Source organism: Convolutriloba macropyga, chromosome 9 (assembly GCF_964194025.1).
Source record: "Convolutriloba macropyga chromosome 9, txConMacr16.3, whole genome shotgun sequence".
Classification (NCBI taxonomy): domain Eukaryota; kingdom Metazoa; phylum Xenacoelomorpha; order Acoela; family Convolutidae; genus Convolutriloba; species Convolutriloba macropyga.
Genome location: NC_134476.1, coordinates 45,842,786 through 45,914,874, shown reverse-complemented (window position 1 = coordinate 45,914,874; position 72,089 = coordinate 45,842,786). Strand labels below are relative to the sequence as shown.

The following is a 72,089-nucleotide window of genomic DNA, read 5'->3' as shown; positions in this document are numbered from 1 at the left end:
CTCTAGAGAGCACCAAAAACTGAGCCATGATGACAACAAACAGTTACTGGAAAAATAAAAGAATGCTTCTTCGACAAAACACTCGGTAGTCTTTTTGTTATTTCAATTGATTAGTGTATCCAAAAAAAGTCAAGAAGTTTCTGAATTATGGCATCGAGTGCCAGTTAATGTTACGAGGAAGGAAATAAAGGCAGAAAAAAAAAGGATTCAGCAAAAATGCATGATATTTAGGAAAGCTAGGAATAATTCTCTGGCATGAGGAAAAAACTGCTCTCAATTTAATGATCCCTCAGTTGTCCCTCAATATTGTCAATGGCTCAGATTTTAGCATAATAACACACTGGCTCAGGTCCAATTCTGAGCAAGTCTGTAGACTAAAAATAAAGCCGACTACAAAAAAAGCCGAGTCTGTAAAAAAAATCACAATTTTGATGGTTTTGGTGTTCTGAGAAACTGCTAGACATCATATTTAATACTCTACTCTGCTCAAAATTCAAAACAAATTTTACCCCCATGGAATACAAAAACAAAATTCAGTCTAACAAATTTGACAATTAGTGATACCATGAATATTTTAAGCACCTGTGGTTTATTTATTTAAAAAAATCACTTAATTTTCAAAATGCATCGCCTTTTTTATATTTAATTCACAGCATTACCTGACTGCTACTAAATTGTTTGTCTTTGAATGGTTCTGGAAACAGCACTTATCACTCGTTCATTCATGTTAACAAATAGTGGAGCATAATTCTATAGAAAGCACAAAAAAATGAGTCATGATGACAAAACAATAACCGTTACTGGAAAAATAAAAGCATGCTTTGTAAAAACAATCGGTAGTCATTTTGTTATTTCGATTTGTTAGCGTATCCACTAAAAATAAAAAAAAAATCTGATTTTTAGTTTTGAGTGACCAGTTAATGTTACAAGGAAGGAAAAAAAGGAAGAAAAAAAAGTTCAGAAAAAATGCATGATATTTAGGAAAGCTAGGAACAATTCACTGGCATGAGGAAAAAACTGCCCTCAATTTAGTGATCCCTCAGTCGTCCCTCAATATTTTCAATGGATCAGACTTTAGTTTATTGACACACTGGCTCTGGTGTGTTGACTAATCTAAGCAAGTCTGTAGACTATAAATTAAAGCCGACTACAAGACTAAAAATTGAAACTACGGCATGCAACACTTAAGTGTCAGAGCATCAAAGGAAAAATTATCTTAAATTGTCTTTTAAGACTTAAAATATTTTGTGAAATCAGTTATTCGAGTGTAAGGGGCTTTTTTGTTATCAAACTAGGCCAAAAACTTTTTTCAAAGACCAAACTATCTTGGACTGCTAAGTTTAGTCATTGTACCCAGTTAAGACTCACCAGAAAACTGCCACGAAAAGAGAATCAACAAATTTCTTTTTGCTTCATAATTGGTTAGTTGACGATTTTTTTTTTACTTTCATAAGAATGACTATGTGATACAGTTATATTGAAATCATCAAAAACATGTCTTATCCGATCGCACACGATAAAAATTTTGCCCTGCATGATCTTTTATCGTCTAAGATCTGATAAAATACATATCAGATCTTATAAGATAACAATTCAGCAAAATTTAATTATTTTCTTATAAGGTCTGATAAGTATCCTAAACGATTATAGTTCACGTCGGGCAAAATTTTTATCGTATAAGACCAGATAAGATCTTACGCGATAAAGATGTTTGATCAGCATCTTATTAGATCTTACACGATAAAAATTCCAGAATCACTGGCTTCAATAATGGTTTCTGCGATTGAACAACGGATTTTTATGACTCATACAATTTAGGCGCTGGCAGGAATAACCAATTTTTAATGCCTACAGCCTGAGGAAGAAACATAACGGAGCAAAGCTACCAAAAACTGTGAAAAGCAAGCCAGGAAGATAAACTTGAAAGAATGAACCAAGGGCTGGTTTACTTTTCGATAACTTTTAAGTGGAAAAACTTCAATTTAGTTTAAAAGAATACACATTGTAGAATTGGTCCCAACTTAGGTAATGTCATTAAGTTATGGATGATACTTCGATTGCTGAGCTGGAACCAACGAGTAACGGTAGCATGAAAGAATGTTATGCCAAAAATTATCTAGCGTAGAAAAACATTACGGTTTAGATATGTGATGACATATACAATAATGACAACTTCAGTGAACCACATTTTTAATTGAAGACGAAGTGAGGATCGTTGCAACCATGTTTACGCCAATTCAATCAAAGAAATACAGTTTGGTGTTTGTTTCTTCCGTGTATGCGTGTTGATAATTAGTAAGTAACAAATGTGGTTCAATTATTCATATTACTAGACCAAGAATTGTTGCGGAAGATTTGAATAAAAGAATTGCCACCTGCACGAAGCAAACCCTGGTTGCCAGCCATACCCAAAAAACCAGGTAAACATACAAGGACATACATTGTTCCCCTGTACTCATACGTTGGTCGCAAATGGTTTGCTCGTATTCAGAATGGCGACATCAAAATCTTAAATTTGATGATATCCTGGTTATTGCAAATATGGTCAATATATGGGCAAAAATATTTGTTTCAACTTCAGCTAATATTGTTCTCTGCCTTTTTGCTGTCATAATTGAGAAATAATGCACGGTCTCATAGAAACTAAACTTGAACTCCCCTTGTCAATTTATTTCCAGTGGTTCGCAATTGTTAGTACAAATTGCAATTACGTTAAATTTTTGTCTGGATAGCCTGGGTCAGGTTTGCTCTTCGCCACATTCGTTTTCCTCACATTCGTTACACTGACAATCTTGATCAGACTTTGATCCAAGATCAGCTCTGTTAACTCCCGACAGATGGTTAACTCTTGTTTTATTGTTCCGACCCTCTTGAGGGGGGAGGAACTATATACTCAAATGGTTTTTTTTGTTCAGTCAATTTTGACCGATCGATATATTCATCATAGAGAGTTGTGAGTGGTTTCATTAAAAAGCCCCTCCAGCGTAGATTATGAAATTAAAAAGATTTTTTTTGAATTTCGTATTTTACAGGGAGTTATCGAGGTTTGAAGTTTTGTGAATAATAGACGAATTTCCGTTGTTTTTATTCACATTTTCCGGAATTTCGCCTAAAATTTCGTCAATTTTGCTAAAAATTATGAAAAGTGTTAACAATTTTACTGTTTATTTTGTTTTTAGAGACAAAAAAATGTATTGTTGACTATTTTGATTTGATTTTTCAGGCAAAAATTTTCGCTACGTATTTCAAAATTCAGCCTTATTTATCAAAAATTGTCCGAAATAAGCTTCTTTAGTCCATTTTGATTAAATTTGCCGGAAGTACACACCACAAAAACAAATAACGCAATCTTTGTAAACAATTGAGTGTTCTAAGTGGTCGAACAGCCATAACGGGGCTGGTTTTGGTCCAATCTTGGACTGTTTCGATCGAAAAAATAATTCCGATTGTAATCAGTCGTTCTTTTTTTTAAATTTAAAATCGAGTTATTTATGATAATTAAAGAACAGAACAAATCACATCACAGCTCACTATTGAAAGGTCCAAATGCCTTCCTAAACAACTCCAATTTTTTGTATTTTTTTTCTGTACTCAAAATTATTAAACAGTGGCTTTTTGAAATTTGCCACCATTCTTCTCTTAATTTGGTCAGCTTGTGGCTTAGTGTCAGCAAAGAAAGAAATCTTCTTCTTCCTCTTCTTTCTGTTGAGTTAAATTTAATTTCTCTGCTGTGTTATGTGTTAAGTTATGGTTTTTTGGCTTTGATACTACTAGATTTCACAATGTTTTTTTTGGTTTATAGGTAATGGCCAAATTTTTCACGTTTTTTTTCTCGTTTTGTCACACTATCACATTATCGGCAGTTCACAAGTTAAATTATTGGCGCTCAAAATAAGGCACATTTGAGCATATAAAGGTCTTGAAAGGCATAGATTATGGTTTCAACGGCTTCGACATCCCGTTCTCGAAGAATTTAATTGATTTTTTTTATACAATTGTCTTTAACTGTCGTTTTTACCTTGTCATTGTAGACGTATGAAATCAGCTCAATAATGACAGTACTCCTTGGCATTTGATGAAGGAATAAATGAGCCTGTATTTTGATTTGCGTAGACAGCTGATGACTTTGAAAACAATTGTTTTCGAAAATTAAAAAACTCTTTTCAACGTTGTTTAACTGCGCAATTTTTGTCCATTTGTTTCCTAGTCTCGTTAATTACAGGTCACATATAACATAAATGTTGTCGATGGAAGGTGTAATTTACAAAATCAAATATTTTTTTAACGAGTTCTATATGAATTGACTGGCTCTGACACGGGTTTATCGCACAAAAGTAAACTAATTTTTCTTTTCTCTCTATATTTAACGTTCCTTTGTAGACTTAAGACATATATTTAGTTCCTACAGGTCTCAAGCGTTTCTTGTGGACAAATAGACGAACCTATTTGTTTTTTTTTCTATATTGTAGCTAGTGGCTTTCATGACTTATTTGTAGCTAGTGGCTTTCTTGAAATTAATTGTTTTCGAAAAAAAAAGTTTCAATGAATTTTGCACTTTTTCTTCTTATTGGTCTACTTTTTACCTCTTCTCATTATTGAGAAGACCTTCAGAACATTCTTTGCATTTGAGGGAGGCTCAATTGTATAAATTTATGGGGGCCAAATATAACTTTACGGCTGCGACAGCGTTTTCTCGCAAGTTTCAATTGAATATTTTTTGTCTCGATTTGTTGTTCTTTTTGTAACCAAAAAATTATTAATGACAGGTCTTAAGGCACTAATATAGCTTGTGATCATAAAAAAATGTATATTTCCAATTGCCATCGAATGGTTTTCCTTTGAATTAAATTTCTTTAATAAATATAAGCCTATTTTTTTACCTTTGCTGTTTTGTTCCTTTTGTCTGTGTTATACCTAGTGTCGTTAATTACAGGTCGATCACGACATCGTTGGTGTCATTGGTAGGTGCAAATGAACAGAAAATATTCGTTTATTAAAGAATTCGTTTTTAATTTATTGGCTTCGACATGGATTTTTCGCACAACAAATATTTTTGATTTTTGTCTATATTTAAGGTTTTTTTTCTAGACTTAAAACATATTCTGAAACATTACACTTCTCAAGCGCTTCCTTTGGACAAATAGAGGAACTTGTTTCATTATTCCATTTTGTAGCTAATGGCTTTCATGATTTTGAAAATAATGGTTTTCTAAAAAAAAACAAAAGAGTAAATTAATTTTGTCCTTTTTCTTTTTTCTGTTCTACTTGTTACCTGTTCTCACTAATGAGACCCCGCCATGCCACATTTTGCCGTTTGCGAAAGGCTCGATTGAACATATTGTGGGGGGCAAAAGATGGCTTTAAAGCTTCGACAGCGTTTTCTTGCAAGTTTCAATTGAAATTTCTTTGTGGTCTCTTTCTGTTGTTCTTTTCAGGTCTGAAGGCCCTGCTACAGAAGCTTATGTGATCATAAACAAATTGGATGTTTCCAATTGCCATCTAAGGTTTTTCCTTACATTGAAATTAATTGATTTTAGAAAAAAAGCAATTTTTTTTAATCTTTGCTGCTTTTGTTCTTTTTGTCTAAAGGTTACCGAGCCTTTATATAGAGTGGTACCATATCTTTTATAGTAAAGTACAAGTTATTTTGTGTAGTTTCAGTTTTATCTGACGCTATTTTGAGATCTTTAAAACTTTTTTAATGGACATAAATTTTGGATGTAATTAATATTTGTTGTTTTTGTTGATTGATTTTGTTGTTCGCCTTGACTTGCTTTCTTAATAATGGCTGATCTCATCAATGTATTGCGACATTTTGCTCCACTGATTTATTTGCATGTGAGGCGATCTTTGTTCACACACATTTTTTTTTGAAAATTATTTGACTTTTTGGGTTTTCTATCTGTTCTCATTTGGTAGACATTTAAGCCAAAATGTGGATGAGCGGAGTCGGAACTTTATGTGCGAACGCACATTACCGAGCCTCCTTGTGTTAGATTTGTATTTTTGGATAGCTGTGGGGAATGGTTTTCCCCGTACCCTACCAGTATATCTATCACTTTAACTGCACCACCTCCGGTCCAATTTTTCGTCGTTGTCCTCAACACGGGAAGCCCGGAATTTCAAAGGAGGAGCGAAAAACAACCCAAATCATTCTGGAAATAGCTAAAAAAAATTCAGTTTATAACATGACTTGAGTGATTTTTCCCACACAATAATACTAATTTTGTGCTTAACATTGACATTTTTAGATCGTCTGCCATCCTCAGCCAGCCAGGTAACTAAAAAGTGAATTCAAAGCTTGCAAGATTCTTGCTAGAAGAATTCAATTCTTGTAAGAATCTTGCAATATAAATGAAGAACTATGCATTATCTTGCATGATTTCTTGAGGGTTTTTTGGAAGATTTTGAATTCTTTGGTTACTAGGGTCACTTTGAAAAAAGTTTTTCTAGGTATTCGATATTTGCTTCGTCGGCGCTATCACTCCAAGCTATTCAAATACATTTAATGAACCAGCTTCTTGAAGTTGTCATATTTCTAAAGCCACCAGAGTTCAGATTTTGAAATTTAGCGAAGCCAGTTAAAGCCCTTGACTTTCGGAACCATGTCATAGTTAATGTTGTTATCTCGCCTCAATCTTGAAAAACGCCGTCCGCTAATAATTGAGGGTAACTTTTACAAAAGTTAAATAAGGCTTCCATAAATGCTACTTTCGATCTCAAGTGATTATTTTTATAGAACCCATTTTTGTAAATCTCCGGGCTGTTTTTAACTGTGCTAGTTATGGTCACGAGTTTTTGTGTAGCCTGAGGTATTCTGAATTTATTTGCTCCCTGTTTATCCAACTGAAATGATTACCGTCAATTTAAACCTGAAGTCTTGTTCTCACTTTGAGTGGTAACTTACGCTTCATTTACTTTGATGTGTGCCTTTGAACCTACTAAATTAGTCATGTACTTATCTATTAAAGAACACGCTGCTGATAATTTTGGACCAGTTCTTTTTTTTTGTAGACACAGATATCTCAAGCACGTCTACATTATAATTGTCTAGCTTCAATATTACCTGACATTCTGATTTCGTATAAAAAACTACTGTAGTGCTCATTTAGGTCATAATAATAATAATAACATTGATTTATTGCTTGTCAATGACCACTATTTTTATCTTGAAACTGTGATAATACCGCCAAGTTCCTCGCCTTGCATTTTTTTATAACATAAACCGTTGTCTTTTCATCTTTTTATGGCAACGCACACTTGTGCTTATCGTTTTTGCAGCCTTTTTGAGCAAAATGTGGGAAACAAATAAATTTGCTAAGTCTCCTAAAATAAAAAAAACTCTATAAAACTTTTCAAGGACTAGAAAACCCCGTTGAAGAATTGATTGATGAATTTTCTTCTAGGCTCAATTTGAAGTCATTTTCAATTCAAAACTGCGGATTGACTTTTCAATGCTTTTTTTATGCCAAAACTTCATCGTAATTCATCAAAACACAAGTAAAAAAATAATCGCGGTTTCTGATTCAAAAGCGTACCACCGCTGTGTTCTCTTTCAGTTGAATTTATTTTTTCTTTTCGGAATTTGAAACCGGGAACTTTTTTTGAGGCAAAAAAAATTAATCTTGCAAGATTCTTGCAGGATTCTTGCAAGATTAACTTTTTCTTGCAAGATCTTGCAAGATTAACTCCGTCTTGCAAGATCTTGCAAGATTAATTTTTTTGCAAGATTCTTGCAAGATCTTGCAAGATTAACTTTTGTTCTCGACTAGGGTGGGGGGGAGGGGGTGCTCAAGATAATAGGTGAAAACTCGCTTAGCCATTATTTCAACTTTTGTAGCCATTATGAAAAAATTCTGAAATAAGGTTAAAAATTCTGAAATAAGGACCAATACCAATTAAAGCACTTAAAGGAGGTACTGTAACAATATCCAGGAACAAAATCCACTGGTTAATACAATATAAGTAAGTGAATATAACAATTGACTCCGTAGCAAAAATAGCCTAAATTCTGAGTTTTGATCATTTTCAAGATGTCTTATTACGCCCAACTCCTCGAATTCTTCTTGCGTTCTTCGCACTAGCAGGTCTGAACTATTTAGATTTAAGCTATTGATTAGTACTTAAAACTTTATTGTTTCCCTGTTACCTTTTAAGAAAAATCATTTGCCTTGATGACGCTTAGTAAGGTCGAAGATGGGCAACACGTCGAAAACAATGATACATTTCGCATGTGAAGACGACTCTTACGGACACTTGGCAACTTTATCATATCGGGTGTATTTTGAAGAACTAATTCAGAGTATCAATATATGTTAAAAAATATACTGACACACATCATCTAAATAAACTAACATAATCAAAACTTGATCAATTTTGATACAAACCACACTAAAACAATGTAATTCTCGGTAGCCTTGACGTGTTATATAACCAGCTAACATCAAAATTTTTATGAAATTGCATTATCTCTAGACGTTTGTCGTTTTCTCGATGAAAACCTAGCCCAATGAGTTACTCGCAAAACTCTCTGAGCTCTACAAAGATGCCTTAATTTTTTCTTTTCCGATTTACGTTATTGACAATTTGCGTTTAGGTACATTTTTCACATTTATGTCAAAATTCGTCCTGAATAATTACAAATTGTATCAGAATATGCCAAAAAAAATTGTCAATTGCACAAAATCTTTATGTGCTCAAACAAGTAACCGCATTAAAAAAAGTCAAAAAGCAATTCAAAATGATCTAACAGAATATGCTATTTAATGTAATATATTTATACTAATAAACAAGGCAGATTTTTTGACAAATATCGCTAATGACATCTATTTCTCCTAATTGGAGAAATAATAATTGGAACATAAAGAATAAAAAAAGCAAAAGATAAAACTTCTGAACTAATATTGTAAAATGGTTTACCATGAAAGTCTCCAGATTCACTTTTTCTCCAAAATTGGTTGGTTGTAATTTAGTTCTCACGAGTTTTTTCATGAGCAGTTGTTACTGCTGATGTAAAAAACTACTAAATTGGAATATAGAGTTTTGCAGCCTGGTTCGTAAAAACAAAGATTTTAGAAGGACTGTATTTTAAATAAATATCTTTTATAGATTTAATCTCAACACTTCTTAGTGCCCACTGTTCTTTATGAGAGCAATGATTCTTCCGAGCAATTGTATACAGATGATATTTACATTAAACAGGAAGCAATATAACAAAAATTCCTTCACGCAAATCAAAGGTAATAATTAAGCAACAATTGTAGCTCGCAACGTCCCATTTGATATATAAAGACTATGAGAGTTCCAAAATGACATGAAGTAGAACACAAACAAATAGCAGCATCAGCGTTAAGTAACTAATTACGAACATTGTTAACACTAAATATTGGAAATCTACTCCAGTTACTAAATAAACATTGAGTAAACAAATGACTGTGACCATTTTTCATATGCTCTGAGGTTCATAGTGACATTTACCAACAAAACGCCATTTTACTGTTGAAAAAAGGAGGAACTATAAATCCTAAAACTCTAGTGAAAATTATAGGCTAAAACAGAATTTGTTATTGTAAACAAACATTATGAAAGCACAACGAGATTTATATCTATTTTAAATCGTAATCATTCCGCGTTAAAATAACATATTCAGTTATGGGTATGATAGTGGAGCACTGGAGTAGTTTGATGGACTCGTGCCTGCTTTAACAGAGAGGACACATTCAACGCAAATGATGTACATGTGATATAACTCATCAAATTTAGCACTATTTGAGTGAAATTCTCATATAAATTGTTTTTAATCGTAAAACATACAACATTAAACTTATCGCACCATAATACTACATCGCACCTGAAAGATAGCTATTGGGGTTAAAAAACACTAGGGGGTATCATTGTCAGCTGCAATGCTCACAATGGTAGCGGTAAGAAATTTAGCAGACAAAAAAAATAGGATATATTGGCGATAACAGCTAAAAATCAGGTTTCCACCGTACGCTTGCGCTTCCAAAACTTTCAAGAAAAATTGCACTTGGGAGTGAAATTTTGTTTTAGGACTTGCCCCAGGGAGTGTGCCAACCCCCCATTTTAGGGTCCTAACTCTTTAACCTGGAGAAATATTTGGGTAAAATTTTGTGTTTTTACAATTTTTTTGGACAAAAGTTTTAAACCCATTGAAACCCTTTTTAAACAAACAAAATTGCCGGTTTTTTAAAATAAATTTCGACTTTTTATGGACAAAAAAACCAATTTGGTTTCAGGATTAAAGGTAAAATTAAGCAGTACATTTAACGGAGTTGAAAGGTTTTTCTATTGGTCAGAATTAGAGTTTCTATTCACATTTTAATTTTCTGATCGCAACATAGCCGGCCCAGTTTTTGGTTACACTCAAAAATAATTCAATTGCGATCATTATCAACTTGGTATCTAACTTAGTATCAATTTGGTAATTGCCCTATTGTAGGTTCCGTTAGCTGTCCTGGCCTCTAGCTGTGTTGTCCTCTCCATTGAACAACTCCACAATTTCGCCGATTGGATAATTGAATGGTTGTACGTCCTTTTCAATAAGCCCGACCAGATCTCAAAAATTGGAACAGATCTCCAAAATTGAAGTTTTTTCTTTGACCATTTGTTCCTCTGCAGCAGTAATTGTAAATTTGCCGACATCCATTTGTTCCAGATATCAGCCCGAAGCTTTTGTTGATCTCTCAAAAGTTGTCTGTAGCTGGCTGGCTCACCAGAGAATAAAAATTTCGGCCAACTTACGTTCAGGTGTCCAACGAGTGGTTAATGCGGGGTTAATGCTTCGATGTCTTCGACAACTGCTCTTATCAGATGATTTTCCCACTCACTGCTGTTATCAGATGATTTTTCATCTTTTGTTCGACATTGCAAAGTGTTGTGCGGAGTGAATTTTCCTTCATTGGCTGTCTTCTGAGGGCTTTATACATAGCTTTTTTGCAAGATCTGACAAGTGTTTCATAAATGGGGTGCTGCTGGAAGATTGAAAGACCATTTGATACCTTTCTCGGCAAGCTGTTTAATGATTGCCTCTTCTTTCAGCCCACTGAACGTCACCTTGAGTTCGTTAGCAGCAGCCACAAAGTTCGTACCGTTATCAGACAGCAATGCTTCAGGCTGCCCTCTTCAAGATATGAACTTATTCACAGCGTCCAGAGAGGCTGCTGTTTTTAAGCTATCAACAAGTTCCAAGTCGACTGCTCGTACACCATGACAAGTGAATGAGCATACCCATTTTTTTGTGGTTCTTCTGAAGAGCGTGACTTCTAGAAGACCAAAGTTATTTACTCCACAGTTTGTGAAGGCTCGCACTCGAGCCTCAACTCTGCTTTGAGGTATATCACTCATCTTTGGTAAAATTGCTCCGGCATTTCTTCTGCACGTCTACAATTGTGTTTCACTGATAAGAGAGCATTCGTAGCCCAATATTCCATATTCTTTGAATCATGCTGCGGAGATTTTGCCTTCATGATGGTAAAAGTGATGTTCATGATTTAAATAAAGTTCAAACATCCGATGATGACAGATCAAAACGTTAGGATGTTTCGACTTGAAATCCATCTCAGAACTTCGTACTCGTCCTTTGGTTTGTAGTATACCTTCCTCATCACTGAATGGAGCCAAACTATCAAATTTACTGTGGGAAGGAATTTCTTGTCCTGATAACGTAGCTTTCTTCTCGTTTTGCGTATAAATCAGATTGCACTGATTTCCAAATAGTCGATTCGGTATTTGACAAAAGTTATTTGTATCATTTTTGGTTATCCACTGAAAGTTGTGCACCTAAACTGACTTTAACTTTGCCACTGAACAACTGTCTCTTTTGCGTTCTAGTTAACAAAACATAAATCTTCTTCAAATTCGTTTGTCGCCGGATGAATTTTGTCTTCAACCAGAACAACCAGTTTCTTTAGCCAGTCTGATCCTCCAATCCAGTCACTGTTAATTAGCTCTTCAAAACTTATTCCACGAGTGCCGAGGTTGCTTGGATTCTTCGTCCTTGAATGTGATGACAATTATCTACACTAGAAGTATACAAAATCTCAGTAACTCTGTTGGCAACAAATGTTGGCTGCTTCTCGTTGCTGGATCGTATCCACTGGATCGCAGTAGTTGAGTTCGACCATTTGAACACTTTGTTGAAATGCATTTTATGTTCTTCGAGAATAGCGCTCCTTAAACAATTTCCTGTCAGCGCATCCATGAGTTCTAACTTTGGTATCGTGTGGTGTTTTACAGCTCCATCTCTAGCTTCACCAATAACAAATGATACACAAATAATGAGTTTTTACGCACAATATACGCCAATGCGTAAAATGCATCTTTTGAAGCATCACCGAAAACGTGAAGCTCATTTCTCATTGCTCCATCAGATGTTCGATACAATCGTGGCTCGTTAAATGGCTCTCCCGCGTTGAGCTCAGAAACCCAGTTGTGGAAATCGTCATTTAGATCGTTGCTGATGTTTGAGTCCAAGTGTTGGCCGCGTGTTTGCCATATAAGTTTCTGGATTTTCCTGCCCCGAATAACGAAAGGGTCTAAAAACTCCAAAGGATCAAATAGACTGAACAATACTGCTAAGATTTTCGTTGCGTTCAATTCGGTATTGGCTCAAAATTGAGTCCTCGGCAGTTTTTCAACGTGTCAGTAACGTTGTTTCACTCCATCCCAAGTATCGTTACTGCCTTTTCGTGTTCAGTACGTTTGTCGCAATTCGTGGAACACTTTGTTAGCTTGAATCCAACTCTATCAAGCATACCAGTATTCGTTAGCATTTCAGTATCACAAACCCTCTTGAGGATAATTGCTTCTTCCTTTGTGTCAACAGAAACAAGAAGGTCGACCATGCAAACATGTAAAAGTTGGTTTCATTGTTTTGAGCAACCTGAATCGCCAAAACAAAATCATCTGCATTATCCCAAGCGCATGTTTGCAACGCAAAGTTTGCACAGGTTGGAGAAGATTTGGCTCCGAAAATTCGACGATTGTAACGGTAATTCTGAAGATTACCGCCTGCATTTTTTCACAAGAAACGAAAATAGTCACGGTCTTCATCTCTTACTTCTTTTTGTAAGAAGATCTCCTCATTAACTACACTTAAAGCAAAAGGCATCTGTCGGAATCCTGCTAGCAATATGTCATTCAACGAAAGACCGCGAAACTGTTAGCAGCGTTGCAAACTTGTTAGCAGCGTTGCAAACCTTTATGCGGCTTAATAGGGATAAGCACAGTTTGATGAGGCACATTCCAGACGACTTGAAAACTTCATTTCAGCTCCGCACTCAGTAGGATAGAAACATACCTTTTTTTCAAGTAAGACTGAACTAACGCATTGTACTTGTCGAGTAATTGCTCGTCCGAAATGAGTCGTCTCTCTATCGATTTAAGTTGTCCGAGAGCTGACAAATAGTTGTTGCTCAAGTCCTCTTGTTTTCCGTTCAAAATTAATCCTACTTCGTGACCTTCCATTAAACTTCACAGGTGAACTCAAAATCTCATCCGCTTTTTTGACATCTTTGCTTAGTTGATCAGCAACTATAAATAATCCGTAGGATTCCATATCCTACAACTTTTTGACAACTTCAGCCAATTCCAAATCTTCCGTATTCTCTATTTGACAAGAAGCATCAAACAATTTCAGATCTCTCTTTGGCAAAGGTCTGCTAACTGTCAAACCAAGTGGATGTTTGACTCCCCAGGGTGTGTTAAATCCACTATTTTTGTATTCTAGTGGTCTAATTACCACGTAAGTGTTCTGATCTATAATAAGTTTGACTTTCTTTCAGTCAATCTCTCTGAAAGCCACAACTTAAATGTGGATAGCTTATCTTCATTCGCGAAGATCATACACACTTTTGCCAAAATGCCTTGATTCTTGACTGTTAACCGTTAATTGGAGACAGCTCTGTTCTGCTGTATTAGCTGTCCCAATTTTTACTTGAGCTAATTTGCACGTCTTCAAATGATTTCCAAGGAATCCAGTCACCATGAATGAGATCAGTTCGCCAATTATATTCAACTTGTCAAGAATTTTGTCGTCAACCGACGACTGTGTTGAACCGGTGTCACATGCTGCAAGTGTAAATATTCCATTTACAGAGAAAACTCGTAATCTTGCAGTTTGCAGGTGACCTAAAACAGATTCAACGTTGCTGATCAAATTCGTACTTTATGTTTCTCTTGATTAATTTGTTGCTTCTTTTTCTTTTTCTGTGAGTGTTTTTCTCCGAAGCAAGAAAAACGGAAATTTTATCGTTTAAATGTTGCATTGCGTTCATCTACCGACATTGTCTTAATTTTTCATAGTTCCAACTCCGATAGCTGTCGTTGTCGACTGGACTTTTTGAATTCAATTTAGCGGAATCGTCTGATTCATTGAACGAAGAACCTTGAGCGATTAGAAGAGTTATGTTTGCTGAACTTCAATTAGTAGAAATACTATTGCTGAAACCAATGTTACCGCTGAGTGAGGAGCTATTGATTAGGCGCTGGTGCATTTGAGCCTCCTCTTGCAATCAATCGTTGAGTTTCATAAGATTGGGTAAGCTTGTGTCTTCTGATAGGGCTTTCCACAAATGCAAACCATCTTCTTTTGATTTCAGTTGGCAATTTGCTAATTGCAATATCCAAATTGCTGCTTGAGAAAAGGTCATTCGAATAACAGAATTAATGCAAAATTCAAACGAGAGCTGCTATTGAGTCTACGAACTCAATGAACGCTAGTGAATCGCGATAATCGAAAGCGGGGAAGTTTTGAGGTTTCGCTACTTGTTTGTCCGAAATTCCTCCGAGCTTGCTGATACATGAATTTTCCAAGCTTGCTGGTACATGGTTCCTGAGTACCCGAATCTTGCAATGAATATATTTGCTTTGCCTTGACCAAGCTTTTGAGATGACCCATCTTCTTTTCGTTCGTGAAGTGACTGCTATCAATAATTGAGAGAAACAATAACTGATGATGTACGGGTGAATTGAGTTGATATTCTGACCGGTCATTCAGGACCTGTGAAGAGTTGGCTGGAAGTTCTTGTCTGCGTTGCAAATGGACTAATCGCTTCTGTGGGTTTGTTGAAGTTGCCAACGGAAACATCTGTTTCCCATTAAAAAAACTCTTCTGCTGATTCATGAAAACAATGGTGTTCTCTAGATTTAAGCCTCAATTTGCGTAATTGGTTCTTTTAGCTCGACATTCTCTGTTTAAACATTGTTACCTTCGTTGTCCTCGACGTTTGAGTCGCTGATGCCTTCCTGCCTTCTGGCCTGTTGAAATCAATCCAACATCAGCTAATTCTACTTCAAGAAGGCAAAGCTCCTCTTCTTCTCCGAGTCTTCTTTGCGGTTGCTCAAACTGAAGCTGAAGTTGCTGAAAGGTCCTTTAGTGGAAGAAAGAGAGTTGTCTCTTGGCTTATCCTTTTTGGGTGATTCATGCTGGTTTACATCAGTGTCACCAGACGACTGTACGTTGGTGCTGTCTTTAAGCCTCCAAAACCTTCACCGCCATGAACAGAGGTGAAAGACACGACAGACTCTTTTTCAAATCGAACAGTTTTGCCCGACTCTGTGTCTGTAGCCGTTCAATTACGCATAAACTTCAATATTATGACTATATGCTGCTCTAACTCGTAACGATTTTTATCCGTTTGTCTTTCTACGTCTTTCGAGAACTCCGTTTTCTCGAATTTTGTCTTCACTTTGCCCAGGAACTTCTGTATATCTTCCTCAGTGAGGTAGTGTTTCAATTCTCTACGAATGCTTGTGAGACGGTAGTTTATCTCAAGTAGGCGGAAATCTTCTATCGTCTATTTCTCAATTTGAGTACTCCTGGTTGACTTTCCCAAAATTTTTACCGCTGCTTCATCATCTTTCCTCATTTTCTCATAATGTTATTTTCTCAACTCATGAGTTTCTCGAAGATCCCAAGGGAAGTTGCAGTCACTTTTCCGGGGATATGAATTGCAATTATTCCAGATCTTGACCTGTTTCTCTTGAACTGGTATTGATAAGATGCAGCAGTCACCTCGCTGCGCGGTCCTGTCGTCAGTGAAGTTGATGAAGCTGGAGAAGTGGATTGAGTTGACATAGCAGTCACTCTCGGCTTCATATTGATAATTTTTTTGAAGATAACGAAAGAAGAACGACGGTTTTAAATGATAAACTTCTGATTTCTGCCAACGAATTAGTCTTCTCAGAAAAAAAAATCAGTTAATGCAAAGTTTCTCAAAATTAATTTTTAAAATTATTCAATTTCAGTGTCCGGGTTGGTGGTCCAAAATGTTACTGCTGATGTAAAAAACTACTAAAGTGGAAAAACCGTTACGCAGCCTGGTTCTTTAAAACAAACATTTTAAAAGGACTATGTCTTAAATAAATATCTTCTATAGATTTAATCTCAACACTTCTTAGTGCGTACTGTTCTTTTTGAGAGCAATGTTGTTCCAAGTAATTGTATACACATGATATTTACATTAAACAGGATGCAATATGGAAAAATTTCTTCACGCAAGCCAAATGTAAAAATTACGCAACAAATGTAGTTCGCAACGTCCCATGTGATATATAAAGTCTATGAAAATTCCAAATTGGCATGAACTATACCACAAAAAAACAGAGAATGGCATCATTAGCGATAGGTAACTAAATGTGAACATTATTGATACGAAAAAATGGAAATCTACTCCAGTTACGAAATAAACATTGAGTAAACAAATGACTTTGACCATTGTTTTATGCTCTGATGTTCATAGTGATATTTATCAAGAAAACGATATTGTACTGTTCAACCAAATGAAGAACAATAAATTCTAATACTCTAAAAATTATAGGCTAAAAGAGACTTTGTTCTTGAAAACAAACATTATGAAAGCACAACGAGATTTTTATCTATATTAAACCGTAATGATTCCGCGTTAAAATAACATATTCAGTTATGGGTATGAAAGTGGAGCTCTGGAGTAAATTGACGGACTTTTGCCTGCTTTAACAAAGTGGAAACATTCAACACAAAGCATGTACATGTGATATAACTCATCAAGTTTAGAACTATTTGAGTGAAATTGCAGTATAAATTGGTTTTATCACACAAGAATACAACATGAAACTTATCGCTCCATAATACTACATCGCACCTAAAAGATAGCTATTGGGGTTAATTACACTAGCGGGCATCATTGTTAGCTGCAATGCTCACAATGGTTGCGGTATGAAACGTAGCAGAAAAAAATATTAGATATTTTGGCGATAACAGCTAAAAATCAGGTTTCCGCCGTCCGGCAGTGCTTCCAAAACTTTCAACCTACCCTTTTAGGGACCTAACTCTGTGACCTTGAGAGAAATTTGGGGACAAAGTTTGCGTTTTGACGGGTTTTTTGGGCAACTCTGAACTTTATAAGGGATTTATACAACACATTACGGCATAGGTCAATATAGAATCGTTAGCACGATAGACTAGACACTTCTAAGCACATAATTTATATTGAGAGGCCTTAAAATCATTTTTAAATCAACAAAATTGCCGGTTTCCTGAACTAATTTTCGACATTTCATGAAAAAAATGCATTTTAGTTTCAGGAATAAGGGTAAAATTAGGCAGTACATTTAACAAAGTTGAAAGGTTTTTTCTATTGGTCAGAATTAGAATTTAGGTTCCACATGTTAAGTTTCTGATCGCAACAACAATTAGTAACTGAAACTGGAATAAACGGTGGTTGCGAAGTACGGTCATTATTCAATGGTATCATTTTTACTTATTAAAGTGGGAAGACATCAGTCAGCAGACATTGGCGCACTAATAATGCTCGGTAATGTTCGCCATTGCACATTCTTGACCTGATTGATTGCCAAATGAGGGAGAAAACAGAAACGTTCAAAAAACATAATATTCAACAAAACACTAATAGAATAGTTAATTCAAAGTTAAAATGAAAATTGTTGCTAAAAAGAATGCTAGGAACAAATATCATAAAAATCAAAAAACGGTTGTTACGACCAAGACATCATGTCTATTTTTCAAAAATAATAATAATAAAACCAAAACCGCATCAGATAATACTTGAACAAAAGAAGTTAATTTATTTTTAATTAGAAAAAAAGTTAGAGCTGTGGTCGATGCGACTGGTAACAAGTCGACAAAGAAGCGCAAAAAGGAGCAAAGTTCAAAAATATTGTTCATTTTTTGAAAACAACTGTTTTCAAAGTGATTAAAATTGTTAAATATCAACTGAATTTGTTTAAATGTCGATATATATCTCCTTAGGCAGCAACTGGGACCCGTAATTATTCAGTGTACGTGATACGACTGTGAAAATTAGGATAATATTGGCAAATAAAAAAAATATAATTAAACTTGAGCAACAATTGCATGAAGCCGTTGAAATCAAGTTAGTCACTGAAAACTTTGAAAATTTTAAATTGCGCAACTTTAACAACGTCAAGGCGGCCTGCCATTAATGTTATAAGTTGAAAAGAAAACGAAAGTCCTGTAGAACTCACACATCTGTAATTATTGCAGTCAATTTATGACATATCGTGGTGTCAATGCCGGGAAACGAATGGTTGAAATTAAAACCATTAATAAGATTATGTTACAGCTCACTGGAAACGGGCCTTGACCTGTTATTACGGAAACTATGCTACAAATCAATCAAAAATCAATTAAAATACATCGAGCAGACATAATATTTCAACTAAAAGAGATGCAATATCTCTACGCACCTCATGAGGCCGATTGCGCCCGGCATTATTTCGAATAAATTACAAGACTACAAATGAATATCATATGCAGTATAACGACACCATTGTGTTGAAGACACTATAACTTTAAAATGTTATCTCCAAGGTCTTTAAACTATCATTTGTTTTCCTTCTGAACATTAAGGACTCTTCCTCATGCAAGGAAATTATAGAGATGACAACGAAAAACCCCAAAAATTGAACATTTACGAAAACTCGAATTTTTCATAAACTAAACCGTCGTCGCCATCAGTCAATTCATATAACCAACAGATAAGATGATATTAGAGTTTATGAAAAAATGGTTGACACAACTTCCTAGTGAGCTAATGAAGCTGTGCTCCATGGTGCCGAAAAAGGGAGCAAACTATGACGAAAAAGAGGTCAAATGTTTTTTTTTCGTTCTAAATTCATCTGATATTCATTAAAACCATCCACTGTGAACTAAAATTTTATAAGAAAAATTACATATACGTCCCGAGAAAGCAATTGAGACATATAATTATCAGAAAAATGTTGTGTACCAACAAAAAAAGACACAAGCAAAAAATTTAAAAGACCTCTAATTTTTGCGAGAGATTTGTGTCTCAAAACATAAATGCATTAATTCTACAACATTTTACACTTTCAGTTACCTTTTGAACGGCAATTTTTAAAACTATTCATTATTTCAATTGAACCTGCCAATAATGTGATAATTTGCCAAGGAAACAAAATTAACCTTTAAATTATTCTGTAACCTATACAATTGTTCTAAAAAAAATGAAAAATCGCAGAATCAAAAACATGAAACTTTTAGTTGAGCATTAAGCCGGCATAGACAATAATTGATTACTCACAAAAAAGGTTTTCTCAAATTACGCAAGAAGTTGAGAGAAATAAGATAGAACAGTGGCAATTTTCAGAAATTCAAAAAAATTTTCTTTAAACAAACTTGTTCAAAGTCACACGAGACCTTAGATAACAAGTGAAAGCATTGTCTAGGTTCATTTATACCTCCTAAAGAGATAAATTGGATTTTTGTTTGAGGAGATTGAGTCATAGGACTACAAAATTATAACAAGTGGAAGCAAAACATGGTAAATCCATAAGATTATATAAAAAAGTTTGGCCAAATCTATAGAAACCATAAAAATACCTCTACAACCATAATATATATATATATATATATTTATATATATATATTCGTTGGCCGCTGTTTTTGCAAATAGTATCTGTCAATAAATGAGGCGTGATTTGAAACTCTTGTCAGTAATTAACAAAAAGAACTTTAAAGACGGAAAAATTTTTTATATTACCGCACCAAATAAAAGCTAGAAATTTTTTCACTGTAAAGGTCCCTAGAAAAAAATACTTAAGTAATCAAGTGGTTGAGAAATAAATCAATTTTTAGTCAAAAGTTTTTATAAAATCAACATTAAATGAAGCATTTTGTTAATGATCCAGTTTAATTTTGCGAAAAACTGGCAAATTTATAATTCTAGAAGACTTTTAAAGCCAGCGTGAATACCACTAGCTCTCTTACTGGGCTTACAATGAACATAACCGCAGTTTTTAGATCTCGATTTCCAGAAAATTGTCAAAAAAAATTGGGCTAAAAGCTTATTTGATCCCATTTCTGAGAGAAAAAAATTGACTGTTGAAAAATTCAACCTAATTTCTAGACAAAAAACTCCGATCTAAAACTTCAATAACCTCTTCTATCTTTACAGATAAAGCAAAAATACTACAATGGTAACATATTGCATTAAAATTGACAAAAATTAGGTCAAAAATTAGGGAACATTTCGATGAGAGAAAACGTTATTCGACCGAAAATTTAATTACAATCTTGACAATTCCCTGTAAAAAGCGTAATTCAATTAATCTTTTTAACTCCATATGCTACGCTGGACGGGCTGTAGAATGGTATAACTAACAATTCTCTACAATGATTATATTGATCGGCCAAAATTGACTGAGCAAAAAAACACGTTTGGGTATATAGTTCCTCCCTCAATTAAGTTGGTCGGAACAATGAAAAGGTACAAGATATTTTGATAATGAGATATTAATTTATTTAGAAATACGAATGCTGATTGGCATATTTATAATTTGAGTTTTGAATACTTATGAATTAGTGTTTACTGAGTGAAGTCTCTGGTCTCATCTTTGTTCCTCTACAATTCGAATTATCTAAGTTTTTTTAAAAATGTGCTCATATATCGTGAAGTCTGAGATTTTGAAGTAAAATAAAACATTAAAATTACTGCGATAGAAAATCTATTTATTAATTGCTAGGAGTATCAAAGTTTCTATGAAGTTCATAGATTTTCAGGCCGAAATAATGCCAATAATTTCCGAATTTTTTGTATTTTTCAAAAAAAAACATTGGCACTATTTTGGGCTTTGTATTGATTAAATAAGTTTAAAATCTTACTCCAAAAACGCAAAGTCAGAAAAACAAGTTTACTTGGTAGGCATCAGAAAGTATTTTAAAGCAATTAGGAAAATTTTACAAATTTCCATTTCTTAAAAAAAATTTTCTTGCTTTGTCCATCATTTGTTTTAGTTTTTGATAAAGTAGCTCAGAATCAGAAGATGTTAACATCCAAAAATTTACAATTTGAACTAATTTTTTGGCTCGGTATTTTCAAAAATGCTTTTCTGCTTTGTTTCTGATTGACCATAAAGGATCAATCAAAAGATTTTGATGTGAAACGTTATTTGGTTTTAAAGGAGCCAAAACTTCCTGAAGGACAAAAATTCGGCAAGAAAAACTCGAACGCCTACGAAAATTAATGACCACTTCTCAAACAATTTTCTTGACGATAACGTCCCCGTTGTCATCCCTAAGTTAATGCACTTAGAAATTAGTCTGGATTTTTTTTACTTTTAACAGAAATTATTTAATTAGTGAAGTGATGCAACTAAAATCTGGCTCCAACTCATTGAATCAGATAACATCGACGATGCTGAAAGCTTAAATATTGCTAATTTTATCAATACTCTATCCTTATTCAGCTGCTTTGATGTTTTCGTTGCTTTTCCATTGATTGGAAACATCATTTACAAAAAACTCAGCAAAGGTGACATTACAAACTACACACTATTTGCTGTTAACGACAACCAAAATTCTATTCGATAGAGTAAATTATACGCTATTTAAGCAAATATTTTAGCAAAAACTTTACAAGGAGTACAAACGTTTCAGCTCAGGCACTCAGTTGTTACTCAACATTTACTGTAGAGTAATTGTATTTATTATGCTCTGGAGTCAACCTCACTAACCATTATAGTTTTTCGAAGATATTAAAAATGCCTGTGATACAATCAACATGAATTTTAAGCTAGATGCAGTTGCCCGCTTTTTTGACAAACAGTTTTAATTTTGTTTACCCTCGTATCCAACAAAAGTTTCAACAGAGAGTTAAAAAATCCTCAACTAATACCCAAAATTCGCACCTACGGCAGCTGTTGGCCAACAAGGGTCCAAATGTGCAGCATATTTTGCATCATAGACAAAAGATATACCTAAAGGTCTGATATTTAAACTTATTTCAGTTGATACAAAAGTTTTAAGAAAAAATCAGTAAATCTTCTTAGCTCCAACTGGACATAGACAAAACAATTGATTGTAGCAAAAACAATTTGCTCAATTTCAATGTTGAGAAAAGCCGCCTGCTAAAAAGTTTCTATCAATAGAGAGAAGTTTTAGTGTCTTATTTATACGGACATAGTACTTTTATTATTCTTTGAAAATGAGGGGCTATGTTTTAGTTTTTCTCTATCATCATATCTTAAGTGCCGTCCATCTACACGATTACATTTCGAATAGAGGACTTCCAGAGTTGAACCAACTGAGAAGAGTTATCCCCTCGTCTGCAAGGAAGTCTTTGAAGTGTAGTTCATTGAAATTTTACATCCACTCTACGGTTTTTTTGCGTCAAATGTTTTGCAGCCAAGGGTAATATGTTTGAAACGTCAAGAGAATCTTCTTCAAAAGTTAATCATAAAGTGGATTGTTGGCATTTAGGTCCGAAAGGTAATGAATACCTAGCTAGTCCTCTACTTACCGTTTCTTCCTAACTATCTATTATTTATTCGACTGAGTGATGATTTTTTTCAACAACATTTTGATAGATTCAGCAATCATAAACTGCAAAGATAACTGGAAAATATCATCGATACAATCTGAAACTAGATTTTATGGTAAAGTCTTCTTTTTTGCGAATGAACACGTTGAGCAAATTTCATTGTGTGGCAAAATACAAAACTTCTTAGTCGCAATCAAACCGTCCGCTCAGCTACTCGTTGTATGAAGACCCCCTCATTATTCAAAAGATAAATTGGGGTTACTTAGAATCGAAGCCTGAAAGAGATATAGTACCGATGCTCCGCCTCAGAATGGAACGTATTCGAAAGCGAATTATGCAGTTGAACAATTTATTTCCATAGCAGAGGCTACCAAGTTGGTTGTAACTATGATGGTTCAAGTTCATTTGTTTTTTCACTTTATTGTTTACCGGTGAATGCTACAACCAACTAAAAATAAATAGGATCGGAACTCTAAGTTGAAAATGATCCCTAATTATATCACTATAAATACTAAACACTGCACTTGCTTTGATGAAATTTAAACAGTTTTGCAATATCATTCAGTTTCGGAAAGTTTGTTCTCTGAAAACAAGAACTTGAACATTGTGCTCGAAATCCATAGTTTATTTTCTTTTCTACTTCAAGGAACATGAGGAAAGTCTTCAAGTAATTGAAGAACATCTTTGATCGTTCTGCTTATCACAACCTAACATTTGACCCATTTACATCGGTGCGCTGAATGTCAGTGATTTGCGGGTTTTCCGACATTTCTAACAGCGGAACGAAAAATGTAAAGATTTTTTTACGGTAATAAAATTTTTTTTAAATTCAGCAGTTTGTCAGCATTATCCACATTCGAACTACTTATTTTAAAGTGCTAGACTATGTCAGAATATTCTATGGAGCACACAGGCTCATGGACCGTATTGTTGAAAGTTTTGTTTGTACGTGTTGTTCTGACAGAATGTTATTAGAATCTTTCTTGTTTATGAATGATTAATTAACCCATATTGAGGTCCCTGACCGAAAACCCATAAGTCCAGGCCATCCCAGACAAAACATGTCTACTTCCAGAACATCATAGACTGATGGTACCTATTTCCGGACTTTTGTGCGTTCAAATATATTTATGCGCTCTTCCTGCGTTCAAAAGACCCTTTGTCCAGACTTTCGTGCGTTCAAAGTTGCCTAAGATCAGACTTTCCAAACCAAAATTCGTGCGCTTCAAATTTGAAAAATTGAGCGTTCAAGTCTAGACTAAAAACTGTTGTGAAAAATGATCAAGACTGACTTTTAATGTCGGTGACTAGAATTGCTGCTGATAAATAAATTGACCTGTCAACAAATTTTACACAAATATTTTTTTCACGAAATAATGACTTTTTCAGTTTGTTGTATTGGCTCAATATTTTTGTTTTGCAGCCTGAATTATCAAGTTCATTTGGAATTTTTATTTTCACAGAATTGAAAAATATGTTTTGTTATATTCCCGGAAAATTTTTTGCTCTCTGTAAAACATAGAATGATGACGCTTTTCTTTTGTTTACCAATTTGAATGCCGTCTTTTGATTCCCATTTTTGTTCCAATGTGTCATAAATTTGATTTAAGTTGTCATAACTTTCCAGGACTTGGCTTAGAAATTGAAAACATAATAGCCTAACAGAAATATTGCCTCATAAAAACAGCAATTGATGCTTTCTATTCGGTCATTGGACACATTTTTCGATATTCCAATTTTGCCATGAATTAATAAGCATTCTAAAACACCATTACCGGATTGTTCCAAAATTGAAAAGCGTGCAATTCTATTGGTTGAAAAGATTTCAGCATCTTTTATTTGAAAAGAATAGAACTAAGTGTCAGAATAGATAACACACGGCTGAAAAGTTAATGAGAACTTCAACAAAAAAGTGGGAAATGTGTTCATATTCTTATCGATTCTTCAATCTTTTTAAGCCTTTATGTTAACGAGATAATAGTTCATTCAAAATGCCAGTTTTATTTGACTTATTGGCACTTAAATTTACAATTAAAGGAACAAAATTCAATTTTCTGATCATTTCTTTTTAACCTCTTTTGAGGGTAAAACAGACGTCTTAGCTGTTATATTGGAAAGATATTATTCTAAATTCCACTCTTACTGGAAATTACCCTTTAGACTATAAAGCAAAAAGCCCAGGAGAAAAATTAAACCCCTCATAAACTTCGTGTCAATCATTGTGGGTTGAATCAATGCTACCTTACCTGAAATTATATCGAGGTTGGTCAACAAATTGTGAAATATGTTGCGGAATTTTGTTGGACAAATTATTATTGGCGCAAATTTTTTACCCGATTTAAAATGTGTATCTTTTTCTTCCTTAACTTTCTCTTTTTATAATTCAATTTGGCGGCATTTTGGGGTAAATTTTGGGTAAAAATACCATGTGAACATTTTATTTCAATCAGCTCTTGTGTTATTTGAAGTCTTTTCCGCCCCTGCCTAAAAACACCAGAGAAGCTGGTTATAATAAGACAGAAAGGCCTGGGTTTTAACTTGCGGGTTATAATATAAATTATAATAAGTTGGTTATGTGTATGTTGACTAAAATGAAAAACAGGCGATAGAAAACAAGTTACTGAGTAATATCATATTCGATTAAATTCAGGATAAAACCCCTTCAAATTTTTACCCTTTTGGGATTTGCTATTTTCCCCCTTCTTCGTTCCGCCCCGAATTTTACCCAAAACAACCAATTTATACTAAATTAGTTCGCACAATTCTGCCCAAAAATGTAGCCTCCGAAATTAGACCTCCAAAATTTAGCCCAAACTCCTTGTTGTCGATATTGGGTATTATAATGAGGCCAAGGCCTAATCTAACTGGCGGATAAATAAAAATTGTTTTGTTTTTGAGTCGCATTGTTTATTTCTTGTATACAACCAGTCTTCATTGAAGGATAAACTGCCTAAAAACAATTTCAGAACCGAATTCAGACACTCGCCCATTTTACCTATACTTAACCAAACTGCAATAGTTATTACATATTACACTTAGCGAGGTTATAACAAACCGTTTATAACTTGGAATTGTAATAATCCTAAACTAAAATTTATTATTTATAAAAATGTGCACCTTAGCCAAAACTACAGGAAGGCTTGTTTTAGTTGTTTTTCCTTATAGTTGTTTATTCTGATTGATTAACTCCACATGTTTGAACAAGTCATAACTAAGAAGTGTAAACAAAAACGAGCACAACTTTTTGATTTATTATAACCGATACCACGCGTTGTTATAACTAGCATGCAATAATACTAAGAGGCAGGCATCAAATTTGTTTTGAGTAATTTGAAGGAAATGTGATCCCTTTAAAGTGAGTAGATATAATCCTTCCTCAGAATTGAAAACATTTTTGTCTGTTGCTCTTTTTGTATTTTATGACTTTCAGACAATCAGCCCCGTCTTATCCTGCGGATTACATGTCAGATTATAAATATTGTCCCTAACTCTTGTTTGATACCTTAACAAAGTCATAATTTATCATTTTTTGTCGATTAAATTTCAATTAGTTTATTTGATTAATAGCTCGGTGATTATATCAAAACAAAATAACGCAAGAATTAGCTACGGGTATGATTGTATTTCTTTATTAACGTGTTTAACTTGATTACAGAGTTATAACGTAAACAAAGTTATTTTGTAAACTATTATAAAAACTGATTTGCAACTGAACTTAATTTTGAGGAACAAACGACCTTGTTTCCCATAAGTTTAATTTGATTTGAAAAAAAAAACAATAAATGTTTTCAGTCAAGCCTACAGCTGACAAGAATTAAATTATTCGCTTGTAGAATTAAATTTTTGCGCATTTGAAATTGCAAACTTTTTCGGTTCAAGAATCTGCTCTTTGTTGCAGCTTATAATTTACCCAAAATAAAAGTATTTTTGGCGCGCACCTTTCACAATAATTAAACTCTTGTCTCCATTAAAAAAAACCTCTTTTTGAGAGTATTATTTGTTGATTTGAAATCGGACTAACAAAATCAAAACTACTACAAAGTTGGAGCCTTTGGCTTCTAGAAATTATCTTCAGTCGGCTTTAAGAATTATCTTTGAAGACGCCACTGAAAGTCTAAATGGTCTTTCAAGAAACCACGTTTCTTGCAGTCGATAATTTAATCATCTGAGATAACCCCTATTCCTCAAAATAAGCTAATCATTCAAATCTATTGAATTCTTAAAGGTAGTTTTGAAACAAATAACAAACGATAATATGTAATTTTTCCGTGTTTTCTTACTGAAAAATTCAACAATTAATGAATAAAATGTATTTTTGTTCTCAAAACAAATATCAAACATTTTTTGGTAGTTTCTTTCTAACTGTTTGCAAAACAATTGAAAGCATGGAAAAATGACGTCTGAATTTTTTTTTCAAAGTGTACGTCACCAGAAATAATTTTGAAGAAAGTATCAACAAAAGCATAGATAAAACATACCTTCTTTGACAATCTTTATTTTCTCTGATTTTCAGCTTAAGCAATGTATCGCCCGTGTTGAAAAATTTTGAAACTATTTTTCTTGAATACAATTTCTGATCTACAAAAGTATGATATTTTAATCTTACTTCAGTGTAAAAAGATCTCAAAAACGTTTATTGCATAGTCCGACAAGAAAATAAAAAGCCTGAGTTGCAGGGCAAATATAGCTTCAGAATTCCGAAAAAATATGAAAGAAAAAATACTGAGACTAGAGAAATTCAAAGTTATTCAACAAAAAATTAAAAGTTTTAAAGCAATAAACTATTCGCAGGAAAAAATTGTTGTTCTAGAATTGGGCTTTGTTCAGCCGCCTGTCATTTGGTGATATTGTTGTAATATACCAAGAAAAGCTGCAAATATTGACAAATACCCAATTTTTTGAAAATTGCTGCCATCAAACTCACAATCCATTAGAAACCGCTAAATTGACTTAATTCTATTTTTCTTTCAATAAAAAGGAAAAAAGGTCGGTAACTAATATTAGTGACACTACGTTGCAAACTGGCGGAAATTAGATTAAAGGTCAAATTTTGGGCAAACAGATATATTAGTGCCATTAAAACCATAAGCTGTCAACTGAAGCTATTGAATAAGTCCAATTACAGCTCAAAAGAAATCCGCTGAACCCTCTTATTCTTGGAAATAAGTCAAAATACTTGATAACAATGACAACAGGAACAAGTAAAGATTCATTAAAAAAATTGCAAGAAAAAGATGTCGATCAAAGCCGTTGAAACTTTAAAATTTTCGTCAAAAACATTATCGAGCGTCAATTTGGCTTCTTTTGTCAACCAATAGAACATGTCATTAAAGTGATAATGTGACTTGAAACCCAAAATTGATGCTGATATTTGAAAATTTCATAAATCATTTCTACAAAACCATTAGATAAAGCATAATAGCAATAAATATATAAATTTTTCTTTCACGAAAAAGAAATAAATGACTGTCCCTAATGACACCAATTTACAGGCTTGCAGAAGTAAGATTAGAAAACTTTCAAAGCGATTAGAAAAATTTCAAAACTTCACTGGTATTTTTCAATTTGCTATATTCAAAGTCTTAAGAGCCATTATGTAACAACTGAAAAAATTAGATGAGTTGAAGACATAACAACACATAATAACAAATAATTAACACATATAACAGAAAATATTATATGTGCAATGGTCTTTTTTGAGCGTAAAAAAATTTTGTCAATCATGGAGTGTTCATATGAAAACTGAGCTGTCTTTAAATGTGATAAAAATTGAAGGGTAAAAAATGTAGGCAGAAAAGATCACAAAACAATCCGAATCCTTTCAATTCCAAAAATCCAAGATCAGAACTTGCTGCTTCTGCGCGTCTATTGAGAAGACGTAGTTGTTCTAAATTTTAGCTTAATAAAAAATATTCTCAAAACAGATCTCAACCAAATTGCACTAAAATGACGCTAAATGTAACGAAATTATGTCAAATGTCCAGAAAAACTTTAAATCTCGATAACTACTCAAAAAATAAAAACTTTCTGTTTCTATATTTTATACTTGAGAAGCGTTTGTTATCTGTTGAGCATATTGTCCCCCGGCGAATAAGCTGGGTCCGGAATAATAAATTGAGGTTAATCATATGTCGTAAATATCAGATTCCTTATCAAAAATTTGCTATTGTTAAATTGGACTTCAGCTGCGAAATCGCTTTCCATATACTCAAGCCATTTTAAGTATCTGCATTGCAACGCAACTCTTCTGAAAACTAATTAGCTACCCACTAGCTCGTTGTTTCTATTGAACGAGATATTTTTTTGAAAAAAAACTGCTCGAGGAAATTAATAACAGTTTTGCATCAAACAGTTTTGGGAACTTGCAGTGCAACATATCAAAACAAAAGAACTTTCTAAATCACAGGGATTCATGATTTATTCTGACGCAATCTCTAGTGTTTAGTGTCTGGACAATAACAATTGACTAAGCGACTAATGTCTAAAACTGTTGCAATGGGCGCCAGCACTGTGGTCAGAAAGGTTTCCGAACAAAGCTCAACTGCAGTTAAATCGGGAAGTTTGTAAAAGAAGTAGATAACTTTAGTTTTGATGTGCTAAAAATTTGCATAAAACGGGAGACAATCGAGTTTTCCTGTGGTGAGTGAACAAATGCCTCCATTTTCGTTTTCACAAATGTTGTGTTTTGGTACTATGTCACAGATTGGGCTAGCAGAGATTTAAAAAATTATTTTGAAATTATTTCAAAGTTTATATTATCCCTCTGATTGTTAGTCTTTTTCCGTTGTAATTCTTTTCAAACTAGTCTGGATCAAAATTTTGGTCTGATTTATGGTTTAGCGTCGCTTTTTATCCAGAATTATAAAATTCAATCCCTTGCCGAACCTTACTTGGTCCATTTTTTGTGTTTTATCACTTTATTAACTCTAAATACTTTGCTTGGTGTGAAATTGGGTCCAGGATATTACATTGGCCGCCTTAGGAACTTTGTGAGATTTATTTGATTATTGAATTAGTAAAGGATGACATTGGTTTAGTATAAATTAATCAGTTTCCAGTTTCTAGTTTTTGTTAATTTGACTGTTCTTCACGATTTCTGATGTTGTTATGGCTGAATACTTGCATGACTTTTCTTAACCATGTCGAATCAGTATCGGGCACAGAAGGTAAATAGTGCACATATGGCAAATAATCCACTGGGCATCAATGTTGATGACACAGGATTAAAACTTTTTTCGGCAATTTTCTTAATTAATTATAACTGTTTAGTAGAAAAACTTTAATGCTCACTGTTATAAAAAACGAAAAAGTGGCACACCAATTACTTGGCTTGGTGTGAAATTGGGTCCAGGATGTTACATTGGCCGCCTTAGGAACTTTGTGAGATTTATTTGATTATTGAATTAAAAAAAGGATTACATTGGTTTAGTATAAATTAATCAGTTTCCAGTTTCTAGTTTTTGTTAAATTGTCTGTTCTTCACGATTTCTGATGTTGTTATGGCTGAATACTTGCATGACTTTTCTTAACCATGTCGAATCAGTATCGGGCACAGAAGGTAAATAGTGCACATATGGCAACTAAACCACTGGGCATCAATGTTGATGACACAGGATTAAAACTTTTTTCGGCAATTTTCTTAATTAATTATAACCGTTTAGTAGAAAAACTTTAATGCTCACTGTTATAAAAAACGAAAAAGTGGCACACCAAAACTTTTTCTGAAAGGCTTCAGATTTGTTTAACTTTCAGCAAATGTTGATTTGTTCAAAAAAATTGAGTTTAAGTTGACATTTAGGCTGAACTTTTTAGAAATACAGAGAATTTTCTGCTGATAATCGCTTCAGCATCATGTATTGGATAAATTCTGCCATAATATTTTACCTTGAAAAAACAAATGTTGTAAACAGCATGGACTCCTTCCTACTAGATGTAATGTTATGCCGACAATTAAACTGTCATTTTTCTAATGATCAAAGAAGTAGTTTTTTAGGAGAGTTTCTGTTAAAACTTTCAGTTAGTGTCTTTTCCAGAAATAAAAAGTGTAACTGATCGAATCTTGATTAAAACAATAAATGAATCATTCGCATGTTTATGCAATATTTAATTGTATTTTTAAACATTTTGTTTATAATGAATTATTCAAAACTAAAAAGATTTCGATTTTTTACAGCTTGTCAAAATCTCTGATACCTACCATAGGTCATGCTTAGCAATTATTCGCGGAACTTAAAAAACCTTAAGTTTTTCATCAGCAGTTTCCATAAAAAGCTTTTGTGCAATTTCCTCGTCTTGAACATTGAGCGTTATTATTTTTTTTGAAAAGACACAAAATTTTCTATAAAAATCTTTTTTCTATTGAAATCTTTCTGGGAATTTGAGGAACTCTTCTGAAAACTAATTAGCTACCCACTAGCTCGTTGTTTCTATTGAACGAGATATTTTTTTGAAAAAAAAACTGCTTGAGGAAATTAATAACAGTTTTGCATCAAACAGTTTTGGAAACTTGCAGTGCAACATATCAAAACAAAAGAACTTTCTAAATCACAGGGATTCATGATTTATTCTGACGCAATCTCTAGTGTTTGGTGTCTGGTCAATAACAATTGACTAAGCGACTTATGTCTAAAACTGTTGCAATGGGCGCCAGCACTGTGGTCAGAAAGGTTTCCGAACAAAGCTCAACTGCATTTAAATCGGGAAGTTTGTAACAGAAGTAAATAACTTTAGTTTTGATGTGCTAAAAATTTGCATAAAACGGGAGACAATCGAGTTTTCCTGTGGTGAGTGAACGAATGCCTCCATTTTCGTTTTCACAAATGTTGTGTTTTGGTACTATGTCACAGATTGGGCTAGCAGAGATTTAAAAAATTATTTTAAAATTATTTCAAAGTTTATATTATCCCTCTGATTGTTAGTCTTTTTCCGTTGTAATTCTTTTCAAACTAGTCTGGATCAAAATTTTGGTCTGATTTATGGTTCAGCGTTGCTTTTTATTCAGAATTATAAAATTCAATCCCTTGCCGAACCTTACTTGGTCCATTTTTTGTGTTTTATCACTTTATTAACTCTAAATACTTTGCTTGGTGTGAAATTGGGTCCAGGATATTACATTGGCCGCCTTAGGAACTTTGTGAGATTTATTTGATTATTGAATTAGTAAAGGATCACATTGGTTTAGTATAAATTAATCAGTTTCCAGTTTCTAGTTTTTGTTAATTTGACTGTTCTTCACGATTTCTGATGTTGTTATGGCTGAATACTTGCATGACTTTTCTTAACCATGTCGAATCAGTATCGGGCAGAGAAGGTAAATAGTGCACATATGGCAAATAATCCACTGGGCATCAATGTTGATGACACAGGATTAAAACTTTTTTCGGCAATTTTCTTAATTAATTATAACCGTTTAGTAGAAAAACTTTAATGCTCACTGTTATAAAAAACGAAAGAGTGGCACACCAAATGTTTTTCTGAAAGGCTTCAGATTTGTTTAATTTTCAGCAAATGTTGATTTGTTCAAAAAAAATTGAGTTTAAGTTGACATTTAGGCTGAACTTTTTAGAAATACAGAGAATTTTCTGCTGATAATCGCTTCAGCATCATGTATTGGATAAATTCTGCCATAATATTTTACCTTGAAAAAACAAATGTTGTAAACAGCATGGACTCCTTCCTACTAGATGCAATGTTAGAACGACATATGCCGACAATTAAACTGTCATTTTTCTAATGATCAAAGAAGTAGTTTTTTAGGAGAGTTTCTGTTAAAACTTTCAGTTAGTGTCTTTTCCAGAAATAAAAAGTGTAACTGATCGAATCTTGATTAAAACAATAAATGAATCATTCGCATGTTTATGCAATATTTACTTGTATTTTTAAACATTTTGTTTATAATGAAATATTCAAAACTAAAAAGATTTCGATTTTTTACAGCTTGTCAAAATCTCTGATACCTACCATAGGTCATGCTTAGCAATTATTCGCGAAACTAAAAAAACCTTAAGTTTTTCATCAGCAGTTTCCATAAAAAGCTTTTGTGCAATTTCCTCGTCTTGAACATTGAGCGTTATTATTTTTTTTGAAAAGACACAAAATTTTCTATAAAAATCTTTTTTTCTTTTGAAATCTTTCTGGGAGTTTGAGGTACACCCGAGCTGTTAGCTGTTGTTTGATGTAGTATATAAAAACAGCAAACCTGGGTGCAAAAATATTGTGGACCGTTACAATGCCCCTTATAACTGAAACAAAAAGTTCAGGAATAAGCACAAGTGAGATAAAATCTAGGAAACAAGCTCATGAGATTAGAGAAATTTAAGAAATTTTGATATGTAAAAGTTGTTGGACACTTCAAAATTGACGTATAATTTGGATGACAATAAGTGCCAATTTTAGGTTGCTATTCAACTAGTTTGTGGTATGACCAAAAAATTGCATTGGTGACTTACGAATTTTCTTTTGGCAAATATATTTTTTTAGAAAAAAGAAGTCATTGGATTTCTTAATGTTTGGATTATTTCGAATTGGTGGCCAATGTGATTAGACAGCTGCCTTTTTCTAACATATGAAAAATCTAACAGAGCTAAATTCGAACATTTGTCAGTTTTTATCCGAACTTAAATTTTGATTTAGAGGTTTGATGATAAATTTAACTCTTTTGTCTAGAAACTGAAAAAAAATTGTGCTATTGTGTTACTGTTGCCATGGTTATTTGTTTTTAAAAACCCCATACGTCTTCTTCAAAATTTGGTACTGTATGTTTCGAAAATATTCAAAATTGAAAAAGAAAATCAGTAAAAAAAAAACAGCAGTTAAGTCTTCGTATGCTATATCTTCTCTTAATTTTGCGGTCACCGTTTTATGTAAGAAAATGTGAAAAAAACTGATTCCTATTTTCATTTTCTAAGTCATATTGTTATATTAACATTAATATTAATAATAAGAACAATAATAATAGTAATATTAATAGTAATAATAATAATAATAATAATAATAATAATAATAATAATAATAATAATAATAATAATAATAATAATAATAATAATAATAATAATAATAATGATAATAATAATAATAATATTAATAATAATAATAATATTAATAATAATAATAATAATAATAATAATAATAATAATAATAATAATAATAATAATAATACTAATATTAATATAATAATAATAAAAAAAATAATAATAATGATAAAATAAAATTAATAACAAATTTAATAATGATAATGAGTTCATTCAAACATAGTTACAAGCAGCTTGGTAGTCCCCAACCTAAAGAAAATTCAACTTTCAATAAGTAAAATTTTTTGAAGACTTTTCAACATGAAGGGTAACTTTTCAATTTGAATCTTTTCATTGCTTCCCCTTCCAAAAAGATTACCACCTCTCTTGGAAATTGACATGGACTTTTTTGTGTTGAAAAGTAAGCGAAACAGTTGAGTTGAGGCAAAGAATTATGGAATCGTGCTACTGTGTTTTAGTAATAATCTTCAGAACGTTTCCAAAAACTTTTCTGGCTTCAATAACAAACTTTTCACTTGATCTGGTCTTTGCGCATCCAAAAGGTATTGACCAGTGGTCTGAGGCATTCATAGAGGTTCAACTCAATAAAATCTTGTTAAGCAGAATTAGGTCGTTAAGAACTATGCGCTTTTCAACAATTTTAAAACATTTGACAAGAAACAAAACATTTCTCCTTTGGTACCCCAGCTGACCTCAGTACATATGAAAAATTGATACGCTTTATTATAAAATTGAAATTAAAAACTGCTCTGTTGTGTCAATAAAGAGATACAGTAATAATCCATGGAAGGTAGCATTTTTTTGAATCCGCACTTTTTAGTTGTATGCTTGCCCTTCACTTCGAGAAAATAAATTCGCAATTTTGTATAATTTTGACTTTTTTTATATTTAAAACATATCATAGATTCATCAACCCCCCTTGATAAAAATATCATGATTTTTGAATTTGTCTTTTTAAACATGTGACAAGTTTAGTTTCCAGAAGGTTCTAAAGTGATTTTTAGAAGAATCAGAGAAAAAATTCTTGGTATTCGTTTCCTTGCTGATAATTAGTTTTGCAATAATTGGTGATTAAGTCATGTGTTGTCTTTCACAATCGCAAAATATCAAATCAATCATTTTTGGTCAATCAGAGATTTTATGATGCTGATCTCTTTTTAGAATGTTGTGTCTGTTTTTTTTTTTTCATTTTTTTCTGATTGTTTCTGTTTCCAATATTATGGCTAGTCATCCAAAAAATCTTTCCGAAAGTTTATAGATCTAAACTGGAAAAAGCATATGCAGACTTTTTTCTTATCTGGTCATTTAGGCTTAAGTTACAAAAAATGGAATGTTAGCATGGCAAGCAGTTGAAAAGACAAACGTGTATACCTCATGGTACCTTTATGCCAGCATCTTGAAAATCATTTAAGGATTTTCAAGTTGCTCTCGATTCTTTTTGATTTCTCTTCTTATTTGTACCCGCTATTTACATTTCAATTTAAATTTTATCAGCGCAGGGCACAGTCTTAAAAAAGGTAACTATAGTTTATTTTCTGTGAACACTATCTGGTTACAATTTTTCAAACATGCAGGAATAATTTGATTTTTAATTATTTTTTCGAGCTGTTTCACCCTATACCTAGCATTGAAAGAAAACCACATTTGCAGGTGATACAAAAATGTAGCAATTTTTTGCTTAACATGTCTTGCCAACTAGAATTGATAAATTTTGAGGAAAAATGTCAGCCTTAAAATTTAGTTGTAATTGTGATTGATTGCGTTGAGTCTGGAATAGATTGATTGAAATGTGAGAAAAAAGTGAACGAACGATCGATATTGGTCGGGTCTGTTGGGTCTCTGCAATTTGAAACTTGCTTCTAATTTGGACTCTCAGTTTTCCACAGTGCTTTTAACCCTTGTTTCACAGTTACACGCTATCTGATTTTCAACAAAGTCAACTTTTGTGACTTCAAAACGCCCTATCAATCAAAAAGAGACAATCTTGGCTTGTTCAAACGCTTCAACACCGCTACAGGTTATACTAACTTAGTGGTTATTACAGTTATAAACTGGATAGGTTAGTATACACTCTAGTGTATTGGGTTGGGGTGTAGGTATTGCGTGTCAGGTTGAGTGAATGCAAGATTTATAGCCCCCGGAACAATTAGAAAGATCCTTTGAGCGGGATAAACTTATTAACTTCATTTAAATTCCCTTTCTATAAAGTGCCGCCAATAGTTATTACAAGTTAAAACAAGACCTAACCAGTATTACAACCCGATTGAGCGGGCGCTGCTGGATTTAAATTGGTGGAAAAGATACCAAATTCCAGAGCTGAAGATAGTAGCCCCAAAAAGTCAACTGTTAGAATTGCTGGCCAGAGATTTGTGGGATCAGAAAATGCAATAATGTGGAGAGCCACTTTTATTACAATTCACTTTATTTATTTTGCTTTTTACTCTTTTTGTTTTGATCTGATTTCAATATGATCAAAAAACAAGAACAACCGCCGCTCTTCAAATCTAATCTCTTCATAAGTGGCGGCTCATGTGCATAGCAGTCACACACACAAATTCCCCTTTCATCTTTGGAACAACTCTAATTATATACCATTTTTCACCACTTTTCCATCAGAATTTGTACCGGACAAATATACAATGCTTAAATTGAAACATTCCAAAATAGTTATTTTACTAATTCAATTATATTTCGCTTATTGCTATTTTTAGTAGAATTTATATTCATTATGGCTTATTTCCACTATTTAATTCACTTTTTAACAAAGTTTGAACTCTTTAAAATTTTGTTGTTGTTTATTCTTTTCCCGTGGATTGTCAGCTCTAATTCCCACATAAATATAAGTGTAATTATTGAAGACTTGAAAAACATAAACAAACAAGATGTTCAAGATTTGATTCCAGATTTGAACAAACGACTTCAGAATTTATCAGATGGAGAATTTCCTCACGTGAATGTGAAAATAGTTTCGGACATTAACCCTGGAAATGACCCTTTCAGGACATTACAAAGGTCATGCGGGGTTATCGAAGACGGGGTTTCAGCTTTAGTTTCCCTAACATCATGTTCTACAACAATTCCTCTAACTTTTATGAGTAAAAATTTGGCAATTCCTCATATTACGTTGCCCTCAACTTCCAGTTGTTATAAAACAAACGCATCAACCCCTGCGATACCTTTAACACCCAAATATGAAGCTGTTTTTGACTTGGTAAGTTTAATAGCCGAAAAGCGAAGCTGGACGAGAATAACAGTGTTTTTTGACGAATTTTTCCACGAAGAAATGGTTTCCAAGATTTCCGATCGCATCAAATCATCGCTTAGAAAAAACCCGGTAGTGAAAGGTCGAAAATCGCAATTTGATTCAGTTTACGTAAGGGGTGAAAGAATATTTGACCCCACAAGACAACCCGGATTTACAAGAGCGAGGTTAAAAGAAATTCAAATACTGGGTCAAAGTACAGAGTTTGTTATCTTAGCTAGCCAGCAACATACGCTGGACCTCTTAGCACTGGCCGAGTCCGTGGGTTACAGCGGGGAATATTTCCATTGGATAATCGGAAACTATGATATCGATCCCTCAATTTTATTCCAAATTTCAAACAGCTCAAACGTCATTTCAGTAATTCGTGAAAACGCAATTTTATCATTCGATTCTGAATCGTCAAATTTAGTGTTGAACAGAACAAAGTTTGGCCGACATCGTTCGGTTTTCTTGGACTATATTCACGATTCGGTTTTAACAGCCGCATTAGCAATTAGAGAATCGCTAGCTTACGAACCAACTCAAGACATATCAACTCAATCTTACCGTATGAGCTGTCTATCTCCAACCTCAAACAGATTTCTAGCAGGCGAGGAAATTCAAAACACGTTCCACACTTTAGCAGGTACTTCACTTTCTGGGAAAAGTGGAATTTTAACCCTGCGCAAAGACTTCAACAAAGGTGAAATATCTTTAGAAGTGAACCCTAATTTAGTGTTGTTGTCAAACGGGCCCTTTTGGAGTCTGATTTACGCTTATGATACGTCAGTGGGCTCGTGGAAAAACTCCACCCCGATTGAGGATTTGACAGGCGGATTTTTTCCGCCCAAAGCGAATACTCTCAAAGGATTGACGTTGAGGATTGTTACGATTGAAGAGGAACCGTTTATTATTCGGACAAAAAGGAGTTCGACTAATGGCGGCGAATGGTCTGGCTATTGCATTGATATTTTGGAAGCCATACGCAGACATAACAGGGTAGATTCACCCTTTGATTACGAAATATACCCGGTAAGTTAAACCTTCAAAACTTCTTGTGAAAAATGGCCAATTCCATGTTTCGGTAAGAATGTCAAAAACACTCAAGAACCTTTTCTTGTAATTACTTGCTTCTGTTCATGTTTCTGTGGGTTGCTAATTGACTTTCAGTTTTGACTAAGGTCAACTTGTAATTAACAAGCGAATTTTAGGAATTTTGGTCCTAATTTTGTCCGAAAAATGCTGTAGGTACTAAATTGTACGACACGAAGTTATAGTTGAAAATCCGCGCTTAGAAAATTTGTGCCCTAAAGATCTGAACAATAAAACAATTCCGGTACAAGTATGTTCCAGATGATTAAAGTTCCAGATGTTTTGATGTTTAATTAAACAAACAGCAAAAGGAGTGAACAAACTTTTACAAAATTTAGACGGAGCAAAATCTTTTATGATTCGATTTGGTTTTGTATTGCACATTTGCATGATATTACAGTATCACTGAGTCTCAAAAACGATAAAGTATCGAGTTTTTATAATCATCCGTTTATTATATGTCATTTTGTAAAACTATTTTTTCTTCAAAAAACATTTTTCACATGAATGTTATCATTGAGGTTATTATTCACAATAAACCGCTTATATTAAATATAATCTGCAAGAAAGAAACCGGGTCTTGAAAAAAATTATCTATCACAGTTTTTGAAGTTCTCCTGAAGGTAGTTGGCTCGTTTATGTTAATCACCTGCCGGATAGTTAATTTCTAAAAAAAATTATGCGAGATCATGCAAAACTTGCTGAAAAATACGGTACTGAAAAACTGAAAAAACTGGAAAAAAGTAGTCTGCTTGAAACATTGTAGCAAAAAAGTGCAAAATCTGTTTTTTTTTCTTATAAATACCCAAGAGGAAAAGAATTATGTATTTCCGTATCATCGATAATATATTTGCATTTGCATAAATTGTATTTTTCAATTTTAACGAGAACAGAGTTCAAACTTGACTTTGCCATACTGCATTGTGCCCAAATTTTTTAGCCCGCTGCTGTTTGTCACATCAGGGTTCCCCAGTTTTTTTGGTTTTTGGTGTTGAAAGACTTGTTAACATTATTTGGCCAAACTTCACAAGATTGACGGTTTGTGGAAACGATTGACATTTTTTGTCAAATTTAATTTGTGTAACTTTTTCCAATAATGAAAAATAGTAACTCAAATAATAATCGAATTAACATATTAACGTTGTGTTAAAATGTTCGTTTTTTTTGCTGCAATCATTCACAAAGAATGCTAAACAATTTCAATTTTTTGTGCATGTTATTAGCCTACAACTTCGGTGCCCAAACATTGTTAGTATTTACTTGAGAACGAATTCAAAGACTTAGTTGTTCCTGCGGACAGTGATATGGGTAAATACAAAGCAGCTAATTGTCTTCCTTATCGACAATTGTTATCGAGAGGAATATTTCTGAAACTATTTACCAATAAAGTTTCTTCCCTTCGTTCAAGTTCATACTATCTTAGATTTTAGATACTTCATCAGTGGACAAAAGTGACACCTGGCAATGAGTCATTTCTGTCGCGGAAATCAGTTAAAAGGTCTTGCCATTAATCTTCAGGCTATCTCTAAAATTTACTCATCGAGAAAACCGGTAACAAATAAATCGAATAATTCAACCATTTCGAACTAAAATTGTTATCTTTAGTTAAACTCCACCTAAGCTTATTACTTAAAACAAGGTCGTGAAAAAAAATTACAAAGTGCAAATTTATTTGAGAAATCAATCTGATCCTAACCACGTAAACACGTTTGCAGATGATCCGGTACCCTTGATCAATTGATTTGCGTGTTTCAATTTTTTTTATGTAGCCACTGAAGATAGTAATAAAACTTCAGTGGCTACATAACTTCAGTGGTTGAGATGTTCTTTTCTGTCTATCCATTTGGAATATTGTCTTTTCCAACAGCGTGCAATTAATGTCAGATCTTTCTCTTCGGTGTACGTAAATTTTTTTCAGTTAGATAGGTTCCTGAGTTAGGCTTTGTCAAGATAAGGACTTTTTAAAATTTGCTCGCTATTATAATCAGTGAGATTTTGCACAATTAAAATGTACTATTTTTCAAACTCTTAATTCTTTTTTGCGCCCCTCGGTTAAAACGTAAAAAAAATGTCTGAAAAATTACATTGGAAGGGGAGAATCATTCAAAATTAAAAAAGGAATTAATCTGAGTAATTTACAGATATGGGTAGAGGGAAACTTAGCGACAAATGATCACATAACTGTGGAATAGAAGTGGACTGGAATTCTGCAAAGACCCAGAGTTGAAGACCCTTTTTCTGTTCCTTTGTAAGCTAGTATTGTGTTAAGACGATTGTTAGGGACACTTGAGTACTTTATAGCTTCAAGTGAAATTTGAAGTACCTTCTTTCAGCGTTTTGATTGGTTTTCACCAAATTCCATAAAAAGTAGTTTAAAATTTTTGCCTAGTATCCCACTCTCCCAAAAACTATTCAAGATCGCAATAAAATGATTCAAATTGTTTGTTCTTTGTTACTTTATTCTTTGTTTGCTAAGCTTTATTACTTTGTTCTTGTTTGCTCTTTGTTACTTTGTCCTTTGTTTGCTAAGCTCACATGAAAACTTCATTTTTTTGAATTTTTTGTATTAGTTGAATTCAAATCTCACGAATCGTTCCAATACTGCAAATTTATGCTCACTTGTGAACTTCGGAACTATGGTAACTTTGACAAATACTAAAGCAAAATGAGGCAAAAAACTAGCCATTATAACTGTGATTTTTTGCTATTTGCTATGAATTTCAAACATCTGAGGCAAAAATGTTTCTTAAATTACCTTAACATGAAACTCTTTTCAAATTATTTTCTCATTAAATACCTTGCTATTTGTTTAATCCGTAGTGCACTATTTTCATTATATTTCTTCCAATTTTGTTCTGTTTTCGTTAATTTTGATGCTTTTTGCACATATCTTTATTTACCCTTAGTGTTGTTTTCAGCAGATTTTCCCATTTGAAGAACCCTTCTTTAATTTCCTTCTTCATAAAACGTATCTGATTATAGTTCTCTAAAATTTTATTGGAAGCTGTTTCTGCAACAACCGTGATGATTTTTTTATTTTAAAAAAAATTTTACAGTTTCGGTCGGATGTCTTGACAATAAATGCTTTCGACATGCGTTTTAAACCAACCAATAGACGATTTCTAGTGAAATTTCTAATGGTTCAACTAACAATTTTTCAACACAATTGTGTCCAGCATATGATAGCTGTAATTGAAAGCATTACTTAAGTTGTTCATATCTATCATTCCAGTCAGCTCTTCCCTTCTGTTTGTTTTGGCGCGTCAGACAAATAGTGGAGATATGAGATGTGCATAAGTGATAAGTGTAGTTATTCAAGGCTTTCAATTGGAATCGCAAAAGAGATGACTACTGCAACATCTTAATATCCCTCCTACAACTATTATATGGCTTTCAATGAAGCCTTAAAATACTTCCCATTTTGGCGCGTAGAGTCGCTTCGGTTCTTTCACATTTTATGCGCTTAAAATATTTTTTTGCTCTTTAGCCCAAGTTTCTATGTAAAATTGAGTAGTTATCTTTCACAATTAAGAGAGTTTACCAGTACCAAAAAGCAATTTTCATTTTTCAACTTCCAGCTTAAAAATGAAAACCACAGGTAGGAATTTCCATGTAGGCCACCACTTTTTCGTCCGCGAAATGCTTTCACACGCACAATGTATTAACATAGGAAAAGTCATATCTGGTAATAAAAACGAGTAAATTCACTCGAAAATTTGGTGCCTGCAGACGCTCGTAATGAAAACTCAATGAAAAACGGTATGGGTTCTGCATGTTGCAAACGGACGTCTGTTGATAAAGAATAATAATCAGCTATTATAATCATAAATTCACCTCTTAGAAAAAGTGTCAAAAAATATAAGATTATTGGGGCAATTTAAGGGGGGGGGGGGTAAAACGAGGTAAGATAAGGGGGCAATGGGGAATAAGGGAGGAAATGTTTTAACCCACTAAAATTACCCCCATCTTACATCTTTTGACACTTTTTTTCTAAGCGTTGAAATTATGTAACTTCACCACTAGAATTAGCGGTGAACTTACAAAAGACCACCACATTTCACCGCTAAATTATGTAACTTCACCGCTAAAAATTCAAATCTTACAAAAATGGAACGCTCATGTTTTACAGAAGGTAAAATGAATTTGATATAAATTCAAAACAAAAATGCATCCTAGCAGTTAGTGAGAAGTGGCGCAGTGTAAGAAGAGGTGACAAACATGCAGGGCGTGAGAGGTTCGAATCAGTGTTAGGCCGGTAAACTGTAGTAAGTGGTAAAATGTGGTGACTTTTTTAAGTTCACCGTTTACTCTAGCAGTTAAAATTACATTATTTCACCGCATTTCACCGCCAAATTATGTACGAAATTTGGTGTGAAAAAAAAATTTTTTGACCGCTTATCTTACTTATTTTTCCGATTTTTGCTCTGCCCGGGACACAAAATAGAACAATTTTTTTCTGGTTTTCAGAGCTGCAAAACAGTTCGGAAGAGAAATAGAACTGCGTTGAAAAAAGAGAAGTGGTAGTACATTTGTTGCTTCCTCTAGATAAATTTTTAGCAGTTAATTTTTGAAAAAAAGTGTGTTTTGATTCTCAAGCCCCGCAACTTATTTTTTAAAATTCTTTTTGTTATTATTTGAGGCGTTAACGTTCAAGTTACAATTTAATTTTTTTCCTCTTTAAAAATCTGAATACTACATCAAAAATGAACAGGTCTTTTTCAATTCTGAAAATTGACTAGTTTGAGAAAAACTCTGGTTCTGAATTGAGTGCAAGTATTAATGATTTAGGATTAACTTTGAAAGCTTCCATTTCGCTCAAATTAATCGGGGTTTGAGAAATATTGCGAAGCAATATGATGAACTCAAAAACACAACCATTGCTTTTTTGGGATCAGTTGCTTTTTTGTTTAAAGCCCGAAACTTGTTTAAATTAACCTTTTAGCTCCCTCAAACTGTAACCGTGCTCTCAAATCTTTCAAAAACAAACCTTAATTATTAGTAGATTGGACGCCTGAGTTTTTTTTGTTTCCAGATGATTTGCAATATTGGCTTGAATTTTTCCTAGCATAAACCATGATTTCAGCCCCTTGTTAAATTATTGTGGTTTGAATATCAGAATCGGAATTCGGCGATTTAGATGCTTTGGTTGCCTTTTCTTCGCGTTAAAAATGATTTGAAAAATTTTTAATATGAAAAAAAAGTTAGAACAAAACTGCAACTTTCCTATTGCAGTCTGAGAATGAATCGTAGCGCAACCTTTGGTGGCTGGCTTGAATTTGAAATTGGGCTCATCCATTAAGGGAATTAAGTACACTTGAGTTGTGAGCAGTTCTTCGTCGCATTAGAAGTGAGCGTAATTTGAATATTGAATTAAACACGCTTGAATAAGTAATAACTCCAATCCAGTCTATTGTTACTTGACTTTTAGGCTGCATTTCTGTGCTACACCTTTCAGATTTGAAATCGATTAACATATCGACCAATTTCAAATATTCAGTCCTTCTCAATGAAAGGGAATACTATGAAAAAACTAATACTTGCAAAATGACTCCAACTATTTAATTTTGCTCAGTCTTGCATACATAGCTGTGTCAAAATTAAGGGCGATTGATGAAAAAGTTTTATTCGATTGGCTTATTTGAAAGTAAAGACACGTATTGGTTTTGACATCCTGTCTCGTCACTTGATTTATTGACGTCATCTTTGTTCCATCGGCGTATATTATCAAGTTTTCAGTCTTTCCCCATTGCATTTTATTGCAAGCTGTGAAGTTTTAAGTTATTTCGTTGTTAGACAAGGCATCGTTCCATAGTACTGATTTCGTTCGAAAAGAGAAGATTGAGATATCTGGAAAAACTGAGACATATATCTATATTATATATATATATATATATATATATATATATATATATATATATATATATCCATGATATCTGATAAACTTGTCTCCGCATGGAAATTTTTTTGTGCGGAAAAAAGACATTGTTTTCTTTTAAAAAATTGCAATATTATTGCGAAAAAAATCATTTTTCTTGAAAGATCTTGAATGATAACCCTTTTATAACCCGGGTCGAGACCGAATGGTTAACTTGTAAGAACTTGCAAGGCGAATGGCTAACTTGTAAGTGTCTTGCAAGTTCGTTCCGGTCGAGCACAACTCTTATTGGTTAATTAAATTTAACAATAAGTCATTTACCGTAGAAAGCGCGTAGGAGTTAGTTGCTCTGTTTGGATAACATAATACAATTCGGCATAAGTAGACAAAATGGTTACTTTTTGAATTTCATCAATTCAAGAGAGTCCCTTTTGCAATTCCATCAAAAAAACTCCAGATCTCAATTAGCTTCTTCGATTGCTTTTTTAAAAATGTTCGCAAAATATTGATTTTGATTGAATTTTCAAACTCATAGGTCAGTATTTTCCCAAAATAATTTAAAGGCCCATCATTTTTATACCCTTCTTTATAATTTAATTCACTCTTTTTCAGATTCTAATTTTAACATTCATGTCTTTCAACGTTTTATTTACGGTTTAGTGCGTATATGTGTGTATGTGTCTGTGCGTGTGTGTGTGTGTGTTTGTGCGTATGTTTGTGTGCGTGTATGTGAGCGCGCGCGTGTATGTGCGTGCGTGGTGTGTTTGTGTGTGTGGTGTGCGTTCGAATGGTTAACTTGTAAGTAACTTGTAAGTCGAATGGATAATTTGTAAGAACCTTGTAAGTCAAATGGTTAATTTGTAAGAATTTGCCACTCGAATTGTTAACTTGTAAGAACTTGCAAGTTTTTGGAAGAAAAATTTGCAAGGCGATGTATCGCCTTGGAAGTTTCTGCCAGAAACTTGCAAGTTCTTACAAGATAATCATTCGGCCTCGACCCGGGAAATGCTTGACTTGAAAGAAACTCAAGAGAATGTAAATCAGATGGCCAAATTCATTTAAAAAGAACTTTGATTTTTTTTATGGTGTGTAAAGTTTTTTTGATAAAATACCTTTTGTGACAATTAACTTCATTTATTTTTTCAAGCTTATTTTTAGCTTATTTGAAGGTGATTTCTAAGTCTTATCAGAAATTAATAAACATAAAAGTAAAAGAGAAGACAATAATGATGCCTATATATATATATATATATATATATATATATATATATATATACATTATATATATATATATATATATATATATATATGTGTGTGTGTGTGTGTGCAGGCCAAATATCAATTGTCTCTGTTCAAAAGTTAGTCTGAATTTTGATTACATTCAAAAGATAGCGCTATCTTTTAAGAATCTAAATCGTACTGTTCCCTATAAAAACCAACTGAAAAGTCGCTGCAGTAAAAAAAAATTTAGTGATTTGGTAGGAATGAAAAATTTATGACTTTGTAATTTACTTCCAGCGTGCAAACACTGGACAAGTTATATACTTGTAAAACAGAGAAACAATTTTCACAAAAATTTTCAACTCAAAACTAAAAAGTTATTTTCCATGGAAATGTTCACTCAAATAGGCTTTTATTCAGTCATTGATAAGGATATGGATGTTTTCTCATGTATGTTTCGAATAATTGCAAGTTATCTTTGAAAACTATGATCAAAGTGTAATTCACCAATTTTTTTCTCAATTCCCCAATCAAAACACTTCTTTTTTGTGGTATAATTGGTGTCAGACACCATCGCCTGCTTGCCTGTACTTCACTAAAACTGTTAGCTCAAAGTCTTTTGATATTGGCAATTGGTCAAACAAAACACAAAAGATACAGAACAAAAAGAAACATTCATATGTAGAACTGTTTGTAAGTTAATTGTAGATTGAAATAAGAGCATTTTGCAATGTCAATTATCTGAATTGTCTGAAAATTGTTTGACTGGTGCATAGGATATTGGGTGAAAATCAGGCGAGCACTTTTTTTGACTTTAGGAAGAAATTATTTGAATAAAAGTCTGCAGAAATTGGGCAAATGCAAATTAAAACACAGTAGATTGTAGATCTCCCACATTTTTGACAAATTTGAAAAAATGGCTGAAAACAATAAAGATTGGCATAATTTTGGTTACACTCATCGTCATGTACCCTAATTTTCGTTGATTTTGTAGCTCCATAGCTCTAATTATTTGAATTAATGAAATTATATTTTTCCAATTATAACCCGCAATTCACACACACACACACACACACACACACACACACACACTCAGACATACAAGTTTAAAGTGTAAACCGTCTACTATGCCTAATTAATCCTGATAAGGAAAAATTTTACAGTTTTTCTCATTTTTCCCAGTTACTTCTGGTATCATTTTTGTCTCGGGCAGCAATGAAGGGTGTATAAATGATGTAATAGTTTGAAAAACATTACAATTTGTAAGTACTCTATCAGTTCATTTAAATGCAACAAGTTTTTTTGGGATATTGAGCACTTTATAGCATCAAATGGAATGTTAAGAATTACATTTAAATGCTTTAGTCTGTAGTGGCCTCTTTTCAGAAAAATTGAAAGCAAAGCGCGTTTATCTAGTCAATTGTTTGCTTAATATGCAATCTCTTGTCGCATAGATAATGGTTTGAATTGCCAAGTGACTAATTTTTCTAAATGCTTAGCGGTGGATCCTGAAAAACTGGGAATAGAGTTTACTTCAATTCAGACGAACCATTGGCATTTTCATTTTGCCCTATTCTTGTTATACTTTTTTAAACGGATATCTTGATTTCTGAATTTTTCTACGATCAATCAATCATAGAAAAATATGCAGTTTATAGAAGATGTAATTTTTAGATTCAAAAAAGTGATTCATAGAAAAAAACTTTAATTTTTTTTTTCTAAAATCTCACGTATCAAGTTCACAGTAAGGCTTATGTGTCTCAGATGTGCACGATGTTAAGATCTTTAATTTTTTTTTCAAGCATAACGCTATTGTGGATAGCACGCAATGTCGTCATGGTTGCGGGTCTTTTTTAATAGGAGGATTAATTTGCGGGAATTTCTCCCATTAATTAGAATAATGCTAAGGGGCGTTTGAAAAATCACTACATAGATAAGTTGCCTGGTGCCCCCACAAACTGTGTTTCTTATCAATGACTGTTCTTTATTGAGCGTTTTTGAGTTTTATTTCAACAAACAAACTGATCCCGGCTAAAACTGCTCAGTTTTCTGAACGCCTTTTTCGCTATTTTTTGCGGCGCTCGAGATTTCAAGTCAAATAAAAATTTTCCAAATAATCACATTATAAATTCAGACATTTGGGTCCAACAATTTTCAAAATGATAGTTAAACACGGCCTGATCGAAAAATCAACTCTTGATGAGAAATTAGGCTAAACAATATCAAATTCAATAATTCAAAAAACTGGCCATTATAGTTTTTTTCACTGAATTGCATTAATTGGTCCCTGACATTTGTCCGATGAAGAGTTTCATATAACAGAACCACATGTAAAAAAACTAATTTTTCAAAATTTTTGATAAGTTAGGACCCCTGTAGCAAAAACATTTTGTGCGCGAGAGGAAAGAGCGAGCATTCCGTGAATGGCACAAAAAAATAGACAAGTTATGCAGGAAGCGTACAGTGGCAAATAAAGCTAGAAATCTTTCAAAATTAAGCAATCAAGTTTTGTTCCTTATTTTATTGTCTTCACAGCATATGCTGTCGCTTTAAGTATACTATTTTCAGAATTTATTGTGTTCAGGTTGCCGACAGACAATACGGGGTGTTCGACCCAGAAAAGAAACAATGGACTGGTCTTGTTGGTGACGTTCTCCGGGGCAAAGCCGACTTAGCAGTCGCTGGAATGATACGAAATTACGACCGGGAAGAGGTTGTTGACTTCACAGCTTCCTACATGGATTACGGTGTCGGAATCTTGATTCGGAAACCCCAACGAAAGACGAATTTCTTTGGGTTTTTGGAACCCTTGACAGTGCAAGTTTGGATCTGTATTTGCATAGCGACTTTTGCTATTGGGGTAGTTATGTTTGCGTTGGCGAGGATCAGCCCTTATGGTATCGAGGGCGTTGATGAATCATTGCAATTCAACTTCCATAATTCCATGTGGTTCGCTTTGGCATCGCTTATGCAGCAGGGAACCGATATCACCCCCAGGTCAATTTCGTCCAGAATGTTGGGCACATTTTGGTGGTTTTTTACCCTGATTGTCATCGCAACTTACACTGCCAACTTAGCAGCTTTTCTCACAGTTACACGGATGGAAAGTCCCATTGAGAGTTTGAATGACTTAGCACAACAGAATAAGATCTCTTATGGAACTGTTAAAGGTGAGTTATTCATTTTTTCTTAAAGTTATCTGTCCATCTATCCATTACACCACATCAGAGCTGAAAATAAAATTTTACTCAATTTGGCGAGATGAAAATTTCTCTAGAACGTTTTGAGATTTGAAAGTTAGATTAGCTGCAGAGACGTTAAAAATGCTTTTTCCCATAGCCATGCAGCTTGCAAACTAACGTCATCAATTTTACTAAAACTTCATAGAATGAGAAATTTTGAACAAAAACTGGACTTATTTGAGCCCTAGTTATTTTATTAATAATCGTTTTACTCATAAACAGTTAATCATAAATTAACTTACTCATAAACAGTTGGAAACCATATATTTAACAACAGCATTTCAACAATTAAACGCCAAAAACATGCCAACTGATTCTTCTAGAAGCATCTAAAAATTAACAAGGCGGCTCGGTAATGTGCGATGGCACATAAGGTTCCGACCCCGCCCATCCACAATTTTGGCATAATTGTCTACCAAATGAGAAGCAGATAGAAAAACCCAAAACATATTTTTTGCGAATCCCAAAAAAGTCTTTTTCAAAAAATTCTGTATGAACGATAAGATAGCCTCCCAAGCAAAAAACTCAGTGGAGTATAAATTGATGCATTAGATTGCTGTAATATGTCAATATTAAGAAAGCGAGCCAAGACGAACAGCAAAATCAAACAACAACAACAACAAACATTAATTACATCAAAAAATTTATGTCCCTCTTAAAAACTAAATTTAACAAAAAAGTCAACATGACGTCAGATAAACCAAAAACTAAACAAAAAAAACTTATAAATCACCAGAAAACACATGCGACCAGTCCATAAAAAGGTTTGGTAACAATTATACAAAAAAGAACAAAAACAGTAAAATAAAAAAATTAACTTATTTTTTTGAAACAGTTAACTACAAAGTAATAAATACCATTATGAATCAATTAATATAACCACAAATTTACGATGACCACTGTTTCTATAGAAGGGCATTAGGACCTGTCCTTATTCATTTTTTAAAGCGGCTAAAAAGAACAACAAAAAACACACAAAATTTCAATTGAAACTTGCCAGAAAACGCTGTCAAAACCGTCAAGCCATATTTTGGCCCTTAGAATATATTCTATTGCGCCTTCTTCAAACAGCTATAATGTATTACGTGGCCATTCATTAGTAAGACTAAGTAACAAGTGGACAAAAAAAGCGAAGTGCTAAAGTAATACTTTTAATTTTTTTTGCGAAACAAAATTACATTCAATGTCATGAAAGGCATTAATTACAAACAGAACTATTTAAATAGGGTCGTTTATTCATGAACAAGAAGCCCTGGAGACCTCTAATTATCCAGAATATTTCTTGCATCCACAAAAATAACGTCAAAAATGACAAAAATCAAATTAATTTACTTTTTTTTGTGAAAAACCGGTGTCGAAGCCAGTAAGGTCATAACAAATTCTTAAAAAGAAGATTTTGGGACACCAATCCCTTTTGTTCCCTTGTCACCCATAATGTCATATTTGACCTGTCTTTAACTAACGAGATTAGGTAACAAAAAGAAACATAAAAAGAACAAAACTGCGAAATAGAAAAGTTTTTTTTTTAATTTTGGCAAACGATTGTTTTCAAAGTCATGAAAGCCATCAGCTATCTACTTATATCAGAATATCGGTTCTTCTATTTTTCCATAAAAAACCAATGAAAACTATTGCTTTACAGGAAATTTCATACGACCGAAACGACAAAGTATAAATGACAGTTAGACAAAAATTAAAAAATTCAATTGATTTCTTCAAGAAAGAGGCGTCGAGGCCGTTAAAACGATTATGTAAATCTTTCACGATTTTAATATGTGCCTTATTTTGAACGCTAATAATGTTACATGAGAACTGTGATAATGTGATAATGTGACAAAATTAGAAAACGTGAAAAACTGGCAAATATCAAAACAAACAAAAATCTGAAATCTTGTAGTATCAAAGCCAGAAAAAAATAACTTTAGGCTTAAAACTGCAACAGAGAATAATTGTTAAATTAGTAGAAAGAATAAGCATTCTTTCTTTGCTGAAACTAAGCTGGAAGTTGAACAAATTAAGAAAAAAATAGAGGAAAAGTTAATTAAGCCATTATTTATTGAAAAGTCAATTATTTTTTAAAAAAAGAAACGACCATAAACTTTCAAGTAAAAAACTAAATGCATTAGCTTCGAGCTGCTTTGTAAGCAAATTGGTTGGACCTATCATTCCTGAGCTTTGATTTGATATGTTCTGTTCTTTATTATTAAAAAAAGGTCTTTTTTAAAAAAAAAAGACCGACTGATTACAACCCATTTTTTTTGGATTGTAACAGTCCAAGAATGGCCCAAAACTATCCCTGCTAATGCTTATTGTCCGTTAGGAACAATTGATTTTTCGAATATTGCAGATATAGATAATTTGTTAGTTGAAAACTCAAAATAAATTCTGCATTTTTGATAATCAACGAGTAAAGTTAGCAAAAAAGGCAAAGTTTTAACTACAGAGCACTCTCAGCGGACTCTGAAGTAGAAATAGCCCCCTTCTGAGTCTACAAAGATTGTATGAGTGTGTTGTTTGGGGGTGTACTGTCGGCAAATTTAATAAAAGTGGACTAAAGTAGCTTATTTCGTGCTGTTTTTGATGAAAAAGGCTAAATTTTGAAATGTTTATCCAGATTTTTTGACCAAAAAAATTAAATTAAAACAATCAACAATGCTTGTTCGTCTTTAAAAATAAAATAAACGACACTATTCTTAAAAATTATAGCAAATTTTAGCAAAATTGACGAAAATTTAGGCATAAATTCCGGAAAATGTGAATAAAAACAACGTGAATTCACTCTTCTTTTCTCAGAAGTTTAAACCTCGATAACTCCCTGTAGAAAACGAAAATTTAAAAAATCTTTTTAATTCCATATTCTACGCTGGACGAGCTTTCTAAAGATACCAGTCTCAACTCTCTACGATGAATATATCGATCGGCGAAAATTCACGGAACAAAAAAAACCCATTTGAGTATATAGTTCCTCCCCCCTCAAGAGGGTCGGAACAAAAATGCAGCGCAGAGCTCATGTTTAAGATTTCAGGAAAAATTTCCTGGAAACCACCTTCCTTCAATTTTATTTATAAGCATCCTCCAATTCAGAAAAAAAATTACCTATTAGTTTTTCGTGATGGTTCCAAAACCAAAGTTCAGTTAATGGTGTAAAAATCAATACGAATCACAGCACGTAATATAAAAGAGCCAAGTTAAAAGATTAGAAATTACGGAATAACCCGGATTATAATGCTAGAGTAATTAGCACTGAACCACAACTTTTTAAATCTGTGTTTTTGCTATTGCCATAGTCTGACATGTCACTTACGGCTATATCAAGACAATAAAGCAGGCAAAATTTTGCAGTTCTAACCCTCAGAACAGATTACAAAACTTCATTTTCCATGCCCATTCAAAATTTCCATCCTATGCAACCTCTTATCTATGAATCTCAAAAACTTGACAAAAATGGACCAAAAAGTCAGTAATCAGTACAAAGTAGAAAAAGAGCTGGAAACAGTTTTCTCAAAAGAGAATTCTGTAAAAAACAATTCATAGAGCAAAAAAATGTGACAAATTAAATTTCCATTAAAAACAGTTCACAAAGAACAACAATACTCTCTAAATTAGCGAAGCCCCAACCCCCCAACCCCCTCTCCGCCAACCACAAGACCCCCACCCTACGCCATCACCACCACCCCCCCCCCTTCACACACATGATTTTCAAAATATTCAAAAACACTAATTCTCTTATGATCAGTGGAAAATTGCAAAAATGTCATGTGCATTCCAAAATGAAGAGAAAAACAGACGCTTGATTTGTTATGCGAAGTCATGCACTCTTGAGATCCGTATTGTACGATTATGCTATGAGACTAGGATCCGGGAATATTTTCACATAGAGTCGCCTAGGAAGATTTTGAAAGATTGTCATTACAAACAGAATAAATTTAATTAATCTGTTTGCTCTCAACTACTTTGGCACTGCAATGTGATACGTATCGTCTGCATCTGCAAGTTCGGAAGACCCTAGAGATCATAAATTGTTTTAAAATTCTTCCCATTTTAGTTCCTATTTAGAAACGAGTTCTTTTTACAGTTCTCAGCTTACACGCCACAGAATGTTAATAAAGCAAAAACAAAAATTCGGCTAGGTAGCTTGATGAAAAGTTGAAATAAAGGCTAAGTAAAATATTTCCTTGAAAGTATTGAAAACGTGCACTGCGGTTGAATTTTTGTAAACCGAACCGGTTGCTTGAACCGGCTCTGCGCTACAGATGATTGAGTATCCCCTTCACCTCATATGTTTCTTTGGGATAAGGCAAAAGGGTATTTCAGAATTTTTTGAAATAAATATATGGGGTTTTTTTATCTTAAATTAATTTTAATGGCCTCAAAAGCGTTAAAAACTAGCGAAAGCTCCATGATTCTGATTATTGCTCAAAATTAAGCACATTAGGTTTACGCAATTTTACTAGAAAAGATATTCTAATTTCTCTTCTGTTTTATCTTGTGATTCCAATAACTTAACAGGCAAAATTTTTATATAATGCATATTTCAAGCGACGAAGTGTGTATATGTTTGCCTAAGAAACTGTGGAGCGTGAAAAGTTCCATACATTTTTTAAAAAAAAAGTGAAAACTATAAGCCAGGTGTTCTCTTCGAGAAACATAAAAAATTGAGAAAGCCTTTTTAACAACTGATTCAATTTTTCATAAGCCTATCACTCATATTTTTTGTATCTCTCCACAAAAGATATTAATCGGCCAAAATTGACTGAACAAAAAAAGACGGTCTGGTATAAAGTTTTTAACCCTTAAATAATTGTGCAGGGTTGGATCCAGTATAGATATCATGATCCAGTTGCCCATTGCTATGGTAGCATTTCATTTAGAGCTTGTTTAATTTCAGGCAGCAGTCTGGAGCAGTTTTTTGAGGAGCAGGGCAACAAGGAGTCTCCTTATGACAAACTGTGGAACTACATGTCATCTATGGACCCAAGTCCTATGGTCAGTGACGTACAGGACGGATACAAACGGGTCAAGCAAGGTATGAATAAAATAACTTATTTTTCTGTTATTTTTATGAGCCCTCAAATTTCAAGCGTGAAGATCTCAACTTCGAGTAATATGGAAATACTGTTAATTTCCACGTAGGGCGTAATTTCTCTACCCTAATTGCGATGTCACCAAAAAATGTCATTTGACCCGAAGTATTATTATACGTCAACCCAGTGTTTTCACATATCCAGTATCGGTAGACGACAGTTTTTTTTTTTCAAAATTTGACCACTCAACTACGGCACTTCTCTATAATTTGTTTCTACAAATTTTACCATCACCTGTATTGCAATGTCAATGCAAAAGAAAAAATTAAATGGACGCGGTTTAGACTTTTTCAGGAGTTCATTGTCCTTTTTTCAGTTGTTAGTTTTCTTTTTTTTTCATTGGACCAAAATAACTTAATAGCATATTCCATCAACTTCACGCGGTGACTCCTATATTCTCTCCTGAAAGTATGTTTTGCAAAAACAAACTACTAGACAAACAGGAGTTTTGTTTGAGGCATTACAAGAGGGGGGAGCTTTAACCTGTCTATCTTTACACTTCACCTGTTCCGTATTGGACCTTATTAACCTGGTCTTAAATTTCAGGAGACTACGCTTTCATGTGGGATTACCCTGTGCTACAATTCCAGAAAAAGAAGAATTGTGACCTAATGACAGTCGGGAAACCATTCAACAGCAAAAATTACGCATTCGCAGTTCGAAAAGGCGCTCTCTACCAGGAACAGATCACATTAAGTATCCTCTCACTTCAGGAAAGCGGCGAGCTTGAAAAAATCAGACAAAAATGGTTCGAAGCTGAAAGTTTATGCACAGAGGACGAAAGTTCAGACGACAGCAAAGCTTCAGGACTCGAAATGGAAAATGTCGCGGGCGTTTTTTACATTCTAATAATCGGTGCTTTCTTAGCGCTATTTTCCGCGTGCATTGAGCTGATTTGGTACAAGTTTTTCAGACCAAATTCTCAAAACTCACAAAATGCAAATTCACTGGACTCGCCATTAAAGCGGACTTTATCAGTAACTGAAAACAATCAGTTTAATTTATTAACCAGCAATAGCAACAATAGCAATAATAGTAATAAATATATTATTAAAAATAATAATAATAGTAATAAAAGGCCGCCCTACTGTGACTCTATAGCTTAGTAGTTGTGTAGTTTATTTCTGTCATTATATATCCTTATTTGTTGTAAATGTTGCGTATATATTGTATTTTCAGATAATTTTTCTAAATTTACTTTTCGTGTTTTGAGCTTTTTCTCCGAGTTTTTCCCTGCGTGATGATATAATTGAGATCCTGCAAACTGGACCAGAATATCAGAACCAAAAATGTCTCTTAACGTTGTAACGAAAACATTGTAACGTTATTATTATACGTTAACTGAAACCTTTGTGCAGCTCCTAAATCTAATAAGAACGCTGTAAGATCCATAAAATAGCTTATACTCAATCGAGGGGAAAAATTATTCAAGATTGATGCAACTTTTTTGACGTACTCGTGAAAAAATATCTAATAAAGTAAAAGCTGTACACTTTTTTGAGTAAAACATCTCGAAAATGTTACTGTTTTTCGCCCCAAAGTAACTGTTTTTAGCAACAATAGCAATAATAGTAATAAATATATTATTAAAAATAATAATAATAGTAATAAGCCACAAAGTTTTTTAAGTATTGCGTTTGATATATTGAGCTTTGAAGTATTTTGAACGATTATTTTTAAGTATGCTAACAAAGAATATTGCCTTTGAAGATTGTCTACAAGATTCGAAAGATGCTTTAACCTTTTTGGTCCGTGAGGTGTAAATAATCCCACCCATAATTTCCTGAAAAGATGAACAACCTAATTAGAATTAAAGCCTATAATCGTATAAAATAGGAAATGAAAAGAAGATTGAAAACAGTATGAAACATCCGTTTGATGTGTGATTAAAATCATGAACTCAAAAATACTTTCTCTTGAACATACTCAACTGAACCACATCTCTGATTGAATCACAAAAGTTTAGTTTGAAAATGTACCCAGTGAACTGAAACTTGGTACGCCTTGATAAGAAACATACTAAATTTTGCCAAAATCTTGACATGGTACTCACCATAAAAATATCAAGTTTTGTGCGAACTTGCAATATCTTTGCATGGCTGTCAAGAAACAAGATCTTGCCAAGGGGATAGCCAATAAAGATTAAACAAGACATTAACCATGATTAACAATGACAAGAAAGATTTAATCAACATAATCCCGCTCATCAAGATTTACCACCATGAAATGTATTCATGATTTCAAGATCTTGGCAAGATGTTTCGAGTTTTGCAAGAAGTTTCAAGATCATGCATGTCTTATCAAGATGTACCAAGATTCAATTGACTGGGTAAAAACTTGTACTGTTAATGCAGTGACTTACAGTACTATTAATGATTAAATGCCATACAATTTAAAATTCAAACAGCTTGCCAATAAACACTAGAGGAGATCAAGGGGCGTTCGCACGAAAAACTTAGAATAAGAATCTATTAAATTCAGTCACAGTCCAAATGAAAGAAAAACAGACAACGTCATTTTTTTCGATTTGGATTTTTTTCGTAAAACTGTTTCCTGATTGCGCTCGAAAGGAAAATTTATTTTGAATTCATTTTCCTTGTAACTTTCTGCGATTACCATATTTTAATACAAAGAACTTGGCGCTCGACTGTCCGACTAAACAGGAATGGCAAACAATCTAACCCGATCAGTTCAAATAATTAAACTTATGTTTAATAAAATTCAACTAATTTGTGATAAGCTTGTATCATCATGAAGCCACGTTTTGTGAAAGTTAGGCAATCAATTATACTTGAGCTGCGGTGAACGACCTTGCAAATTCTAGTTTCCACCAGACGCAATTTGATCTTGGTATTAGTGTGATTTGATTTTAAGCAAAATTAATGGCTCTCAAAAATTTTACTTTAGAAGTCAGTAAAAACGGTCAAAATTATGAAGTTAATAGCCTTTTATGATCGGGTTTTTTAGATTGTGATTGTGCGTGGATTTTGAGCGCTTTGATCGATAATTAACTTTTAACTTCCTGAGGCTAATTTGTGTGAAAATTCCAGGTTTTAAATTGTTAAAAATTACCCGTCAGCATCACAAGAACACGCAAAATGACTGGCTATCTTACATGAAGAAAGTCTAAGTGGCAGTAAACTTATTTGAAAATGCACGTTGGATGGTTAACTGGTTGGTGTTATTGCAAGTTATTTCCTTTCGGTTTCTGTTCTCATTGATTGCATTGATTCTTAATACAGCTTTCTTTTTCTTTGGAGACAAAAAAAATAGATAAGATTTAGTATCGTGTTTGAAGTAACAACTTCAAACATTTTCCGAGAGCACCAATGAATTCGTGGGTCAAGTTACTAGTTCTGACCAATTAATGTGACCTTTTATATTGAACTCTTTTGTACATCAGATCAAATAAATAAATTTGTTTGTCCTTTTTCCTTTACTTCAATTGCATGTTCATTCTATAGCAGCTAACCAACTCTAAATTTTGTTGAATTTTTCGACTGTAATGAGAAATAACAAGTCGCAGTTTTATTAAGCAACTTAAAGATTCTTTTTGTGCATCAAAATTTAGCATTATTTTTGGTTAGTCATTTTTGCCAGAGCTTTTATTATGTACGAATATGCAAGATACAAATCTTAATTTGATACATTTTTGACTTAATAAACGTTTACAGAATGACGGGAAATTAGTTGTATACTTGTTTTAATTTCTTAAGAAAAAACCGTTTGATAAAGGGGAATTCGTTTGAAATTTAAAATATAGAGGTTTCTACAAATCTCTTACCGGGCTGTCAGAAACGAAGGGATATTTTCGTCAAAATTATTGCTAAAATGTTGCCATTTCATAGGTTTAAGAAGCGAATCAAAGGGAATTCCACATTAGGTTGCAAAAGGTGCGTTTGTTCAAGTTTTCGCGTTTGTTCAAGTTTTCGCGTTTGTCAAGTTTTCGCGTTTGTTCGAGTTAGGCAACGTGTAAATTAGACATAAAAGTTAAAGAAAACCTAATTTGTAAACAACTAAATAAAAAAGCCTAGGATTACTCAAAGCGGATTAGGACGGCAAATTGTAATTTCATCCTTGTCGATAGGATTGCTTTTGAGACAATTTGGTTTCTTATCATTTATTGAGTAAATCAAAAAGAAATTTTTGAAATGAATTCTAGACTTTTTAATACTTTGTCACTTGTACGCAAAAAGCCTCTAAGTGTACTACTATGCAACGTAATAATGCAACCGAAAGGCGCAACGCAACGGCATTTTCCCGCTAAATAGAAGCATTTTCCCGCTCCTTACTACTTTTCGTCTCATTCCATTCACGCAGAAAATGTTCTAAATACAGCTCGACGACGTCAAAAAGATAAGAACATAATTGAAAGGCTTGAAAAGAATTTAGCTGATTCACTTGAACTAGATAAGACAGTATATCTGAACTCTTTCGCAGGTTTAACTCTGACAGAAGTTTTTCAAAATCTTAAGAGCTTTCGTCGTATTCCTGATCTGCCCACTAAGATGAAGTTTGCTGGAAACAGTATTTCTGGACCGTTGAAAATTGCCAATGCTTTCAATCAACATTTTGCATCTGTTTTCAGAGAGGATACGAGCCCTCTTTCAGTGCCACTCGCTTCAGCAGACCCCACAATTTGTCTAGAAGATATATATTTCACTAACAGTGAAGTAAAATCAATGATCTTTAGTTGTCATTCGGGTTCTGAGTCCTACGATAAATTGCAGCCAATCTTATTGAAAACGTTTTCACCTGCCATTGTCCCAGTTGTTACTGAGATATTTAACAAAATTATAATTCAGCAAGAATTTCCAAAGAGCTGGAAGAAAGCAATAATTAAACCCCTGCATAAAAAAGAGTCGAGAATTGACATAGAAAATTACAGACCAGTGTCAATGTTGTGTGCGCTTTCCCTAATTTTCGAGAAATTACTGTATAGAAAATTTAGGGATCGTTTATGGAAAAATTTAGACAATCGCCAGCACGGTTTCAGGACCAAGCATTCTACTATCACTCAAATGATCCAGTATTGTGAAAAAATTTTTCGTTGTTTGAATGCTAAAGAGTCTGCTTTAAGCGTTTATCTCGATATTGCAAAAGCGTTCGATACAATTAATCACAATGCAATTTTGTTGAAGCTTACGCATTTTGGATTTGATAACCAATTTCTCAAGTTTTTTGCAGATTATTTGTCAAATAGAACGCAGTGCGTGTTTGTTAAAGATGATTATTCGTCAGAGTTAGCTGTTACGAGTGGTGGTCCACAGGGTTCAGTGTTTGCGGTTTTTATGTTTGCTGTGTACATTAATGACCTTCCATCTCTAATGGAGAACAGCACATATCTTTTCGCCGATGACACAAAAATTATTGGAAGTCAAATGAATTTATTTTCACTACAAAATGATTTAAACAAAGCAATTAAATGGTCAAAAGAAAACAGAATGCAATTCAACAATGCAAAGTTTGAAGCTATATGTTTTGATGTAAAAAGTTAGATCAGTGTAGTGTCCACTTGTATGCAGACGATACAGAAATTACATGCAAATCTTCGGTGAATAATCTTGGTGTAGTAATTACTAATAACTTGAAATGGGACAGTCATATCAATCAGCGGCTGTCAAAGGCACAACAAAAGCTTTTTTCTTGAAGAGAAACGTTCCCTTTTCTACAAATACGAAAGTAAAAGTAAGTTTATACAAAAGTTACATTTTATCAATTCTCCTGTACGCGTCAAATGTATGGTTCTCGAATTGGCCAAATTGCAGAAAACTCGAAAAGATGCAAAGACGAGCGCTCAAGTGGGCTTTGAATAAGAAATTTTTTACAGATAGTGACTACAATCAGAGCCTCATTTACAACAATTTGTTGCCGATCAGTTTTCTTTTGGTTCGAAATGATCTTCTTATGCTGAACAAAATTTACAACTGTGATACTGCCCTTAAGTTTGATGATTATTGGAAAGTTTTCAAGGGACCACGCAGTAACCGTTCTGCAGCAAAACAATTTTTGAAGACCAATTTTAATTGGACGAAATCAGTCAAATTCGAAGAGTATTTTGTCTTGAGAGTTGTGAAATATGCAAATGTTCTCTCTCAGCGAAATGACATCTCAACTTTTGACTGGACATGTCCAACAGTGTTATTTCGGAAACAGCTGAACTCGCTGTTGAAATTAAAGGCTTTGAACTTTAAATACTATCAGTATCCTGTTAATTGGTCCTGTTTCTAATTAGTTAACAAAGTGATTCCCGCATCGCGGGTACCAAGTCAATTTAATAATAATAATAATAATACCAGCCACAAAAGTCTTCTGAACTTTTTTGTGACATTTGAATCAAGGAAGCTGTGTTTAATCCATGACTCATTATGAGACAAAAATGACCCTAAGCCTGTTTTTTAGACAGATACCCCATCAAAATTTCCCAATCTCAAAATCCCTTCTATTTCTCTGCTCAATATAACTGAGCCTGGCACCTCAGTCTATGGTTTCTAACCTTCAAACTTTGTAAGAAACCCTTCACTAACAGCAGAAGTTTGTATGATAGCTTATATCAGCTCCGGTGGCCTCGAGGTTCAAAGATCACTCTTCTTAAGGACTTAATTACTCGCTTGACATATTAAGGAGGGGAAATGTCCCTAGGTGACTGCTATTAATTTGAAGTGGGCATATTTGAAAGCCACCTTTGGGGTGTAAATGAATGCAGTTTATTTATTTAATTGTCTGTTGTGCTGTTAACAAATTTATCCAACTGGTAAACGAATGGTGATTTGATCAAAATGCCCGAATTTCAACCACAGTCAACATTCTCACCATGTTTCTAATTTGTTTACTCAATGAATTCTGCAGATCCTTGAATGATCAAAGCTGTATTCCTTATAAGGACTGTGTTTCATCAAATAAATTGCCAGAAATGGCACGCTTGGGGTAAATAATATGTTGTTCTTGGTGAACTGGAAAACGGATCAGACATAACTGACCCAGGCAACATGAGGAACATACGTATAGCGAGACGCTTATTTCAGTATGTGACAGGCATAGATATTAGAGGAATGTTAAATATGACTCCGCCGCTGGTTGTCTCCGAGCATGTAAGTATTTCAGAGCTCAAAGGATATCGTGTGTATTGCAGAAAGCAAAACTAAGGCGGTGCAAACTTTCTTCGACCCACAGAGCCTGGAAAAAGTTAAAAATATCTTAAGAACTTGAGAAATCTGAGTCAAACTGTGAACAAAACTATATGAACCTAGGAAAAGTAGTTGAAAGTGCTTTCTCTAGTCCAGAAGACCGAACCAAAACGACGACCGAAATGTTCGGTGTGTTCGGTTTTCCACGTAAGAAATCGTCCGTATGTTCTGTATGTTTGGCTCCGAACACAAGAGATTGACTTTATGTTCAATCCCTCAGATTCAGTATGTATGGTTTTAAACGTAATTAATCATTGGTGTTTCTCCATACAAAATTTGATTTCTTTGCAATTCGATTCTATAATGTAGTCATATGATTCGGTATAGTGGGCTTTTTAGACTCGATATGTTCAGTTCTCAACGTAATAAATATCCACTTTCTAATTTTATTGTAGCTTTCTAATCGCAGAAGTTTCAAAGGTACCTCTTGGGACCAAAACGTTCAAAAAATGATGATTGATTGACTTTCTTCTTCTGCTCATTTTGCTAAAATTGGTCGGAAAAATCTGATTTCTTCGTTTCTTTTTTACGTTAATATTTTTGCAGAGTTGACTCACATTGACGGGGATTCAATTCGTCAAAATCACAATCACTGAGTCTTGATATGATCATTAAAATCACGAAAGGTCATTTTCTCATCATTGACTGTGCCTTGGAACGACGATTTCTTACGGATAGAATTGAATATACCGGTTCTAAGAATACCGGTTCAAACATATGGACTATTATCTTACGTTTCGAGACAAACATACCAAAATCAACCATACATATCTTACGTTTAAAATCAAACAAGCTGATACTAGGAAACAAAATAGAGCCGGACCCAAGGTTGAAATTGAATAAAAACAAAAACATATAAGTGATCCGCGCAAAAATATAAATTGGTTAAATTATTGCCAGAAAAAATGAAGGTAAATTTTTCATACGCACGTCTTTTGTAGGCGGCGAATCGCAAAAGTAGTTTAAGGAAAAAGTCGAAAACTAAAATCCAGGAAAAACACAATACAAAATGTTCAGAGAAAACGAATGAGGCTCATTTTTCATCAAAGTTTTTAGAACATTTTCTAACAATCCACAAAAGAAGGTTAGTTTTTAAAAATTTCCTACGCCATGAAATCTGCCTTCAAAATTTTATGTCAAGATTTTTATGTTACTATTGCAACCACTTCAGAAAAAAAATTACGATAAAATCTTTTTTAAGGATTTGACTGAGTAGTAATTCCTTGTTTTCTTATATGCAAAGTCGGTTACGGCAATATTTTTCTTCCGCTCAGAAGCTGTTTCAAAATTTTTTTTTCAATGAAAATGTTGATGAACAGTTTTTTTATTTTAGTTGTTCAGACGAATAGGTAAGCAAAGATAACTAGTGCAATACCTATGATAGTATTGATGTATCTCTAATTTCAGTTAGTATGATTAGTTGTAAAAACATATTTAAGCTTATTTAAAAAATTACCATCTTAATTGCACATTTATGTTAGTTTTTCCTTGTTTTTCAACTCTTTGTGTCTTTTCAAGATATCGCTTTTTAAAAAAGATCAATAATGAAACTAAAAGAAAACGTTAGCTCACTGGAGGAAAGTTAACCATTTTTTTCTGACTTGATCTAATCTGACTTAAATTTTTCGCTAATATTTGCATGTGTATGGATCTTTCAAGTTGCATCTATTCTATTTCTTCTCTATGACACCAATTGATTTTTTTCAGTGACTTAATGAACATTGTAAGAGATTTGGGCTGGTTTTTACTAAACAGTTCTTCAAATGAAGCTCTTTCATGTATGAATTTGGTTAAAAATGCTATATATTTTGTAAGGAAACCCAGCCACAGGACCTGGAGCAGCGACTGCGAATTGCGAGTTTGAATAGAAATAGAAATCACAGGGACTCACAACAATCAAATAGGGTTGCGTTTTTGGAGGTGTCTTATTTAATCTAATTTTTATTATTGTTTTTCCTTCTAGAGTTAATCTCATTTGATGACAATAAATTCAATTTCGTGCAGATAAAAATAATTCATGATGGCACGTTTTATCTTAAAAATGAGTTTGTATTTTTTGTGTTTGCACGCTCTTTTATCACACTTCTAATTCTTTCATTTACACACTTCTACTTTTAATTATACGCTTTAAAATTGCATATTCCGCACCCTTACTAAAGGGGTGAACTAATGGTGTAACAATCTTTTTAATACACCTTTTCTATTCTTTCCCCTGTTATTTATGGGAAACTAATCGACCCGGGTACGTTTACAATACGTGGCCAATGTCTGAACAGGCAAATATCAATAAGTTTTTGCCTTTTTTAGAATCGAGAGAAAAAACTTTGTCTCCGGTTTTCACGATGTACATACCAGTTTCAATGATCGGATGTTCTAACGCATAAATTAATGATATAGTTGAAAATGCATCGATTCTGCATCGAGTATTCACGGATAAACGTAACCCATTTCCACAACTTTGAATATGTAAGTAGTCTAAATTTATTACTTGAAATTTTAATTGTAACTACCTGAGAATTCAAAGACTTAATTGTTCTTGTGGACAATGTTTTGAGTAATCAACAATGTCCTAATTGTCTTCTTAATCTGAAATTAGTATCGAGAAAGAAATTTCAGAAATTAATCACCAATTGCCTTTTTTTTATTAAACTAGCCCCAAAACACGTTTTGTGATAAGTGAAGGCATATATATATATGTATATATATATATATATATATATATATATATATATATATATATATATATATTCAATTTTGAAGCTAATCTCAACTAAAGTAGCCTAGAGTAACTAGTTTCTACACACGCTCCTACAAATAAATTCTTAAAAGATGAATAGTGAAATTGCACGACAAAATCGAGTATGTATACAAATTTGGCCACGTTGCTTTGTGAAAAACTAAATTGATCAAAATGTTGTAATTTGACACATACAGAAGTACTAAAATATCACGATATGGTCTGTTCAAAACAAAGTTGATAAATTTCTATCAGAAGATGAAAATAGATCCCCTTTTGAGTTTTATGAAAGAAAAATAGATAAAACTATATCCATCTGCCAAAAAATAGTTCGTTTTGGGGAAGATATGATATTAATTTTAAAAATTGAAGTTGAGTGGAAAAGTATCAAAATTATGAAACTGCCTAGCTCCATTTTTTGCTCAAATGCTGAACGTATATTTGATCGAGAATTAGTAGCGGTTGTGATAATACTATTAATTTTCTAAATTTTTGATAACTTTACCAAGCTAACATCTCTAGATTATTGCAAGAATTTTGCAAAGCATCCTTTTAACCTCGATTGCAGCGTTAAGACACCAATTCAGTCGATAGTCTACACCGAGTGATTGAAGATCTTCAATATTATCACAGAATTAAGAGCAGAGATCAACATCTGAAAAATAAGAACACGTTGTGGATTGATCCTTGTCTATTTGATTTTGCTTCACCTCAAAATAATTCCATGTCTGCGTGAACTACTCAAATTTTGGTGCATTGTCTAAGACTGTAAACAGTGTTTATATTCCCTTCCCTCCACTTAAGCGAGGAATAGTCAAATGGGAAGGATAGTGTAAGTGGGAACAAGAGAAGCACTTAACAATGGTAGTGGTAGTTGTGTGTTGTGGTAAGACATTAGAGTTTATATGTAGCAATAAGGTTGACTAGGTGAGTAGTATATAGTAGGATAATATTATTGATTTTGTGTCTTTGTCTATTGAGAGAAGTCACTTGTGACTATAGCAAGAGTAGTTGTTTAATCTGACATCAAATTCACTCCAATTTGAACACCAGCAACACCACCATTACTCCTACTCTGCTACCACCACTGCAGTGACGCAAACAGTGTCTGAAATGTCTCTCTTTCACTATTTGTTCATGTTAGATTGTGTGCCAAATGATTAAATCTGTGAATCTGAAATGTAAAAAGGGATTCGTGGACTTTGCATGTAGAAAGAGTTCAGTGAGTCATCCAGATAAATATGTCCTTAAAGTTCAAATTCTGGATCATGAGCATTTCTTCATGTACAGACCTTCTTTATAAGCGTCAATTTCATAGCCAATTTCCTAGGTTAAGGTCTTTCTACAAATCTTTCTGAGTCTTAACCTTTTTTTTGGAAACTGCCTCTTTTAAAATGTCGTGGTCAAAACCAGTTTTATAGGTACGGAGTTTTCATAACTATGTCTGAGTCAGAACCACTTTTTAAAGTACTGTCTTGTATTTCCTAACAGGTTTTAGGTAATATCTTTTTATAATTGTGACTTTGGTTATAACAAGTTTTTGGTAGGTACAGTCTTTTGGTTACAATGTCAAGGGTAATTTCCTCTTTACTTTTTTAAAAAGTCTGGACAAAAACCAGTTTTATAGGTACGGACTTTGGAACAGGGCAGTGGAGGGAAAAATTTTGCAATTCAAAATAACTTTTTTCGCGTTTCAGTAAAATTTTGCACTTAGTGTAGCAGTTATCAGAATATATAGTTGCTAGATCTGCTTAGGGCTAGAAATGTCATATACAACACAAAAAAAAACACAGAGCAGCCTCTGAGAGTCAACTGTTCGTTTATCCAGCTCTGTTTTAGTAACGGTCGTATTATTGGCAAATCTGAGTTGAAACAGGTTTTTCTTGTATAATCTGTTTATAAAATTTCATTCAAATTTTGTCTAAAATCTTTTTTTGTTCGAAACATAACTGATTATTGGGTTGAGGTCATAGCAAATTATAGGGTATCGGCTTTATACTAACAATGAACTCGCACTTTACCCGATTGACCGTTCTTTTAAACCATAAAAAAGACCATAAACGGTTCTTGAGAAACCTACGCTAGACCATAAAGGGTTTCATCCAAAAAAGCCTAAATTTTTTGCATGCCTTTGCTATGGTTTTTAACTACCATGAATGGTTTTATTTATTGTTTCATAGATTTGATACACGACTGATAGAAAACGAGAGGCAAACAGACAAAACCATTAATTTCATTTATCGTCTTTGTTATGGTTTCCAAGAATAACTTATGGTCTTACGTAAGGTTTCTAAGAATTAATTAAGGTAAACAAGAACCGTTAAGTGATTAGCAACCTCAATTAAGATCTGAGGGGAGTACACTGAGGCCAAATAACTTCCGTGTCCCTACTGTCTAAACAATGCTTTAACTCAATAAAAACAGTTTCATGTTCTAACCAAACAGAAAAATATTTAACTTCTGTTGCAAAAATATTAACACTTACCAAAAAACTCCCTTTTCCCATAAATCAACCTGCTTAATCATGTTAATCAAGCTTCGCTTTATCCAGAGTGATTGACCATCTCCTGTTACTGGTTTCAACAACTACGAAAGAATAAAATTCTAAATTCTTTAATCTGCGAATTCGAAAATCTCCAATACGAAGGAGCAACTAACAGAGAGCATCTCTGTGTTCTGTTGTGTAGAAAATTTTAATTTGGCCAAGTTAGATATTGTTTTTCAAATCCACTTTCAAATTTAACCGTACATGCAATACAATATTGCAGATAATTGCCAAAAACACAGTTAAATCTAAATTTTTCAGTCTGAAACCCTCCTAGGATGTTGTGATAAATCTTTTTGGGTCTCTGAATGAGATCGCATAAACAAAATTTATGATCTTGTAGGGGCCATAAAAGTCTATGATCTTGCATATGGTACGCAAGGCACAATGGAAAAAATTTAATTCTTGTCGTAAGCCAATTGCAACCGCAATTTTTTTGTTGAAATACGTAATCCAAAAGATGATATTTGAGATCACCTTTAAACTGTGCAATGTATTATGTACCGTATTAAAAAAACCATCAAGTGAAAAATTTTTTATTGCAGCCAGAAAAAATTTTTGACAACATTCTGAAAATAATTACTTTAACGAAGTCGCCGGATTTAACAATTCTCTGTCTCAACTAAACAGTTTTAAATCTATTCACCACACAAAAACCATTTCAGTATAGAAGAAAAGTGAAAAATTTTTTGGTAGGAGAAGCAGTGAAAAGATTCAAATATAGAAGTTACACTTCGGGATGGAAAGTTTTCGAGAAATTTTAATTGTTGAAACTTGATTTCCCCCTTAACAGGGGACTACCAAGCTGGTTATAACTATGTTTGGTTGAATTATTATTACTATTATTATTACACAACACATCCCTTAGGCATGGTTTCCAGGAAACGTTTATTGTGTTATCCTGGAGTTGTAGATTACAACTAATAATTTTGGCGTAGCTTCTTCTTTGATCAATATCTAAAATTTTTGAAACCGTAACGGGCAAACGAATGCAGAGATGTTTTGAATGGACTATTTTATAAACAAAAAGGAACTGCTTGTTGTTTAAAGCACAGAAGTTTAGCATTACGATGCAGAGGTATACCCAAATCGTCAGGGGCAGATATGCCCTATGCGTGTATCTCGTGTTCGTTTTTACTATGTTAATACATTGAAAGTGGAAACAATATTGCGGAAAATAGCTACTTTAGCAGAAACCGGCAAAATGGAAGGGAATATCGTATCCCGTGTTCGCAAAAGTGTCCTTATTTTAGCCGCGAAATACAAACTAAATTAATAACCTAGTTTTCGCGCGAGTTGTATCACGCATCCGCTCCATTTATATATTGTTTTTTGAACGCTATGTAGCTCGATTTCGCATATAATCCGCAATTAAGACTTACTTAATTACTACTAATTTAATTAAGCCTAACTTATTACTATTAGTAGTACTTTATCACTACTTTATTACTACTTATAGCACTTTATTACTACTTATTACTACTTATTAGCACTATTTATTACTACTTATTAAACTCGGCCAGTCCCACATTAATATACAAAGCCTTTGATTTGCGAGGGATTTTTCGGAAAAAATCAGTTTTTGTGGTTGCATGTATTTAAAGCACTTTAAAGCTTTGAAAGCTTTAATTAAATCTTTATTAAAGTGCTTATTGCATGCTCAAAATGCGCGCGAATAATAGATACCTAAATTAAGCGGAAACGTGCTACAAGATTTGTTACCTACTTTTCGCACCGAATGTTTTTTATTTCACAAAATTGGCGGAACCCCTGTTGCGAAAAGTAAGATACAAAGGATGTCTCCTAATTTCGTTCATTTGATGTATCTAGTTTTTGAGCCAATTTTACTAAGGCGGAAATTTTGGGGTATACCTCTGCATCGTAATGAGATTACCTAAAAAGGACAACGAATAAACGATAGAGCCAGTGTACCACAGTATTGCTTCTGCTAGCTCAACACTAATTATAGCTGATTATTTCTATTTTCTATTTAGAAAACATCAACTAACTTGAGCTCAAAAGATGCAAACGCCAAAAAAATCTTATCCAATATTTTTGGCTTGTATCGGACAATTTTTACCTCTAAAGTTTTAAAAACATTGATGAAGCTGTAAAAAAATTATATCCTTCCTTACTGAAAGGACAGCAATCTTTTCAACTGGAACCTTGATTGACCTCATTTTTTATGTAGCAGCTACCAAGGCCGTGCATCTCAACAATCGCCATAGGATATATTCACGTGATGTTAATTTTGAATACAACTCATATGTACAGGAAGAAAAAAATCTGAAAATTAACGCTCACTTTTGAAAACAAAAAAAAAAACGACTAAAAATTTTTTTTAAAGCACAAAACAACTTCACGAAAAAGCTCACGAAACTCTGGATACGCTCAATATTGAACCCACGATGAAAGCACCAATTACTTTTAAACGCAAGAAAAATTAGGTGAACGCAAAATGTCCGAAAGTCTCCTCAGCAAAAACGTCTGGTAATGAAGGCACAAAAGTCTGAATATGGTCAATTCTGAACACACTAAGAAAGCACAAAGTATTTTGAGGAAGTTTTGTGAACCCATGAAAGTCTGCATCAAATGTCCTGTATATACTCTCTGAACGAACGAAGAACGCACAAAAAATTTTGAATTTTTGGTCTGGTGCCTGAGTCTGGAATCCATTGAACGGATTTTAGCTCTCGAATTTTAATTTTGGAGTCTTCATTTTTGGAAAATTAGTACAGATATTAACAAATCAACATTTCAGTGTTCTTTTTATTGCAGTCATAAAATCAGCCAATAAAGATCAGTCAAAATTATATGATAAGTTTTAACAACCTGAACAAATAGGGTTTTCTCACATATGCTTAGACATGTTTTGTGCCACAGATCATTGATACCTTTAACTTGACATAATTTAGTGGAACATGTGTTAACAATTTTACAATTATTAAATCCGTGTTCAAATGTAATTGTGATCTCTTTGAAATTGTAATTTCAAAGGAATTATGTTCATAAAGTTTTCGATCTGTGCGTGAAATTGTAATAACTGCTATAATAAGTTGTAATATAACCTCAACATCAAAGGGTTTCATTTCCAAATGCTGGAACAGATTGAGTTGTACCAACAAAACAGTTGATCTTACCTAAATAAAAGTGCAAAAAATTCATGATCAAAACTATATGCAAAAAGTTGATGTGAAAAAATGCATGTTCAAGACTAAATCTTTTCAAGGCTTGGTGCTCATTAAGAAGTCCCACTGGAATGCTGATTCACGAAAAATGGCGAAAAAAAATACAGTTGATTCCTTTACTTTTTCAAAATTGATAACTTCTTCAAGCTAATTTTTGCTAAATGTAGAGCATGCGTTTCCTATTTTTTGTATGGAAAACAAACACATAAGTAATTTTCGATCAGTAATTTTGTCCTTAAGAGTTAATATATCAGATTGACTCGTTCCTTAAAGGAAAGATAATGTGCAAGATGTGGCCATGTTTACCGTTGAGGATATGTCTATTGAGGTGATGGATTTTGAAATTAGATTACAAGTACAAACAGATCTATGGAATACTGATGGTATGTTATATATATATATATATATATAATATAAAATATATATATATATATATATATATATATATATTATATATTATATATATATATATATATATATACTATGGTACCACCCAATCGAAATCGAAAGGCTATCTTGCAAAATTCTGGCAGATTCTACCAGAATCTTGCAAGATTATGCTTAATCTTGCAAAAATTTCTGCCAGAATCTTGCAAGATATACATTTTCCTGCCAATCTTTTAAGATAATTAGTTTTTTTTCTACCAGAATCTTACAAGATAGCCTTTTTCCTGTCTCAATCATACAAGATAAGAATTTTTCTAAGCTAAAAGTCCACCACAGACTTTTAGCTTAGAAAACTTCTTATCTCGTATTATGTTAACTCAGAGTAATAAAAAAATAGTCAAGTACAGGCTGAAAATGCGAAGATAAAAAAATTTGTGTAGAAACTTTATTTTTATAACTGCTCTTGCTCTTAAATCAAGAGCTGCTTTCAGCAGAAAGGAATAAAAAATAGTGCTTTTTAGGTGGTACTAAAATTTAATTTCAATTTTAAGTCATCAAAATTTTTTTTAATGAAAGCTTACCTACTGAATTTCAATTACTTTGATCAGAAAATAATGTTAAAGATAGTGAACAATAAATCTGCAAATCAAATCACAACTCGACCAAAAAGAACTCTGTTGTCTTCGTAAGAATTTTGAAAAAATAACAATTTTTCCGGTAGATCTTGAAATATAACAATTTTTCTGACAGAATTTGTAAGATTACCATTTCATGAAAGAATCTGCCAGAATCTTGTAAGATAACCAACCACGCCTGGAAGCTACTACAGCAACTTTATGCTCTTTCGGCGTTATTTTTGCTCAGTAAATTCAATCGGTGCTGAGGCGCAATAAAAAGCGTGACAAGTTGCGTTTTTGAATGAGATTTCACTTGCGTTTTTTTAGCTCTCAGAGAAATGATGATTGATGTACTTTGTTTTTTTTTACTTTATGAAATTTTTCTTGGGAGATTTCCAATTTTCATACACAGAATACAAAAGCAACTCAGCTTCTAAAATAGATCTAGTGAATATCGTGTACACAAACGTTAACAATAAATTATTTGGCTCAAGACGTTTCTATTGACAAATTTTTTGGGTTTTTTTTAAAAAAAAATTAGCATATGTCAGAAAAACAAGATTAAAAACAAGAAAAACAGATTAAAGATCGCAAAAGCCGTCACTTTTCGGGGCACTATACAATTACCTAGAGGTGATTTGCTTGCCAGATGTCGAAACAAGCTGAAAGATCTGTAATACTAGGAAAATTTGAAAATTTGGACAAAAAAATACAAAAATTAACATTTTAAAAACCCTAGTTTTCAAAAGGGTAATGATCTTTTGATTAAATCAAAGATTGTCTCCAAAAGTCTTCCAAAAAGGAATGGGAGATAATGAATTGGTCGACATAGTCCGGATTTGAATCCAGTGAAAAGTTTATGGGCCTATTTGATGCAGGGATTTCGGTAAAGACAGTTTACTTTGGTAAAATTGATTAGAAAAATGTCGGGAATTTAGAACAAAATTATTGCAGATGTTATGAAAATTGAGCAAACTTTCTAAATAGATTTTTGAAGAATCCAAAAAATCTAAATCATGGTAACTTTTTATTAGAGAATTGATTTGAATTCAATTGTTTTTTATTTGATGTTTTAGGCAGTTTTAAAAACTTGTTATATGTGCGTATTTTTCTGATGCTACATGGTATCTTCGACCAAGTAACATCAACCTTTTCTACTAAATAATAAACTCCAGCTTGGTTTCTAAAGTGCTACAGTTTTAGTTTCCTTGTCTAAATCTTATTATATAATATTGGAAAAATTTCACAAGATAAATGTCAGATTTCTGCGTAGGCAGCTAATTTTAGCGAGGGAAAACCGATCTGGGGGAATACATTTTAGTGCAAAACTCCGTATGACTTGAAACTTTTACTACCCTAGACACATGATCATTGCATTGGAAAAAAGTTGCCTCAAACCTTCTACCTCTTATTGTTGTCTTTGAGTAAACCTAGATAGAAGAAAATTGGAAATTCAATTTTTTCGTGAAAACAAAATGGAGATTGAAAACATTTATTGGTCAACTGTGTCTCAACGATAGTATTTCCACATTTTCAGTAACAGTGAAACAAGGATAGTGCTGCGAGCTAAATTTGTCTGATTGACTAACACTATCAAATATAAATCTACAAATTTAAAAAGTCAAGACCATTGCTTGCCTATAATCTCATACCATGCAAATCATGTATATCGAAAAATATCTCCTTAAAAATTCGGGCAATTTAACAAAACTGAGTCACTGTTCGAAATGCTGTTTTCAAAATCATAACAAATTCAGCAAATTTGGGGTCGTATTGTGTTGGCGATAAAGTTATTAGCATTTCTTATCACTGCGATT

The 72,089-nt window shown here is 33.3% G+C and overlaps 1 protein-coding gene across 4 annotated transcripts; it reads left to right on the top strand.

Moving 5' to 3' along the window:
- The first annotated feature begins 24,628 nt into the window (after positions 1-24,628).
- On the top strand, positions 24,629-54,823 carry LOC142345803 (glutamate receptor 2-like). Of its 4 annotated transcripts, XM_075398169.1 has the most exons (6): positions 25,306-26,017; positions 35,871-35,912; positions 36,062-38,129; positions 47,870-48,455; positions 53,416-53,553; positions 54,158-54,823. In XM_075398169.1, the coding sequence occupies exons 3-6, from the start codon at positions 36,582-36,584 to the stop codon at positions 54,715-54,717; spliced, it is 2,832 nt and encodes a 943-aa protein (XP_075254284.1). In that variant the 5' UTR covers positions 25,306-26,017; positions 35,871-35,912; positions 36,062-36,581; the 3' UTR covers positions 54,718-54,823. The 4 variants fall into 4 exon arrangements, with proteins under 4 accessions (XP_075254285.1, XP_075254287.1, XP_075254286.1 ...); XM_075398170.1 differs by lacking the exons at positions 25,306-26,017; positions 35,871-35,912 and adding an exon at positions 24,629-25,227 and having other exon boundaries at positions 36,074-38,129; XM_075398172.1 differs by lacking the exons at positions 25,306-26,017; positions 35,871-35,912 and adding an exon at positions 24,629-25,280 and having other exon boundaries at positions 36,168-38,129.
- Positions 54,824-72,089: the final 17,266 nt, after the last annotated feature.

Coding starts and splice junctions, on each gene's coding strand:
- LOC142345803 (XM_075398170.1), top strand. CDS start 36,582: ATGGCTTATTTCCACTATTTAATTCACTTTTTAACAAAGTTTGAACTC. Junction 48,456..53,415: donor CTCTTATGGAACTGTTAAAG/GTGAGTTATTCA, acceptor GTTTAATTTCAG/GCAGCAGTCTGGAGCAGTTT. Junction 53,554..54,157: donor ATACAAACGGGTCAAGCAAG/GTATGAATAAAA, acceptor CTTAAATTTCAG/GAGACTACGCTTTCATGTGG.